General features: G+C 36.3%; 5 protein-coding genes and 1 pseudogene across 8 annotated transcripts in view; 5 read left to right on the top strand and 1 right to left on the bottom strand.

Moving 5' to 3' along the window:
• LOC126694507 (uncharacterized) overlaps window positions 1-3893 on the top strand; it is a 5178-nt gene extending 1285 nt beyond the window's left edge. Inside the window, exons 2-4 of one of the 2 annotated variants that reach the window (XM_050390830.1) lie at window positions 1248-1667; window positions 2587-2899; window positions 3642-3893. In XM_050390830.1, coding sequence (XP_050246787.1) covers window positions 1248-1667; window positions 2587-2899; window positions 3642-3778 — 870 coding nt within the window. In that variant the 3' untranslated portion in view covers window positions 3779-3893. Of the gene's footprint in view, window positions 1-1247; window positions 1698-2586; window positions 2900-3641 lie in introns of both variants that reach the window. The other variant, XM_050390829.1, reaches the window with a different exon arrangement.
• A 13948-nt stretch (window positions 3894-17841) lies between these two features.
• LOC126694499 (EH domain-containing protein 1) lies at window positions 17842-25723 on the top strand. Of its 2 annotated transcripts, none has more exons than XM_050390821.1 (16): window positions 17842-18113; window positions 18247-18326; window positions 19666-19734; window positions 19839-19896; window positions 20074-20129; window positions 20219-20258; window positions 20340-20398; window positions 21189-21302; window positions 21489-21591; window positions 21695-21744; window positions 23659-23787; window positions 23895-24146; window positions 24230-24309; window positions 24579-24705; window positions 24942-25085; window positions 25180-25723. In XM_050390821.1, the coding sequence occupies exons 1-16, from the start codon at window positions 18029-18031 to the stop codon at window positions 25363-25365; spliced, it is 1632 nt and encodes a 543-aa protein (XP_050246778.1). In that variant the 5' UTR covers window positions 17842-18028; the 3' UTR covers window positions 25366-25723. The 2 variants fall into 2 exon arrangements, with proteins under 2 accessions (XP_050246778.1, XP_050246777.1); XM_050390820.1 differs by having other exon boundaries at window positions 20216-20258.
• Window positions 25724-38927: 13204 nt separating this feature from the next.
• LOC126694506 (upstream activation factor subunit UAF30) lies at window positions 38928-41348 on the top strand. Its single transcript, XM_050390828.1, has 3 exons — window positions 38928-39081; window positions 40113-40314; window positions 40995-41348. Exons 2-3 carry the CDS (start codon window positions 40141-40143, stop codon window positions 41121-41123), a joined length of 303 nt encoding a protein of 100 aa, XP_050246785.1. The 5' UTR covers window positions 38928-39081; window positions 40113-40140; the 3' UTR covers window positions 41124-41348.
• A 518-nt stretch (window positions 41349-41866) lies between these two features.
• On the bottom strand, window positions 41867-44586 carry LOC126694501 (GDSL esterase/lipase At4g26790). The gene is made up of 3 exons (XM_050390822.1): window positions 44013-44586; window positions 43038-43527; window positions 41867-42140 (listed from the first exon to the last, which is right to left on the bottom strand). Exons 1-3 carry the CDS (start codon window positions 44376-44378, stop codon window positions 41944-41946), a joined length of 1053 nt encoding a protein of 350 aa, XP_050246779.1. The 5' UTR covers window positions 44379-44586; the 3' UTR covers window positions 41867-41943.
• Window positions 44587-56484: 11898 nt separating this feature from the next.
• LOC126694504 (mitochondrial pyruvate carrier 4-like) lies at window positions 56485-60155 on the top strand. 2 transcript variants are annotated; one of them, XM_050390826.1, is made up of 5 exons: window positions 56485-56651; window positions 57421-57519; window positions 57673-57725; window positions 59394-59467; window positions 59733-60155. In XM_050390826.1, the coding sequence occupies exons 1-5, from the start codon at window positions 56597-56599 to the stop codon at window positions 59776-59778; spliced, it is 327 nt and encodes a 108-aa protein (XP_050246783.1). In that variant the 5' UTR covers window positions 56485-56596; the 3' UTR covers window positions 59779-60155. The 2 variants fall into 2 exon arrangements, with proteins under 2 accessions (XP_050246783.1, XP_050246784.1); XM_050390827.1 differs by lacking the exons at window positions 59394-59467; window positions 59733-60155 and adding an exon at window positions 59107-59344.
• On the top strand, window positions 59405-64283 carry LOC126694505 (mitochondrial pyruvate carrier 4-like; annotated as a pseudogene).
• Window positions 64284-71466: the final 7183 nt, after the last annotated feature.

The raw sequence follows: 71466 nt of genomic DNA, 5'->3' as shown, positions 1-71466 counted from the left end.
ATAGGTCTAGTGATTGCTATAGTGAAGAACCAAATAGCTTAGGAAGTAGTTTCTGGATTTAGATTTGCAGGGAAATTGTCATCTTTTTTCTTTTGGGCTACTCATTAAGATAAATGAGTGAAGCCAACCTAGGCGAATTATTTTATTTCATGATTATTGCTTGACTTTGTTTATACCTTTGTTAATGTTAAGTAATGAAACTGTGCCATAAAGCTCTTGGCTTTTTGCAATCTTATTTGCTCCTATAGTTGTTTTAAGCTCATACGCATGATGCTAATTTACAAAATTAGAATACCACGTTGACTGATGAATGATGATGTACCAAAAAACTCCTTAGACTAATTAAAAGCCACATTCAATATTTACTAAAACAACTTTCCTGGGCTTCTTCTTCATTATGTAACAAAGAAAGCTTCACATGTCATTTCCTTAGTTATTCGGTCCTCAAAATATTGGTAATTCTAAACTGCAAAAAATAAAATAGAAGAGAGTAGCCTGTCATTGTGGAAAAATAAAAATAAGTCTATTAAAACTAAATGCTCTTTGTTTATCCACACCTTTTTTTTTATAGGAGTTTATCCACACTAGTTGATATAACATGAATTAATTTTGTCAACAATTTCTAATTTAATTAACATCTTCTATATGTCTATGTAACCAATGCATTAATATTATTTTTAAAAGGTTAAAGAGTATTGTAAATTAGTGATATTAAATTATTCTTCCCTTAGACCACCGCACTCCCTTGGTGCGATGGTCACTCCACAAGTGTAAGTGCTTGTAGAGTGTGGGGGGCAAGGGCCGGGGTTCAAGTCTCCAGGAGGGAGCTTCACACACATATACACTTAGATTAGGTTAGAGTAGAATTCTATCTTGTATAAAAAAAAAAAAAAATTATTCTTCCCTTAGGCAAATTTCCGGCCAATTTCCTAAATTAGTGATATTGAATTATTCCTCCCTTAAGCTATTTTACAAAATACTCACTCTTTTACATAGATTGCAGCCCATCTCATTTGAGCCCATCATAAATTTCAATGTCTATAGGTCTTGTTAATGGACAAAGCACATGCTATCATCCTAACAAATTTAGTGCATTGATTGAAGCACTAAACTCGAACAAAGTCCCTTGCGAATATTCTTTAATAAAAATGACATTTCCCATGTGTCTAATTTTCCAATGTATCAACATCATATTTTTATGACTTAATAGTTACTAACTGAAATTTTTTTTTTTTTTTTTAATACAGAGATCACTGAAAATCCTATCAGTCTTTGTCATCCCTTGCTTTGTGGCTGAGAGTGCATACAAGATATGGTGGTACGCATCTGGGGCCTCACAAATTCCCTTCTTGGGAAATGTTTACGTGAGCGACGCAGTAGCATGCATAATGGAGATCTGCTCGTGGCTCTATCGCATTACCGTTGTTTTCCTGGTGTGCATCCTGTTCCGTCTGATCTGCTACCTCCAGATCCTACGGCTACACGACTTCGCATCAATATTCCATCAGGATACTGACGTGGGGCCCGTGCTGTCCGAACACCTTAGGATCAGAAGACATCTACGGATCATAAGCCATAGGTACCGTGCGTTCATATTGTTGCTCCTGGTCCTTGTCACTGGCAGTCAACTTGCTTCGTTGCTCATCACAACCAAGAGTGGTGCTGAGGTTAGTCTATATACAGCTGGAGAACTTGCGGTACGCCTTCTAAATTGAGTAAATTCTAATTCCTTCTTTTTAGTTGAATAAAAAAGCGAGTTTTTGTTGTGAACTTATCGACCTTACATCACGTATGAGATAACTATTGATCTTTAAGAAATGTTTGTGAATTTTACAAGATTTTACCACAATTATTAAAATGAAAAAGAAAAAAAAAATCTTGGTGGAGTATTGAATTTTCAAGTAATTTACCAATTCACTAATTTTTCCATGGCTTAGGAAGTGTCATTTTTTGGGGGAGAATGATACCTGAGGATTTTTAAAAGAAATAAGACACATCTTAACTCTTTTTGCTAATGCTAGTATGATATTAGTTTCTTTGATATGTGTTGTCTTTTTGTCACAAAATATTTGTTAATCTTTTTTTCTTTTTTATACAAGATAGAATGCTACTCTAACTCTAACCTAATCTAACTGTATATTTTCAAACATTTATTTCTCACGCCGCATAGGATAGGACCATTATTCTCATAGTATAAAGTTTTTTTTTTTTGATAACATCATAGTATAAAGTTAAAATCATGGAGTAATGTCAGCAAATTTATTTTAAATAAGTAGATGGTGTTAACGTATCGACAATTTCAGAGTATAATAGGAACTCAAATTGAAAATTGTATCAAATTAGCTAGGAGAGCTATGACATATAATATTAAGTAGTAATGCTAAAGGTAATATGAATATCACTTAATTTGTATCTCTCCCATTTAACTATCCAATTATAAAAAAATAAATCTTTTTATTATTATTATATTGTTGATATGGTAACAATTACAGTAATTTATAATAAAATTGATAGTAATTTTAGTATTTTTAAATATATTATAAGCCTATATATGTGCTCTAAGATTATGTGTTTGTTTTTCTGTAGCTATGCTCCATGACTCTCCTAGCTGGGCTCTTGATATTATTGAGGAGTGCAACAAAGATCACACACAAGGCACAATCAGTCACATGCCTTGCTGCCAAGTGGCACGTTTGCTCCACTGTAGACACTTTTGATGTTGCTGATGGTGAGAGTACTCCATCAGCTCAGATTGCCTATGCTCGGCAGTTTACTATGGGTGCCCGGGAAGAATCGGACGGTGACGAAGCCGGTGATGAGGAAGATGACCTAGATAACAACAAGTTGATACCATCTTATGCCTATAGTACCATATCATTTCAAAAAAGACAAGCTCTAGGTAAGTCACAAAGAATCATAACCCTTTCTTTTTAATTGCATGTCTAGTTTCTTAGGTGTTGCACGTTAAATTTCCAATTAAATTGTTGCATTATTCAATAAATTGTATAGTTAAATTAATTGTCCTTCAAAAAAATTATAGTGTTTGCAGGAAAAAAAAGAAAAAAAAAATAATAGTGTTTGCAGGAAAAAAAAGAAAAAAGATAGATAAAGATTTCCTCCGAATCCAAAAGGATAAATCTCCTTCCATTATAAGGCGATTTATAATATCATTTGCATGTTTTTTTTTTTTTTTTTTTTTTTTTTTTTTTTACAAGATAGAAATTTTATTCTAGTCTAATCTAAGTGTATATGTGTGAAACTCCATTCTAGAGACTTGAACCCTGGCTTTTACCCCCCACACTCACAAGCACTTATACTTGTGGTGTGATGGTATCATTCGCATGTATTAAATCACATGACTCATTATATCCTTTAAACAAGTCGCAAAATTATTAAATAGGACATGCAACTAACAATACAGTTGAATACTCATTTGAGCCACCATGTAATGAGTTGGAGTAAATCTACTTCAAACCTCAACTCTGTATATAGATAATATGCTTAAATTGATTTTTTTTTTTTTTTTTTTTTTAGAAAGAAGCATTGATTTTACTTAAATTAACATTATGATGTATGTGTACCATCCAATATACTTTTCAATTTATTTTCCGATCTGATTTTCTTTTTAATTTTTTTTACAGTGACGTATTTTGAGAATAATAGAGCAGGGATTACGGTGTATGGGTTCACATTGGACAGGACTACACTCCACACCATATTTGGTATTGAATTATCTTTGGTTCTCTGGTTGCTTGGAAAGACCATTGGTATTTCTTGAAAAATATCTACAACAACAAAACATATACTTTGGAATACACTGTTCTTGATTCTCCCCTTTGAGGGTGAGAACCATATAAATGTGACGGTCTCATGAGACCATCCTCTTATAGTAATGCGAGATTTATATATACTTATAAAATACTTTTTCCAGTAGAGTTGGGGTTTGTTAAAGTTATATAAATAGGTTAGGTATTGATTTTTTATTTGTTTAAAATAATTTTTTTTTTCATTGTATTTTTCCTTCTCCTTTCGGAATTTTTCTCTAAATCTAATATATTCATGTAATTATGGTTTATTATACTTTATTAAAGCTTTTCTTTTTTTCTTTATTCCTTTATTTTTCTATTGTGAAATGGGAAAATTACACTAAACTATCCTGAGATTTACAAAATTTATATTGACATTCTTCTTTGTTTTGAATTGTTCATAGACCTCATTACTTTTCAAAATAAAATAAATTTAACTCCCCTAGAGATCAACATCAAGAGCATTCACACCAATTTATGCAAAAACTACTGTTTGTTTTATAATAAAAATTTACTATTTCTATTTTAGCTAACCATTTTTCAAAACAACCACATTTGATTATCTATTCTATCATCTATTTCATTAAAATATCAATTTTTCTTGATTTTTTAATCAATTATCTTTTTTCATACACAATAACCATCATCCACACTCTTTATTCACCCTCGAGAAACAGAAAGAAATAATAAAAAATTATTTTGCACGAGCTAAAGTGACTTGTATATTTGCATAAGCATTGTAGCAAAATCTCACTTTGCATAACCAGTTCATAATCTAATGTGGGTAATTTTTAGGATTCATGTTTATTAATTTTATGTTGGGCATAATCGATTCATAATTTTGGGCTTTATGTTATTTTAGATAAGCTTATGCAAATACTCTATTGCTCTTAGATTCACCAATGAAGGCTAAAAAAGTAGTTAACGTTTTTTATATTCCAGTTTCTACTCTCGCTTTCCAAGTGAAATGACCGTTGTAAGGAGGATTTATGTAAAATATTATTATTCTTTTTGGCTTTTTACACCATATGCAAAATAATTTAGGAGATGGCCAATGGTGAAACAAAATTTGTTTGAAAATGACAATGGTATTGCCAATTCCCTGAAAAAAAAAAAAGAAAAAAAAAAGAAGAAAGGAAATTGATAAGGTGATTGTCTAAAAAAATGATATTGATAAGGTTTGTTTCTAATAGCTAATTCTGAATCAACCTGAGAATGTGCTAACAACAACATAAGAGCATCCACAATGATGGAGTTATTTTTTTAGTTATTTGACACCACAAAAAGCTACTTGATCTATTTTACTTTCTCACTTCACAAAACATTCAACATCAATAGTTTTATTTTAACTTTTAACACAATAAAATAATATTTCATTCAACAGCCAAAACACAACCACAAGCACCATCAAAGCCATGGAAACCACCACACAACCACAACCCCACCACTGTAACCAGTACCCATAAAAAACCAACGAAGAAGAGGAGAAAATAAAAAGAGCAAAAAAACTAGAAAAAAACAAGGAAAACTATGGGCAAAAACCTAGATCAGAAAAGCAAGAAAAAACTCACAGATCGACAACAACCAGCAAAAACGCAGCCCAAAACACAAACTGAGAGGCTGAAAATCCATGCTTGAAACACAAGAGAAAGGCCAAACCCACTCCCGAAAGGCCGAAACACAAACCCATGCTTGAAACACAAACCCAGCCTGAAACACAAACACAGCCCAAAACCTAGCCCAAAATCCACGTCGAAATACAAACACAAACGTCGAAGGGTCCGGCTCCCCTCCCGTTCAATTATCTCCCGTTCTCTCCCATTTTAAAATAAATGAATGACATGTGGCACATAAATGATCTAAAGGTAGAAAAAAGGACACGTCAAACCCCATTTATTTCTCAAGTTATCTTTTCTTCTTTTCCCCTCTCTCTTCCCTCTACAACATCACCTCTGTGCCGACACATTGCCAATGAACTAGGTATGCAACAAAACACAACACAAAAATTCAAAGAGTTTTTAACAAATTCATCATTGTTTCAAACTACCTGAGCTCTTCAAAGGAATCAATAAAAAGATCATTTTTTTATATTACATGAATGCAAATATAATACTTTCAAAAATCGAAACTTGTGTAATAATCACAGCTAGAAACTTGTATATAAATTCAACTCATTTTGTGAACTTTTACAATCAAAATTAGGAAATGAGTAACGAAATTAGTAACCTATTCCCACTAGAAAATCCATACCCCAAAAAAAAAAAAAATTCTTCCTTGCGTTGTGTTCTTATTATACCCAGTAAAAAACCCATAGAAAAATTTTAGTATCACCGTAATCCCATAATCAAAACAATTGTACGCTCTGTTTGTTTCGCTGGAAAACTTTCTATAAAAATAGTTTTTCATATTTTCTAGTATTTGGTAGCACAAAAAAAATCTGGTCAATGGAAAACTATCTTTGGTCAATGGAAAACCCTAATAAAAATAAGGCTTATTTTCTATAAGTTGTTTTCCAATTTTTTTTTTTTTTGGAAAACAATCTCTCTCTCATGCGTTGCATCTCCTATAAATATTATTTTCGTCTATAGCCGTGGGAAACATAATTTTTTGGCGCATTCTCTCTCTCATGGTAAGTTTTCTCACTTTTTCTCTCTTCCCTTTACTTTTTCTCTCCTCACACCCTCACTGTCATTAACTCTGGTCTCTACTCTTCCCATAGATCTATCTCTCTCTAACTGTCTCTCTTCTCTCTTTTCTCCATGTTTCTCTTCCCCTCTATAACACAATTCTCTGATTAAATTTTTTCTCCCTTCACTAATCGGTCAATAGCTCCGACTTGCAAAGGAGAACAAATTATTTCATTCCTCTCTACCAAAATTCTAATTCTTTGCTTTGAATTTCAAGCTCGATTTTTTTTTTTTCTTTTTTCTCTAAGAAAATTTTCAGTTTGATGGATTCCAGGCAGAAGTTATTTCTTTTTCATACATAAAGTGAAAAATAAAAATAAAAATAAAATAAAAGAAGAAGAAGAAGAAAGAATGTATGAAGTAAAAGATGAAAATTTTAAACATAGTACTTACATTGCTCTAAATTGCTTTTACATGAGACAATCTTTACCGTGGACTAATAATATTGTTATATAATGAATGATAATTGTTTAGAAGAATTGCATTTGTTGGCAAATACTTTTTTTGTTGGCAGATACTATACAGTGATGATATATTACAGTACATTATATAAATACATAATTTATAGTAATATTGAAGACTTGTGGTTGATCATAGTAAACAATTAGAATACCAACAAAAAGAGTAGACAATTAAAAGTTATTGTTATTTATACTCATTGAAAATGTATTCCCCTGTCAAATTTATATATATATATATATAGAGAGAGAGAGAGAGAGAGAGAGCATCCATATCAGGGGTGAACTCTTTCTTCAACACTAAGAGCTGATAGTCATATTCAGTTTCTTGCTGAATAGGATTTCAACTCTGAAAGAAACAGAGCCAAAAGAGAAGCCTATAGAGCCAACTATACCAGAGAACAAAAAGAAGAAGTTTTGGAGAAATGGAAGTTATTCATGAAAGAGGTATCCAGTGATTATCCTTTCTTTGAATACTTTGAGAAACATTTCAAATGGCATAAAAAGTCAAATGTCATAACCAAACTTCCAGCAAATCCTACCCAACCAACAAGTGTTAGGAATCCATCACAAAAAGTAGAGAAGCCAGTCTCTCCTTCCCCAAAAGTAAATGTCTTGGAAGCTCACATATCCTCTAGCAGTTCTAGTAGACCCTCCTCAGAAGATGAAACGGAGAAAGACCAACTAGATGACCAGCTTCAAGATACACCCCCAATCCTTCCTAGGAAAAGGATATCCAAATATAGAGGAAAAGAAACTTCTAAAGATTTCCACAGGAAAAAAACAGTTTCCAAACAGTATAGAAAACAGAAGTTCAAGAACAATGATTTCTATAAAAAGGGGAACACCAAGTCCATAGAAAACCTCAAACCTAAAACAAAAGGAAAATGCTTTAATTGTGGGAAAAAGGGACATTTCAAGAAAGAATGCCCCGGCATGGCCAAATCCCCTACCAACTCCTTAATCGGTGAAGATATCTCCAAGATCTTAGAACTAGACCACCCAGAAAGTGAGTCCCCCAATAGTTCTATTAACCGAGAAATCTGTCAGATTTACCAATCTTCATCCTCTCCTAGAGCTTCGACCAGCACCCCTAGTAGTCCAAATGATGTCATACCTTGTAAGGATAGTTGTTGCAGAAACAACACTATCAATGTTCTTTCTAAGCAAGAAGAACTCCTCTTAGATCTCATAGAACATATCAAAGACCCAAAGGAGAAAGCTCAGAGACTTAGTGAGTTCCACAAAACCCTAGTTAAGGAAGCCAGTACATCCAAACCTAGGATTCAGGAACCCAAAGTTGATTTGGAGAAAATCTATAATAGGTTTACCAAATCCAAGAAAGAGATAACCATCCAAGATCTCCAGAAAGAGATTAAGGATACCAAATCAGAAGTGAGAAACCTTAAGCAAGAGTTAACCATCCTTAGGGTTGATCACAGTCTTACTGACCAAAGAGTCAAACAGTTAGAATATACTTCTCATCAAGGTAATAAGGAAGGAACCTTATTACAGAACCCTTCTGATGAAGAAGATGAAACGGTTAACCCTACTACAGATATGGAACAAGAACCAACCAATGGATCGTTCTTGCAAACCATCAGTAGAATTAACTTTCAGAAATGACCTCCAAAGTCAGGATTGTCATCAGCAGAAATTTTGAATTTGAGGTAGTAGCCTTAATAGATTCAGGCGCTGATCTCAACTGCATCCAAGAAGGAATCATCCCCTCTAAATACTTCCAGAAAACCAAAGAAAGGTTAACTTCCGCAAGCGGAGGAAAAATGCAGATTGAATTCAAGATTCCAAAAGCACATGTTTGCCAAGACAATGCGTGTTTCAAAACCACCTTTATTCTTATCAAAAATATGACAGATAGGGTCATCTTAGGAAACCCTTTCATGTGTCTCCTGTATCTTTTCATCACGGATAGTGAAGGAATCACTACCCATCCTTTTGGCCAACCAGTTAGGTTTAAGTTTCTTAGGAGTCCGGAACCTAAAGACATCACCAGTCTCCAGGGAGTTTCTATCTCCAAGACCCTTAACCTTATCAAAGCCAAAACCCAACACCTTATGTACCTTGGTAATGAGCTAAGTTACAAAAGGATTGATGAGCAATTAGCTTGCAAAAGCTACCAAGCTGAGATCAGAAAGTTTGAAGGGAAACTTAAGCAGGATGTCTGCTCTGATCTTCCCACAGCCTTTTGGCATAGGAAAAGGCACGAGGTAGCCCTTCCTTATGTCAAGGATTTCCATGAAAAGAACATCCCAACCAAAGCCATACCTATCCAAATGAGCCAGGAACTCATGAATACTTGCAAGGTAGAAATTGAGGATCCTCTTAAAAAGGGAATCATCAGAAACTCTAGGTCATCATGGTCTTGTCCAACCTTTTATGTCCAGAAAAATGCTGAGATTGAGAGAGGTGTCCCTAGACTTGTCATTAACTACAAGCCCCTTAACAAGGTCTTAGAATGGATAAGGTATCCTATCCCCAACAAAAGAGATTTAGTTAACAGGCTTAGCAAAGCAGTGGTCTTTAGTAAATTCGACATGAAGAGTGGTTTTGGCAGATACAAATCAGAGAGTTTGATAGATACAAAACAGCCTTCACCACACCCTTTGGCCATTACGAATGGAATGAAATGCCCTTTGGTCTTAAGAATGCGCCTTCTAAATTCCAAAATATCATGAATGAGATTTTCAATCCATTCTCCAGCCATATCATTGTATACATTGATGATGTACTCATCTTCTCAGAATCTCTGACTCAACATTGGAAGCATCTTAGAACATTCTTCCAAACCATCAAGCATAATGGTCTTGTTGTTTCAACCCCAAAGATCAAACTTTTCCAAACTAATGTCCGATTCTTAGGTTTTGATATAAGACATGATGTCATCAAACCCATAGATAGAGCCATTCAGTTTGCAGATAAGTTTCCAGATGAAATTCTAGACAAAACCCAGCTTCAAAGGTTTCTAGGATCCCTCAATTACATTTCTGATTTCTATCAAAACCTTAGGCAACAATGCAAGCCTCTTTTTGATAGACTTCGAACCAATCCTCCTCCTTGGACACCCACTCATACATTGGTCGTTCAACAAATCAAGAAATATGTTAAGACACTCCCTTGTCTAGGAATCCCCTCTGAAAATTCCTTCAAGGTCGTCTAGACAGATGCCTCTAACATTGGTTATGGCGGCATTCTTCTCCAACGTGTCGGTCCCACTTCCCCTGAACAGATAGTTTGTTTTCACTCAGGAATTTGGACTCCCACTCAGTTAAACTATAGTACTATTAAAAAAGAAATTTTAGCTATAGTACTATGCATTTCAAAATTTCAAAGTGATCTTTTGAATTAAAAGTTTTTATTAAGAATTGATTGCAAATCTGCAAAACATGTTTTAGAAAAATATGTTCAAAACATTGCATCAAAACAGATTTTTGCACATTGGCAAGCCATTCTTTCAGTTTTTGATTTTGACATAGAATTCATAGCCGGAACTCAGAACAGTATCCCTGACTTCCTAACCCGTAAATTTTTGCAGAATCCAGATCAAAATGTCCGAGAAGAAACCCGAACAACCCCAACCTCCCAAGTTGCCTAAACAGCAAACCACTAGAAGTACTAGTCAGGCAAAGAACCCTGGCCCTTTAGTACCTTTCTCCTCCAGCCCAGCAAAAGCCTTACCTATGTCACCATCCATTGTTGCCAATCGATATTTGGTGTCCACCATTCCAAAACCAAATTACCAAAGGCCCCAAGGACAACACAGTTATAGTTCTGCTTTAGCCACACCACCTCTCAAAGCAATTTCTCCATATACAATCGAAGAACCTTTTGGCCCAATAGTGCCCAAACAATCTTCTTCTTATCTTCCTCCAAGAACAGGAAGAGCCTCTTACATCAGAAAACCTTTTGTTCAGCATATCTCTTATATTGAGCCACACTTGGTTCACATAACAAATCCGCTAGCATTAGCAATGGAAATACTGCCCCATGAATGGCATTTCCTTCCCCAAAGCCCAGAGAAGAACATCAAATTCTATAAAGGCATTCTCACTCAAGAAAAGTCTGCCAAAATAGAAAATATCACGGACAGAAATAATCCTTCAAAGGTTGTGTACCATAAATTCATAATTCAGAGTTTTGTGAGCTGCAAAGACTGGGGACACCCCTCCTCACTCAGAACACTTACAGTACTCAAGGGATCAAAACCCCTGTATAATTATTATGATTATATGGCTGCATTTGAAAAGGTTTTATTCTTCTAGAATGAGAGCTATGACCACTCATGGTTCATACAATTTGACAAGAAATTCAAAGGCCAGATACCCTCATGGTTTCTCAAGTGGTGGGAAATGTTTGGATCAATTCCACAGAACTTCCCAGAACCTCTTCAGGACGCATTAAGGTATTTCAGCTCCAGATTCCAAGTGGACAAACATTCTTCCCAGTTTCCAGCAATCTTGCACATGACAGTTAAGTACAAGATCCACTGGATTAGCATGTGGAATTATGTTATCAACCAGAATCTACTTGATAGGGAATTCTTTGTGAAATGGTGGGATAAATTCAGACCCATTGACATTATCTCCAAATTATACGACAATTTTCCTCTTCCAGTACAGAGAATCATTGCTCATTGCACAAGATCACAGTCCAGCCTAGATTCCGTCTAGATTGCCGGGAAATCTAGCAAAGAGCTCAAGGATCTTACCCAGCAGCTGCTTCTCCAATCAGAACAGTTAGAGTCAGAAGAAAAGAACTCTCCTGCCTCTTCAGAAGCGTCAGTTAATCGTGCTCCAATTGACCCATTCTAGGACTCCCAAGATCCTTATGATGGTTATAATTTGGATAGCGATTAAGCCATTCCAGAACAGCTCCTGGATACTCTAGAACAGCTTCGGAAGCCCCAGAATAGCTCAAGAACCACCTTTGCACCCGGTTACTATTCCAGGAACAGTACTCGTACCAGCAAAGTTGCCGACAAGCTACTATTCACTACACAGTATCAGAACACTGTGTAGAATTACTATTCAGAAAAGTAAGGGGACAGAACACTGTTCATAAATAATGACCGATACTGTTCACTCAACAGTACCTTGACAAAATCATTGAAGTTACTATTTACTTTCGGCTGAAAAGAAATTCACCCAAGAGTAAAAGCAGTTTACCTTCTGTGATTCCCGCAGTCTCCTGAAGAATCCAAGGCTTCCTCTAAGCTATAAAAGGAACCCTTTGCTTCAGTCTTCAGCATGTTCAGTTTGTAGGCTTAGTTTTACACACTACCTCAGAGCTCCAGCTTTACTTTGTAATAGAAATACTTTGTAAACCAAAATGGCTCTCTTCTCCTCTCCCCTAGTTTACACTTGTAACAGGACTACATTTGTAACCTATTTATGCTTCCGCCCCGAGACTGCCCATTTGAACGGCATTCTCTCCCCTTGTCTGTAGCTTACCCCCTTTTGGTATCAGAGCCAGCAATCTTGCACATGACAGTTAAGTGCAAGATCCACTGGATTAGCATGTGGAATTATGTTATCAACCAGAATCTACTTGATAGGGAATTCTTTGTGAAATGGTGGGATAAATTCAGACCCACTGACATTATCTCCAAATTATACGACGATTTTCCTCTTCTAGTACAGAGAACCATTACTCATTGCACAAGATCACAGTCCAGCGTAGATTCCGTCCAGATTGCCGGGAAATCTAGCAAAGAGCTCAAGGATCTTGCCCAGCAACTGCTTTTCCAATCAGAACATTTAGAGTCAGAAGAAAAGAACTCTCCTGCCTCTTCAGAAGCGTCAGTTAATCGTGCTCCAATTGACCCATTCTAGGACTCCTAATATCCTTATGATGGTTATAATTTGGATAGCGATTAAGCCATTCCAGAACAGCTCCAGATACTCCAGAACAGCTCCGGAAGCCCCAGAATAGCTCAAGAACCACTTTTGCACCCGGTTACTATTCCAGGAACAGTACCCGTACCAGTAAAGCTGTCGACAAGTTACTATTCACTACACAATATCAGAACACTGTGCAAAATTACTATTCAGAAAAGTAAGGGGACAGAACATTGTTCATAAACAGTGACCGATACTGTTCACTCAACAGTACCCTGACAGAATCATTGAAGTTACTATTTACTTTCGGCTGAAAAGAAATTCACCCAAGAGTAAAAGCAGTTTACCTTCCGTGATTCCCGCAGTCTCCTAAAGAATCCAAGGCTTCCTCTAAGCTATAAAAGGAACCCTTTTCTTTAGTTTTCAGCAGGTTCAATTTGTAGACTTAGTTTTACACACTACCTCAGAGCTCCAGCTTTACTTTGTAATAGAAATACTTTGTAAACTAAAATGGCTCTCTTCTCCTCTCCCCTAGTTTGACGACCCTCACATCTTAAAGGTCCTCACCCTCAACATCAAAACCCATGGAACTTTCTTGTTACATGGAACCAGACAGCCTGCTCTTATATACAGAGTGTATTATAAGTGCATGAGAACAAACATGTCTATCCAAGCCGTAGACAAGAGAAAGGCTGGTGAAACCACCCTCATCCAAACCCCAGACATTAGATCCATAGTTCAGGTACCCAGAACCCTGAAATGGTCTGAAGTCACATTTCCTTCACATTGGACTATAGATAATGAAAATCATCATCTACAGATCCAAAAACCAGTTAGGAACCCAGATCTAGATTTTGTCCAACAGCTAGCCGATGGAACGGTTAGACTTAGCTTTGATCAATCTAGATTTAAGTCACCCTTAGATTATGATGAACCTAGGCCCAAATCTTCGATAGATCTGTACCAGGAACCAAGGTCTAGATCCGTAGATCTACGCCAACCCTTTAGGCAGCCAACTATCCACCTTAGAGATAGACCTGCATCCCAGTGTAGTTCGTCTAGAACACGAGCACCCTTTCCCACATCTAGAAGAGACTTAGGTCCATATATATATATATATATATATATAGACAAATGGTTGATATATGTGTGTGTGTGTGTGTGTGTGTGTGTGTGTATGTACGTTACTGTCTATATATATGAGCAAGATGAGTGGTAGAGATCATGAAAATTTGACAACTAATTAATTTTGATTATATCTATTGTCAAAATTTTAGTATGAAAACCAAATTCATTCTTGGTTTTTTTTTTATAATGATTACATTAGTTAGTTTACATAATATACATGTTTTAAATTATACAATAAATATTTTTTAAAAAAATTGCATACCAAACACCAGAAAACATTCTCAAACTCATTTTCAAGGTCGTTACCAAACACTAGAAAATGAGACAGTTTTCTAAAAAATGCTATTTGAAAAATGAACAATTTTCTAGAAAACGTTAATACTGAAACAAACAAAGTGGTAATACTTTGCTGTCACCATCAATACCTAAAGACATTACCCACATCGGAATCACAGCACAACAGCATTGCAAATTACCACCAACCCTAGCCGAGACCCATTCTACCACCACCGAATCAAGCCACCAAAAATCAGAGAAAAGAAATCTTGCAACCGTCGGCGAAGAACCTAGAGTCATCGAACTCTTACCTTTTATCCAGTCAGGCCACTCCACAAAGTATTGTTCTGCTATCGAGATCCTCCTAAAAGCTTTACTCCTCACTTAGGTTAGGCCCTTTGCAATGTGCTCGGTGTAAGAGAAGGTAGTTTGAACAAAGGTGACGTTGCAGAGGGAAGAGAGAAGGGGTAGAGAAGAGAAGAGAGAAGATAGCTTGAGAAATAAATGGGGTTTGATGTGTCCTTTCTCCTACCTTTAGATCATTTATGTGCCACATGTCATTCATCTATTTTAAAATGGGAGAGAATGAGAGATAGTTGAACGGGAGGGGAGCCAGACCCACACTGAAAGCCATACTGAAACACAAACATAAACGCCAAAAATGGGTTAGTGATGAGCTTGTATTGGAGGCGAGTTAAGGAAGAAAAATGGTTGGAGTTAGGCGGGGATGGAGGAAGAGAGAACTGAAGAGCTTGGGGGAAACGAAGAGCCTGTAATGGGAAAAGAAAAAAAAAAAAAAAGAAAAAAAAGAAAAAAGAAACATTATTTTAATGGGAGGTTTAATAATAATTTTTTTTTTTTAAGCTTCTTGCTATAATGCACAACTATAGATGGTTGTGCACCGTAGATGAGGAGCTAAAATTTTTAAGTTTAACTCCACCATTGTAGCTTACTTTTTAGAATTGATGGTGCTAAAAATAGCAATATGGCTTTTTAGCATTACCAATAATAATGCTCTAAATAAAGGGGTCCACGTAGTCATTGTGCCTGCCCCTTCTTAGTCGATGAGGCTAGCAAGTTAGGCCAAGTACTCTTAATACCCTTATGTATGGAAAAATATACCCTGTTTCAAGTATATATATCTCCTCTCTTGCAACAAGTGGGTAGTAGGGCTCACCTATTGTGAGTGAGAAGATACATATACTCGTAATAGGGTATAACTTCTCCCTGTATAGAGCCAATGTCATAATTTTTTTTTTTTTGATGGTAAAGAAACCAACTTTATTCTTTATTTAGAATGAAAGACAACAAGTACATTATGGAGATAAGTTTGATCTAAAAAAATAAGAACTCTCTTCAATCCAAATAAAGAAATTGACAATGCTAAAAGCATGTTTAGCTAACAAATGAGTAGGGCGATTGCCTTATCTACATACATGGGAGATCTTTACCCGCCGAAATTCATGCATAGAGGATAACATACCATAAACAATTGGTGCAACAGAAGAAGGAGATGAAGATTATTTACACAGCCTTGGAATTAATGAGAGAGTCACATTCCAAGATAAAATCATGAATACCGCTTCAAAAGCTTTTGCTTCAGTATCAAGAGCCCCAGGTGGAGCCTTAGCAAATTGAAGACCGCTTCAAAAGCTTTTGCTTCAGTATCAAGAGCCCCAGGTGGAGCCTTAATTATTATTTTTTTTGCTAAGAGCAGCTATCACTCTTCCTTCCACATTCGGATAATAACACCCACCCTAGCTTTCTTATGGTTTGAAAAAGTAGCCCATCCACATTAATTTTATAGAAAGGAGCTGAAGGAGGTGACCAATTGACTTCAACCTTCCGAGATGGCTTCGTGGGAACCACCTGTGCTGCATGATATTCATCTAGATAATGACCACACCAATGTATTAATTCCAGCCTACTCTTCTTCTTACCACCATGCCGAATTTCGTTTCTATTAGTCCGAATTGCCCACGCTGCCATGACAATAAAAGCAACACTATAATCTTCAAAAGTGTTCCACCATAACCACGTACCATTGAAAATGCAGGGAACCAGCAGTACTGGGAAAAACACCGTAGTAAGCCCAGACTGCATGGGCTCGTGGGCAATCCCAAAAGGCCTAAACACATTACCACATAAATTCTCTTGCAATGTCACAATTTATTGTGTGTATATATATATATATATATTTTTTTTTTTTTTCCTTCTTTAAAATGGCAATGCAACTGCTGATTTTAATTTTTTTTTTAGAGAATTCAATCCTATGATATTTGCTCCTAATTTTTTAAAATATAAAATTGTACTTTTTTGTTTAAATTTTGAAATTGTATTTTGTTCAAATACCCTTAAACCCGGACTCTCCATATAGAGCCTATCATTGTCATGATAGGCATTTAAATACCATCATTTGTAAAATTTTTGTGTTATTACTTATTAAAACAAATGATGTGTTATTAATAAAAAAGAAATGTTATGTTCTTAACATTTTTAAAATATTTTCACAACAAATCTTATGTAGTAAATTGTTATGAGTTGTTATTGGTAGGTAAAAAAGTAATTTCAGTAGTAGGTTCAATTTATAACCAATAATAACTAACCACCTATGGTTTGTTTTGTTTCTAAAATAAAATAATAAAAAAACCTATGTTTTGTTGTGAACATAGCACTTTTCGTTTAAAAATTATTCATAAGATAAAAAGGCTTTTCCAAATCCAAACCCTCTAAAATTTTAAAAATTCTATTCCAAATCTATCCCATATGTATTTATTTTTTTATTTCTTTATCTGAACTTGAACCCCAACTTATCCACCCATCCACCTTAGTGATTCTACAAAAATTTGTATTTCTGAAGTGATCATCACACCAAAGTTGTGTAGTAGTATACTATCCATATGTATTTGAAAGACTCACAACTGTCCAAATTCATTCATTTATTAAATCATGAGTTGGATTAAAATTTAGCATTTAGATGAGTTGAATTAAAATTTAGCATTTAGATCATATGGGATTTAACCTAAAGTTAAACATCTAAAGTTCTATTTAACAAAATTTAATTATTAGTAAGCCCTAAATACTTGTGCACTAAATTAAACAATATTTGAAGAGAGAAATAGAAGGATTTTTAAACCATTCCGAAGCACAAACCTATCCTAAATGCTAGTGTGTTATAAAATGTGAACCCAAATCCACTCTAAATCCATTTGAAAATTTTCAAATCCTTTTACAATTTAGAGTTGAATTGAGTCCAAAAATCAAATCCAACACATTGACTTGCTCAAAAAAAAAAAAAAAAAAAATCCACTTTTTTCTTCAACCAACCTATTTTTAAAAATTTGAGAGAGAGAAGGAAAATATATTCCGTACCAAACGGCCAGAAGAACGTTGGTTTTCCATTCTGTAGGTGCAATCACAGCTTATACTTTTCTCTCTTTGGCGCGTGCCCGTTAACATATACAGTTCAAAACTTTAAACTTTTAACCGTAAACTTTATACTCTCTCTCTCTCTGTAAACGCTGTCGTATGTGCATTGAAAACGACGACGTTTTCGTGTAACACACCTCGTCTCGAGTCACGATCACGCATTCACATTTTGCTGTATTCTTTGGCAAATAGGCCTCACTCTAATTCTCTGTTCGGCTGTTCCCCACAATATCCCGAAACAAAAGCTAAGAAATCAGAGAAAGTGTTTTTCTTATTTTTTTAATTTTTGAAAAAAAAATTCATGTTTAAATTTCCATATATAGTAGACGAAGTATATCTCCCATTTTCGAAATTTGGAAAAATCCGGAAAGTAAAGAATCTACTTTACCATGGAGATCGCTTCGATTCCAATCACTACGTGTTCCAAAGAGCATCAGCAGATCTATCAGGAATGGTTCAATTACGCTGATGCAGGTACGTACTACCGCGTTCACGAATTTTCATATCCACTCCTCTGTTTGGTTCCCGAGAAAAAAAAAATCGAAGAAACGAAAAGAAAATTTTAAAATTTTAAATGCTTAATCTATTCATTTCATTTTTTGTTCAGATACCGATGGCCGCATTACTGGTAATGATGCTACCAAGTTCTTCGCCATGTCGAATCTATCCAGGCAAGATCTCAAGCAGGTCTGATTTCCTTAATTTTTTTTCTTCGCTAATTTTGATTATATTTTTAAGAATAGGTTTTGCAAGTGCTTTCATTTCTTGTTTTTGCTTTGTTTTTTACTAGTACCAATAGTTAGTATTATTTGATAATTTCTTATACGAATAGCTTTATAAACGCTATTAGTGGTTTAGTTACTGTGATTTTGTAAAACCCTAAGCAAATGTTTGACATATGTTGTAGCAGAGCGAGCTTTATTGGAATCTCATAAACTATAGATTAGTTGATGTAATAGCTTTCTTTGGCTTATATGTTAGATGTCAAGGTTTGGAGAAATTATTTTGTACACCCAATGCATATGACCTCTCCCGCACATATGAGTTAGGAACCATGTGCGGGACCCACGGCCCACATTTATGTGAGAGGATGGTGTAGTATACTAGGTGCATTGAATAATTTCAACATGGTTTGAACATCTCATTTACCACCTTATGGCGAGAAAATCTAGTACCACAACTTATCTCAAAACTTCTTTGCCACAACTATGATGTGGCAGAGTGCGAGTGGTGTAAGAAAAAAAGTGGGTCCATGTGTAGGTGATAGGCAACCATTCACAATCTGCCAGATCAGAGTTATGGTAAAAAGTTGTGAAATAGTGTGGTCTTAGAACTAGTCCCTTATGGCCAGTTTGGGTGGAGGGGGAGGTAGGGGAGTAGAGTTGGCTGGAAATTAGCCTACTTTACTCTAATTTCTGGCCAAATCTACTCTAATTTCTAGCCAAATCTACTCCTCTCCCTCCCCCTCCATTCAATCTGGTCATTAGTGTTGGATTGCTTGTGTTTGTTCTTTGAACTCTTTCCATACTTTTTTTGATTGGTAAGTTACACACACACTCCCCCGATGGGTCATCAACCCACAATCTCACCCTCCACCTTGCACTTATAAGGAAGAGGTGCTGGTTGAATTAGAGCTCATTAGCTACCATACTAACTGTTTTTTTTTTTTTTTTTTTGGCTGAATCTATTCTAACTGGTTCAAGACTATGTGGATTAGTTTTCTTTGCTTCTTGTACTTCATTTTTAAATTTAACAACACAACAATAACAAGTCCCAAATTTTGGTGTTGGCTATGGATCCTCAACAAATTAGTTAGGGTGGGCTACATGTATTTTTTTTTCCTATATTCTATTCTATCCGGAGTCATACTCTCTGCTACTTCCTTAATTGACATGCCCTTTTTTTTTTATTACTTTTACCAATGTTATTTTTGGTCTTCATTAGTTCATCTACCATTTTTGTTTCCTTAACTTGAATAAGCTCACTCTTTTACTTAACTATTTATTTTTTATTTTTTATTTTACAGGTGTGGGCAATCGCAGATTCGAAGCGACAGGGATACCTTGGTTTCAAGGAGTTTATCGCTGCTATGCAGGTTGTAATTAGTATGCTTAGATGACATAAACCTAGTCTAGTCCTTTTTTTTTTTTTTTTTTTTTCATTCCAGGACCTGACCAGTTCTTTCTTCTTAACATGTAGCTAGTGTCTCTGGCACAAGCTGGTCATGCAGTAACACATGATCTCCTGAATAGTGACGGTAAACTGTTTATGTTTAGGTTTGTCTCTATAGTGCATGATTAGATTGGTTGAGCCCTCGAGCCTCATGTTTAAATTAGCAACTGTCACTAAGTGTGACATGTAGTTATTTTGCATAGAATTATCTGTCTAATGTTGCCATTTAGCATAAAAGTTGAAATGATTTTATTTATTGCAGTTGACTTGAGCAGTTTGAAACCTCCTGTAATGGAGGGTTTGGATGCACTAATAGCAGTAAGTATGCTATTTTGTCTCAATTTTTGTCTCCCATCAATTTCCTTTTAGGCAACTTCTTATGTTTCTTAATATCATTCATTCAGAAGAAAAAGCGCAAGGAAAAGACTAGTGAACTCGAATCAAATGGTAAGCCATTTTTTGTTACAGATAAGAAAGCATTTTGGTGTCTTTGGATTTTTTGAAATGCACTGATTTGCAGTGATGCAGGTAGTTTGCATGGGCCATCACCTTCAGCTAATTGGTTTTCATCAAAATCAGCAAAAAATGTATGTTTTCTTGCCTACAAGTTTGTATCTGATGCATTTATTGAATTAGTCTTGTGCTCTTATTTCAAAATACATATATACTTGAATCCAAATGGAGTTGTTCTGAACACAACTTGGTGCATCACTTTTTGGTCATATATATATATACACATATAAACTTAAGTGACTTTTTCTTTAGTTGCATTTTCTCATTTTGACAGTTTTGCTCACTTTATTTCATTTCACTGTTGTTATGTCGGCCATTTTGGGTTATTTTACTTAAGATTTGTTGCACCAATGAAGCTAGTATTGACTATTGTGTAATACTGTTACTACTTACTAATGATCAATTACTTTTATGTTTATAAAAATAGCCTTCTTTCTCTCTGTGATGCATTGTTTGTCTGCTGTTAGTATCTCTCATTCTTCTCGTTTGGTGGAGGAGGGGATCTGATGTAGGACAAATTAGGGATTTGTCTACGTTTAGTTGTGGTGGGTTTAGGGTAGGAAAGAAGAAGAATTAGTGAGAAAAAAAAAGGAGAAATGATCTCCTCTCTCTATAAAGAGAATAGGAAACTCTGTGAATTGAATATATAATAGAAATGAGAGTATTTATACTTCATTTTGCTTTCATCAAATTTGTCATTTTTTTTCAGTGATATTCTCAAGCAAAAATTCTAATTTCTATGTGGTCCTTTCTGGCTCTTTTTTAACCCTTTTTTTTTTCACATGTTCTTTGGTACTTTAATCCTTATGTCAGAATCTAGTCATTTATCTTTTGCCTTGCTGATTTTCTTGGGTATGTTCCTAGGTACCACTTTCCTCGGTTACATCAATTGTTGATGGATTGAAGAGACTGTACCTTCAGAAGCTGAAACCACTAGAAGTTACTTATCGTTTTAATGACTTTGTATCCCCGTTGCTGGTGAGTGAACAATGTACTTTATCTGTCTTGCTTCAACCCACATAAAGTGCTAAACTAGTATTTAATTCAGTTTATTATTTTGTTGGATTTGTGTGAAATTTATCCATAGTACTGTTGATGCCATACTGTAGAACTGAGATGGTGGTGGACTATGAGCTTATTATTTGCTGTTGAACTGTTGTGTAGGCTAATAGTGATTTTGATGCAAAACCAATGGTTATGCTTTTGGGTCAATATTCCACTGGGAAAACAACATTCATTAAGCATCTGCTCAAGAGTGGTTATCCAGGCAAGTTTCTTCTGTGTGTATGTGTGTGCACACGCAAGCAAGCACATTTTAGTTTAAAAGATTCTATATATGTGTAATTGATTTTTCATATTGCTCATCACAGGAGCCCACATTGGACCGGAGCCTACAACTGACAGATTTGTTGTTGTCATGGTACCTTCAAAACCAACTCCCGTGGTGTTATCACCAATGTTGTAGTCTTAAGTTATTTACCTTTAACTAAGACAATGTTTTGTGGTTCATTTTATTTTAAAAGCAACATTTTAATATTCAGAATCAACATCAATTATATGGAGTGATTTTTATTCCTGTTATTTTCTATTATTTATACTCTTTTTCTTTGATAATGTGATGATTTTTGGTGAGTGTTGAACCTTATTTGTTTTCTTTTGTCACTTTTATCTTCTTCTACTTTTTTGTTTTTGTTTTTGTTTCTGTTTTTTTTGCTTGCCTTTCTTCATCTCCATCATTATGGAATTATTTGATTCTGGTGGTGCACTAGTTTATGTATATTCCAATCAGGGGAAATAAACTATTATTATGCATGCAAAGATAAGTTGTAGAAATGGCAATCAATAAACTAGTGGTTTTACTTTTATGTACCTTATCCTCTATTATGTAGGGCCTCTATTATTTAGGGCCTCTTTCATTTGCATGAGGTTTGTTTTCTGTGAGGAAGGTTTTAAATTCCCTGAATCCTCAAGGAAAAAATTCTTGACCAAACTGATTTTTTTTTGGAAATGCAAAAAGTAATATTACTAAGATGACTAGTATATGAACATTTGCTTGTAATTCATATATTGACATGTTGATACATTTACCTGATAGGTATACAACTTCGGCTACTTATCCTTGCATCATCTCTTTTTTGCTTTTCTTTTCTTATTTTTGATAGGTAAACATAATTCATACACACGTATGTGATTGAACCCATGATCTGACTCTTCACTCTTTGTTTACTTGTTTCTGGGGTCAGGATCTGCATTTGGTTTAGAGTCCATTGACATCCTTTTAGTCATTATCCTTGTGCTTACAATGATCAATATTAATGAGAAATTAGTCAATGTGCCTGCTAACCTAACTTTCACTAGAATATGAGCCTCATTGCTTTATGAGCTTCATCATTATCATGTCCATGGTAAAAGTAGATTATTATTCATTTGTGTTAGCACTTAGTGTTTGTTCTTACCATGCGTAGTACTGCTTTCTTGTTTTGATGGAATTTTGCTACCTTGCTTTATTCTTTCTGCCAAATTGTAAATTTCTTTTCTCCAGAAAATTTTGATATTCAAAAAAAAAAAAAAAAGGCTCTTATAGCTCCCGTTGTAAATGTTTGCGAGAAAAAAAGAATGTAAACAGAATAACGAATATAACTATACTGATCATCTTACTGGAAAAAAAATGGGGAAGAGTTTGTACCCTTTTTTTTTAAAGTATTGAATGCATATCTTGCTCTTGAAGTACCTTTCTTTTATGAGGTCTAGAACTTGGAGATATTTATTAGAGTTTGACCTTCCATTTTGCTTTCTCTTTTATGCTCATCATAACTGTTAGAAATATGTGGTTAAATGATTAAATTTACTATATCCCAATAGCTTAAGCTTTTGGTACAATCAGTAATTTAACATGATATCAAAGGATGATATCCTGAGTTCAATCTTTGTCTCCTCCACTCTACCTTCCATTTAAATTCCTATGTATTGGGCCTCACCTATTAAAAGATAGTTTTGGCTCACACATGAGGGGGAGTGTTAGAAATATGTGGTTAAATGATTAAATTTATCATATCCCAATAGCTTAAACTTTTTGGACAATCGGTAATTTAACAATAACTAAAGAAGCTGCTATTATAAAGAGAAGGGGAAAAAGGGGCACTGTACGAACATTTCTTATTAGTTCCAAGTCCTTGTAGTTTATCTTAGTATTGAAATGGCTGTCTTATTACTATGTGACTGGGTAACCTTTCATACATTTTTTTTCTTTTAGTATTCTATGTGCATGATATATTTCTGCTACTTCCAAATTCTTATTTGCAATGGTGTTGACTAGCTAAGTTTGCTCCTATAGTCTGGTCCTGATGAAAGAAGTATTCCTGGGAACACCATAGCTGTTCAAGCTGACATGCCGTTCAGTGGTCTGACAACATTTGGAACTGCTTTTTTGTCAAAATTTGAGTGTTCTCAAATGCCACATCCTGTGAGTTATTTTTTCTTGAATCACCATGAAGATTCTCTGTATTGTCATTTTGTGGCAACTGAAACATACTCTTTATTTATTTATTTTTTTTAAATTTATGTTGGAAGCTGCTGGAGCACATCACTTTTGTGGATACTCCTGGTGTTCTGTCTGGAGAGAAGCAACGAACGCAAAGAGCGTATGATTTTACAGGCGTAACATCATGGTTTGCTGCAAAGTGTGACCTCATTCTACTTTTGTTCGATCCTCACAAGCTTGATGTCAGCGATGAATTCAAGAGAGTGATATCATCTTTACGTGGTCATGATGACAAGATTAGAGTGGTTCTAAACAAGGCAGATCAAATTGATACCCAACAAGTAAGAGTTTTCGCTGCTAAGTGAATCCTTAAATTTGCATATTGGATGGTAGTAATCTGCTTACCCACGTCCCTACATTGCAGCTGATGCGTGTTTATGGAGCATTAATGTGGTCTCTTGGGAAAGTTATAAACACTCCTGAGGTTATGCGTGTTTATATTGGGTAGGCTCTCTATTATTTGGTATCTAACTTACCTGTTACAGTCTCCTGGTATTCCACCAGGCACCAGATATATGTATATCACTTCAAGTTTATTTCCAATGCTTGTTCTCATTTTGGGTATTATCTCCCATAACTTTGTATCTAATATACTATTAACGAATCCATTAAATGCTGTTTATCCCTTTTTTTTTCCGACTTTCCTTGTGAACCTGAGTTCCATCATGACTTCATGAGTTGTGTGTAGTTGACATCTCTCCTCACTTTGGCAGATCATTCAATGACAAACCTGTAAATGAATCTGCTACTGGTCCAATTGGTAAAGAACTTTTTGAAAAAGAACAGGAGGACCTTCTTTCTGACCTAAAAGATATTCCAAAGAAAGCCTGTGATCGTAGGGTGAGTCACTGCATCATTTCTTTTGGAATTTCCTATTTTGCTGAATGATTTCAGATGTAGTTATGTCGTTTGTGGGTAAGAAAATCGCATGTACAAAAAGTAGGCCAAAGTTTAAGTTCCTTTGCACTGAAATGTCTCCTAGGTGGAGCCTCATTATTTGATTTACAATGGTCAATTTCTTGTTTTTCCTTGAAGTTGCTTGTGAAGTGATTCTCTATGGTGTTTCTATCTGGCAGATTAATGAATTTGTGAAACGTGCCCGAGCTGCAAAGATACACGCTTACATTATTAGTCATCTTAAAAAGGAGATGCCAGCTATGATTGGAAAAGCTAAAACTCAGCAGAGACTCATTGATAATTTGTTAGATGAATTTGGAAAGGTTTCAACTCTCTGCCCTCTCTGCTTAAAACTTTGTTGTCTTGTTTTTTAATTTTTTTTATGATTCTGTATATACTTCAATTCTATCAATCCAGGTTCAAAGGGAGTTCCATTTACCTCCGGGAGATTTCCCAAATGTTGAGCACTTCAAGGAGATCTTGAGTGGCTACAATATTGATAAGTTTGAGAAGTTAAAGCCGAAAATGATACAAGCTGTGGATGACATGCTAGGTTATGATATCCCAGACCTATTGAAGAATTTTAGAAATCCGTACGATTAAAGAATGCCAGTATTTTCCAAGATAACTGGACAGGTTTAATATTGAGTGGAGTACATGCCATAAATCAATGGTGCGGGAGCCTTGTCAAGTATGGGCACTTTAATCTTCACTGTTTAGATCAAATTTTGATTTTCCAGGTCCCAAACAATGTCCATTGTTATAGATAAATTTATCGGCTGCCCCTTCAATAGCTCTGTTTTCGTATGAAGACCATGGAAGTTGGTATAATAAATTTCTATAGAGATCAGCATGTCTTATATATATTTGTTATGTATATAATTAAGAATTTTATATAAAGTGTATGGTATTTTGGGCTATCCATGAAATTTGGATTGAACCTACAAGCATTTGCACTTCATCAGTATCAGAGCATCTGCTAATGGTTATGTGTAGTGGATGATCTAGGTGGAAAATTATGAGGTGATAAGTATAATTAAGAGTTGCAAACAAGAGTCCATTAATTGTATGCCCGTGCCCAGCCAATTTTAGGCCCATGCACTGGCCCATTTATCTGCCCAACAGAAATAAAGTATTCAAGAGACTCAAGACCCATTTCAATCTGACCATGAATAAACTGAACTCTCTTGGATGACTAAAATAGAATTCAAAAAATATAAAATTTCTTTTACCTTCTACTTTAATTGTCATTGTTATCTTTGTAATAGGAAATTGAAGATACTTTGAAAAAGCCTTTTTTATTTTTCTGGAGTTTTTTAAAGCTATATATTTTTTGGTTATTTAAGGGACAGTGTAAAAACTCAACACTTTAAAGGCGGTGAGTGTTTTATTATAAATCAGAAGGGAAGTATGTGTAATAACCAAAAAAACCTAAGGAAGAGTGCAATTACCTCATACTTGAGTCTGTTTAGCTTCGGTTTTAGCTTTTGGCTTTTAGTTTTTATGTATAATTTTTTAAAACCTCACTTTTTCCGGCATTTTCTTCCTTTTTCTAAATTTTTAAAGGTACAAGTATACTTTAGTATACTTTCAGCAAAAAATTTTCAGTAAAAAACTAGATAAGTTATTTCCAAACGGACACTTAGGCGAAAAGTTTTTCATTGGTTTGTCACTATCACAAACCAATGTCCACTACACAAGGGAGTCAATACCATTTTGATTTGGTTAATCAAGTTCAATACCAATAAATACCAGTGTACTATTTCAGAATTATCACTGATATATATATCTTCATCAGTCAAATTCCATATAATCTATTAACAATATTTAATATTATAAATCCATACTTTATCTAAAATCGTAATTTTTAGTTAGAATGTTATTTCTTCTAACTAAAAATTACAAGATAATAATAATAATAATAATAATAATAATAAGGGTACAAAATGACAAGATTAAATCATTGTTTCTTAGATCTTTTAACCTCGGATCTTTCTTTTAGCATCTTGTTGCTTAAATTTAGATTGTTCTCTTTATCAATATTTGGTCATCTAGTTTATTTTTTTTAGTTCTCCCGTTGTAAACTAATTATCCAGATCTCAACAAATTAATTGTGCAAGTGAGAGCTCTTGAGGTTCACTTTGAAAGTTCTTACCCCACCAAATACCGTTTCGATGCTCATTTTGATTTGTCTATAGAAATGAAATATTTTTTAGTACTTGTCTATTTCAGTGCAGTGATCAAAGTATCATCATTGATCATTCACATGCAGGCTCAAGACTTGAATGCAATAAACCGAAAACGCAACACAAATAAAGGCAATTGAAATTAAAGGAGCAAGGAAGAAATCAGAAACGACTCTGAAGAAGTAGAAAAAAAGAAGAAGAAGGTGGTAAGATTTTTGAGAATTTTGCTATGAAAAACTAACCAAAAATAAAAGCCCCCAAAGAAAAGAAAAATACAATGCTTTTAATGTCTTTCCCGAAAGTTTTCCTAAAATATCTGCACAGTATATTTTTGTGGTACTAGTAGAGATTTTCATACATATATATTCTTTCTCGAATCTTGTTTGTCCTATTTATGGGGATTCCACGATTTTTTCCATGTATATAGTATATATTGAATTACTTGTGTCATGGCCTAGTTTGCTATAAGAAAAAGGGCACCGCACAAAAGATGAAAAAAACCTATTGTGCGTCTCACTTTTCAGAGCAAACAAGAAAACAAAGCAAAGCAATTCGATGGCTTGGTTAACCCCTGTAGAAGAAGTTCCATACCCTAAAAAGGTATGGAAGGTCATCACTTCTACGTTCAAATCTAAACTACGTTGTTTAAGGAGACCCAAATGCTTGATCAAAACCACAAAAAGCAATATTCTCCCCCGCTTTTTGGCCTCTAAACCTAGCTGCCACCACCACCACCACCATGTTCACTTGTACTATCATGACCAAGAGCTACCGACTCAAAGGAGTTTTCCTAGCGTGCACGTTCCTAAGAGTTTGCTAGGGAATGTCACGGAGAATCAAAAAGACAGAGCACCTGTTAAGAAAAACAGTGTTGAAAGTGTGGAGACCTTGGACAACTGTGATGAGGACGATTGGCAAGATACGACTGATCATTTTGATGATGATTACGATGATGATGATGATGAGGACGAAGAACACTATGTTTTTGTTGACACCGTATTGTGTGGAGTGAATGCGAAATCAGAAAGCTTTATCAGGAACTTTTATGAAGGTTTGAAGCTTGAAGCCTTGAAGGACAAATCAATTGAGGAGGTCTACCAAGTTTTGGCTTGTGATGCTTAGATATATAAATTTTTATTAGTACCCCGTTTATAAATCTATGAACGGTTGGATGATGCATAGAGATTAGAGAGTTTAGGTTGTTTGAGGATGATTTCTCAATTGTGCAGTGATTTCTGAAACATTATGTTTATGGATTAAAATGCAAATTTCTTACTTAATGCTATCTAACTTTATTAAGTAGTGTGTGCCTTTTGTGCCTTTGTTTGAACATAATTTTTAGCATTATTAATTTCTTTTTCATGATGATTTTATTAAGAGAACACATAGCACATATTGCTTTTAACTCTTTAATCATATATGTGTATTTACTTCCAATTGTTTGTGAAGAAATTTAGAATTAATTGTTGATATTGTGGCTAGGCTTTCCTCCAGCATCACCTAGAGTCATGGTCCAATTATTAGGGGTTTAGTATGTGGGATGTAGTTCCTTACAAGACGGAGCCATATTTTCATCTTTGAAAAGACAAAATATGAACTTAAAACTTGAATAGTGAGTGCAAGTGAGTTATTAAGTGCAGAAATCAAAGAGTTCAAAATTTATTAACAGTAAAAAAAAAAAAAAAAACAAGTGCATTGCCTCATGTACCAAGATTTCCTCACCTTCCCCATGTTTGTGCTAAACTGAAACAAAGGAAATTATGTCCAAGCTTCTTCGTAACTCTCTGTGTCTTTGCTCAGAATTTGATAATGTGTAGCAGGTAAGGTATCACTAATCTTGTAAATTATTTACTCTTCGGATCCAAGTTGATTAGCTGTTTGTTGCAGGATTCATCCTTCTAAAGATTGGATTCAGTCCTAAATTCCTGAAATTGTCCAAAATGGTGTTAAAAGCCTCAAGGATGATTATGATGATATGGATGCAGAAACATTTGTCCAAGCTTATGTTAATTTAGGTGGTGTAAGCTGTCATGTCTCTTTGTCTTTGTCACCACGTTGGTTTAGCTTACATGATTTGACTTTTTATGAGGTTCTCATTCTTTTGCATTGTTTTTCTAATAAAAAGGTAGGAGTATTCAATACTACCCATAATTTAAACTCAAATAAAGCAAATAAAAAAGGGTAAATGACTTTTCAAATAAATTAAAAGGGTAAATTTGGGAAGCTTTTTAAAATTGTGTCGATTGAATTTTTAAATGAAAAATATTTTACAGGATCTCAAATGGAATAAAGGGTTAATACAGAGGGAGTACATTTTTTGGCAATCTAAGGATGGATTTCCTCAGAAATTAACTTCTGGTTTGAATTGTTTGATCATTATGATTGTTGGTAAATAGTGTTAATTAATTAATTTATACTGTTGTCTTTGGCAAAATTATTACACTTTATTGCTGCCTTGTGTATATAATTGCAGCAAATTAGTAGAAGTTAAAGTCGATGTTTGTTAATTTTTATCATTAATTGTGGGAAGGGTTGAGGTTTGCTGGTACAAAGATTGGAAATTCACAGGAATTACTGTATGAATATGCTGTCTACTTCCTTAATGAGGTCTGACATTAGGCATGGTGCTTCTCTATTTCAACATAAATTTAAGTCTCTATTTAGAAGTAAATACAAATTTTTATGTCAAATCATCGTAATATGCATCACATTAAGAGCACATTAGCAAACCCAACGTCCCCAAAAAGTATTGTCTCACTACATTGATCGGGGCACATTGGAGATATGCCTTCACCTAATTGTTCTTTCCCTCTCTGTGGTAAATTGGATTACTGTATTTGGTTTTAAATTTTTATCATTGTTATCATCATCGTAGTTGTTGTTGTTAGTATTATTATTATTTGCTTTTCTCTGTCTTGGAAATAATTATCGTGGCTAAATCCTGGTATGAATGTTTAGAGGGAGCAGATTATGGTTGCTTCTTGACATCTACTAACTGTTTGACTGTTGAATTTCTCCGCAGCAGAATTCTGCTGATGAGCATGCCAATTATGGTATTCGGCAATAAGTGTTTTTGTTTTTGTTATTTAAATTTTTTATTACATTATATCTCATATTACCTCTAGCTCATATCATTTTTTTAAATCATATCCTGAGACCTGAAATCCAGTACTGGATTTATCATAGGCTTTTATGGTTTTCCTGGAGCATGTAGAAAAACTTGCAAACCATTATGAGTACAAAAATTTCTATTCAATCAGTTGCATGAACTATAAAGTCATATACCAAATTACCAATAAATGTCTATTACAAGAAATTAGTAAGGATGAATTGAATAGATTGTTTGAACTAGGATAATAGGTTTTGGCAGTTCACCAAGCATGAAGGAATAAGATGCTTCCTTTTGTTTCAACCATGTTTTCTAGGATATTGATCAAGTTTGAGCTGCCTTGTGAAATGCGTTCGTTTTTTGATGAACATGAAATGCCTTCATTGATTACTATTCCTTCATTTCCATGAAGTCCTAAATATTGCTGCGACCTTGACCAAGCAACTATCTGCTCTCTCCTTCATAAAAAATTTCTGCCTAAGTTACGTCTAATCAATAATTTTTTTTTTTACTAAAATCAAATATTTAAGGAATTGTAATATTAGTGGCACAATTTTTTTTTTCACAATTTGATAAGCTGGCAAGTTACAATTAGTTAGCATATGGACTTACTATTATCCTTATTTTTTACTCACCAATTATTATTTAACATCTTAATAAGTTGTAAAAAAAAAAGCATAAAATATATTATGGTATATGGACAAAACCTAGGTACAGTTCTTTAGGTACTATTCCTTAAATTCTCATTTTAAGATTCAGCTATGTGGCTATTTAACTAAAAAATACACTTCCATCTCATGTAAAAATATCCATATGGTAGAATCTTAAGAGGGGAATTTAAGGAATAATACCTAAATACTGTTTCTAAGTCTTGCCCTATATATATATATTTTATTTAGACAGAAAGGGAATTGACGTTGAAAAATTATAACATGGATTGATGGATAGAAAAGGGAAATACCTTGGTCTGATATTGGTTTTGTGATTTGCATTGCAAGAATTCTATTGTGATTTCATGAATAATTAGTAGTGGGCAATAAATTTGTTTGAATTATTTTTGGCTAAGAATATATTCAATGAAATTCCTTGATTTGAATTTGGGCAGAGTCATGTAAGATGTAACTCGGTCCTAGGTTGATTCATGGCTCATGTTCAACATTAATAGTAAAAAAAATAAATTTTTGTCCTAACTCGGTGTATGATTTTCCGCAACAGTGCATTACATGGTCTGTCTAAGATCTATTGGAAATGTGCTAGATTTTTTACAAAAGAAATTTATTGTGAGATTGTTGTTCCTTAATTTGACAATGCTATTTCCATGCAATTGATAGTCACCAAAGAAATTGTAATTAAAAAACGAAAGGGATCTGTAAGATTGCTAAATAAATCCAAGATTAATTTTGGTTTTTGTTATATTGAAATACTACATATTTTTAAATCCTAAAGTAACTTTCATTTTGTTAGTTATTTCTAAAATGTTTAACATTCAGCTTAGACATTATTGTTTACATTATTTATTTGTCACTCAATATTGATAATTCTAGCAGGAAGATTTATTGAACAATGACATTTTCACAGGCCAAAACAAACGTGAGGAAAGGGCTGTCATGTCAAGGCTTTCATTATGCTGTTTGTAAGGAGTAGTTAATTTGTCTTTGTTGGAATGTGCAAAAACAGTTCGTACTTTTTTTTAATTACCTAGGACTTTGCATTTCCACAATAAATATGGAAAATACTGATGTTAGGTAATAGTTAATAATTTATTTAAAGAAAATTTTGTTGGAAAAGAAAAAAAATAATTAATATTTTGACAATTTTTTTTCATTTTTTATATAAGTAGTCTCAAAATTTTTCTAAAATAGATTGTTAACAATTACCCTAAGAGCACTCATTAACATAACCTTATAAATATAATGCAATATTTGTACTAGGACAAAATTTAGTTACAAAATTTGTTGTAACCTAAGGATACAACCTTACTCAATAAAATAAACATTACTACATATTTTGAAAATCTAACCGTTGAATTGCATGTTCTTTACACTTTTAATACACATGTCAAATTTTATGTCAATCTTATATTATATATGTAGGGGCTCGAAGACTGAGGAAGGGATCGTTGAGTTGTTAGTATTACTATTGAGGCATCCAGGGGCGGCTTGATGCATTTGGGGGTTTAAGACAAAAATTGATTATCTTGTATTAGATACAAAATTACTACTAATTAATATGAACTACGTAAATTTTTTTTTTTTTTTTTTTAGAAATTTTATAAACAGAAAAAGTTTGACAAAATTTTTCATACTTGTTGATGTGGTGGATTAATAGTGGTAAGTAAAAAAGCGGTGTTAGTAGTAGATTTAGACGAGAACTAGTAAAAGTTTGCTAACTCAACTCTTATTATTATTATTATTATTATTTTTTAAGAAGTGCAATATTCATAATAGTTTTTACAACATACCCTAGGTTTTAAGTTGCTTTTTGTTATCTATTTGAAAATATTACTATAATTATTTTTTTGCCATCAATAACAACCTACTACTTAACATTAGTTGTAAAAGTGTTGTGAAAAATATTGTGGACGTTGCATTTTTCTCTCTTTTTTATTTGTTTTTCATCTGTTAAAAAAATATTATTTTATTTATTAATTATAAATAACCCTATTGGTTAAAATTTGGGGGCCTTTTTTTTACTTAAGGCCTTAGGCGACTGCGTTTTTTCTCTAGCATTCAATCGGCTCTGGAGGCATCATAAGCCCGAAGAGGGAATCCACCCGAGGAGAGGAGAAGAGACAAAAGACTTTTGGGAGCTCCAATTGGGAAGGACAGGGTGTGGAGAGAGAATCATGGGGGGTAGGGGAAGTTTCTAGTGAAAAGTAATTTACTGCCTCCACATTAAATGATTGGCAACAGTTTTATCAGCTGCATTGATGAGGAAGTGACTTAAACAGTGGATTTCACAGCTAAACAACTCATTCTACCACTTTCATTAGAAGCTTAAGAGGGCGGGTGTCATGATGAGAATTTGGATAGGTGGAGATAAGAGGTCAAGATTTGAAGTGCTAAGAAGTGTATAAGGGAAGAGAACTTCCAGATGAAAAGGATCCAACATAACAAATATCAAAAAGAGAGGAGTTAGAACAAAAACATTGAGAGAGTAGCATGAATAGTATATCATTCTGTGTATCACTTGCCTCATCGGGCAAGCTTGTAACAAGCCATATAAATACATAGTTTGTGTTCTACAGTCTTTCTTCCCCTATTTTTGTCCTCTGGCTAAGCCCTCCTTTTTGTTGAACCCACTCTCTTATAAATATCTATTGATTTGGGCCTAGTTGAGCTGCACAATCCTCACTATTCTAAGTGGGCTTGGACTGTTTGATTTCTATGTCCTTACAATATATTATAAAATCTATAAGCTTATATTTTATACATAATTTTAAAATATAAAAACTAGTAGTTTAAATAATTTATTGATGGCATAGCAATTGATGTTTAATTTTCTAGAAATTTTGCAAGTATGGAAGATATAAGAAGAAGATGTAATCTAATGATGAATGTGGGGCCAGAGAATCTGCGACCTTGGCCCACTTTACATTAAGGCCCAAGGCCCAAAACCCAAGCCGAGGAGAGCAATTGCCGAGGACGCATAATGAAAATCCAAAAAAGGGCCTAAAGATCTGGCCGAGGACGATCCTATGCTCGACACCCCACAGAACGCCTGAAGGAAAGGACGAGCTCAGTGTAGGGGCAGGACAAGTGAAAAAGCTGTCAATACTGTAATAAAGAACTCTGCGTCTGACAGGTCCATACTCTTCACCATGCTATTCAACTTTTACGCCTACTTCCAACCACTCTAGGTATGGGCTGATAGGACAAGTCTCCATCCCAGAAAGTAAAACTTACACGTGGACATTGAAAGGAAAGTAACTACTAGTATAAAAGGGAAGAAGAACCAAGGGGGAGGAGAGGCCCCCAGACGAAGAAGTCCTAAAAGAGGGAGAAGGAGAAGAACCCTAAGCTTCTCGGACAGGGTTCGAGGACAAAAACCCCACAGGTCGCACCGAAAGAAAGTTTTGTCAGTCACGCCAGGTCCACCCTCATATAAACTTTCATAAAAACCATGACTAGACCGCTGTCCAGTGACTAAGGTCAAGCCTTTCAAGCCCACACTCTACAAATTATATTGTTTGAGCCCTTTTACGTACAAGCCCAATGTCATTCGTGAGTCATTATTAATCGTGTCCTTACAATTGGCACCGTTTGTGAGAAGGCTTGTGCGGTGGCACAGATGGTGGGTCGAGCTCCTGTTAACCCAAGGACTGCGAAAGCCCCTCCATTACATCCAGCGACTTGATTTCGTTGCCCTAGTATAAAGTTCTACTAGGGGCTATGCTTCGAAGCACTAGCGACAAGGACAATTCTAGGGGCTTCCACCATCAGTTTGACGCCCAATGCCTTGGCCGAGGGGCTAATCCTCGGTACTAAGAGAAAAATTACTAGTTTTGGACAGAACCAAGGTCTTGTATGGTCCTCGGACTCAAGCCTATGGAGAAACCAACTACTTAAGAGAAAAATTACAAGTTTTGGACAGAACCAAGGCCTTGTATGGTCCTCGGACTCAAGCCTATAGGGAAACCAACTACTTAAGAGAAAAATTACAAGTTTTGGACAGAACCCAGGCAATGTAAGATCCCCGGACTCTGTCCCATGGAGAGGTTAAGTCCTAGACCGAATGGAAGTCCCGGTCTATCCTCGGATCTTCAATTCTAAGTGTTTGGGCCCAGTATAACCATACCTCAGTCCTCAGATCAGAGGCCATGAAACGATTAAGGCCAGGTTATCAAGAACGCGGCCAAAGTCCCTCACCACTCGGCAACTCTCTCGGGTGGTTTATTTTGGGTTACTCATTCTCGGATGACTGCCTCACGCGCATTACAGAGCACTCAGCTGTTGCCTCGTTTAGTCTCGTAAGTTTAATCTACTGTAGGTTGGTATTATTATGCTTGATAGTCTCAATAAGTTCAAAATAATAGCTTTTTGTTACAAGGTTTGCTGCCCTGAGTATCGTTAAAGAAAAATACACATGAAATACATCCATTCACAAAGTAATTATTGCAGAAAAGAAAAATATTTGGAATGAAACAGAATCATCTTTTATTAAGACAAAGAAATAGTACAACGTACAACGTACAATGAAGGGGCTTAAGTAAGCCTATACTAAAAGCTAACTGCATAAGCAAAAAGAAAAGATACAAGGGAGAGAAGAAGAAGCAGAAGACGAAGAAGCAGAAGAAGAAGAAACAGAAGAAGAAGAAGTAGAAACACCAGGATGGCCCCGATGATGGGAAAGAAGAAGAAGGGGAGGCAGAAAGAGACACCAGTGAAGGAAAAGAGGAAGAAGCAGGGATACTTAATCCCCGCATCAACCCTGACTCCTAACACGAAGGTGCCATATTAGCAGCACTCACGATAGAGCGGATGGTGCTGACAACGAGAAATCCCATTGTTGTCGCACCAAAAATCTGACGCGACCAGCACCTGCTTCGGATTTTGGCTGAAAGAGATAGAGGAATCGCTCCCACCTTGTGAAAGCGGAGGGCTGTCTTGAGTCTCTGTCTTCCCTGTCCTGACCGCACCATCCTAAGTCTCGGAAGGACCCAATGCTTCTGGAGCTGGTGTGGTTCCTTCATCCCCATTCATGCCTCAAACATCACTCTAAGGTTTAATTGCACTGGCAATGAAAACCTTAAGTACAGCTGAAGGATTAGGAATTTGAAAGGGGTGAAGGGTTTGTACGTAAAGGGAGTAACCTCCTATCCTGCTTCTTATATAGAGGGCAAGTTGGCGGCATTTAATCTACGCCGATTTCCAAGAAATGCTATAGACGAGACCGTTTTTACTCAACTCCCAACACCGTCTGCAACCATAGGATTTGGGTAGCCTCGTAAAGGGGACATATTAAAGATGCAACTCGAACAACGAAGCGGTAGGAGCGCATCGTGAGTAAATCTAGAAGAATGTCTCGTAATTCGGCGCAACTCCCAGGCAAATGAAGAGACACTGATATTAATGAAGGATAAAAGCTGGGCAAGCCATGATGTAGGTCCGACGTCACCAAAATCCTCCTCCCCAACGAAGAGGTCGGGCAGCAGGATTTTAAGGGGCTATTGTGGGGCTAGAGAATCTGCGACCCTAGCCCACTTTACATTAAGGCTCAAGGCCCAAGGCCCAAAACCCAAGCTGAGGAAAGCAATTGTCGAGGACGCATAATGAAAATCCAAAAAAGGGCCTAAAGATCTGGCCGAGGATGATCCTATGCTCGGCACCCCACAGAACGCCAGAAGGAAATGGCGAGCTCAGTGCAGGGGCAGGACAAGTGAAAAGGCTGCCAATACTGTAATAAAGAACTCTGCGTCTGACAAGTCCATGCTCTTCACCATGCTATTCAACTTTTACGTCTACTCCCAACCATTCTAGGTATGGGCTAATAAGACAAGTCTCCATCTCAGAAAGTGAAACTTACACGTGGACATTGAAAGGAAAGTAACTACTAGTATAAAAGGGAAGAAGAACCAAGGGGGAGGGGAGGCCTCCAGACGAAGAAGTCCTAAAAGAGGGAGAAGGAGAAGAACCCTAAGCTCCTCAGACAGGGTTCGAGGACAAAAACCCCACAGGTCGCACCGAAAGAAGGTTTTGTCAGTCACGCCAGGTCCACCCTCATATAAACTTCCATAAAAACCATGACTAGACCGCTGTCCAGTGACCAAGGTCGAGCCTTTCAAACCCACACTCTACAAATTATATTGTTTGGGCCATTTACGTACGAGCCCAATGTCATTCTTGGGTCATTATTAATCGTGTCCTTATAGTGAAATTTTCAAAATTCACCTCCAATAAAAATATATTGAGTAAGGTTGTAACCTATTGATATTTAATTTTCTAGAAATTTTGCAAGTATGGAGGATATAAGAAGAAGATGTAATCTAATGGTGAAATTTTCAAAATTCACCTCCAAAAAATATATATTGAGTAAGGTTGTAACTTTAGGTTGCAACCAATTTTGTAGCTAAATTTTGTCCTTTGCATTAAGTATATGGGTGACAAAATTGATAATAGTGTAAATAATGGAAAGGGGCCTTCGGTTTTTTTAACTAAATGATCAAAATCATCATCAAATTGATTCTTCATTTCTGTTGAAGGGTTGTAGCCAAGATTTCCCTCCACTTCATATATTTGATACAGATAATGTGGTTAAGAGCATGATAAATTATTTTTCATGTAATTAAGAAAATGATGGCATTGATCTTTGATCCCGAAATTTTTAACTCTCTAATACAAATGCTTAACAAAACAATGTTTTGCTTTACGTATTTAGAACGGCCAAGGATCGTTTTGCAAAATCTAATGCTGCAAATGTGAAATTACGTCTCATCAATGGTTGTATTTGTCAATCTTCACAATACAATGTAGTCACATTTACTATAAAAATATTAACATTAATAATAACAAATTTGTTTTTTTACTATTGTTTTAATATTTCCATGTGTAAGCGTAGGTTACATGCTAGTTAGTAATTAAGTGTATATTATGTACTCATTGGTTTGCTTATTGTAAACCATAGTTGGTAATTAAGCGTATTTTATGTACTCACGTTAAAATTCAAAATAACTTGTGTGTTATTCTTCAATTGATTGCACAAATACAAAGTGAATTTGTTAATAAACTAAAATTATAAAATACTTTATCTTTGAAACACGTAGTCCTTAACCTGTTAAAATGTGTTTTTTGAAACATATTTTTCTTGAAACTTGAAAGAGGCCAAGTTATATCCATCACCATCTGTAGATTCTCAAAAAAAAAAAAAAAAAAAAAAAAAAAAAGTTATATTCATCTGTATGCTTGGTGCATTATACGCATACCATATTTAATATCTATTAAGAAAAATTACTAGATGAAGGTCTGTGCACTGCACGGTTTTGGTAATTTTAGCAAGTTTTGCTTGATTTTATGATTTGTTTATAATTATGAGATTAAAAGCTATTTTTAAGTCATTTGATAATCAAAAAATTTTCTTAAGGATTTTAAATTTATAATCCTCAATTTTACCTCTTTCTTCAAGGAAGAAATTTTTTTGTGATTTATCTTATAGAATTTCTAATTATTATTAATTAAATCATATCATAAAATCAAACCAATGAGATTTTGACATGTAATTAATTCAAATAAACCCAATTAGGGACTAATCAAAGTAATGTGATAATCACATTGTGTATGCCATATTTGTGGAAAAATGCATATTAACCATTGAAATTTAATGTGGCTTGATCTTTTGATAAGATGGTTTGTTCATTGAACTTGACATGTCGTTTTAATTGTTGTAAACTTAATTATATTTTGGAGTGGAGCTCATGTTCATCGAATGGCTCAATTTTTTTTTTTTTTTTTTTTTTTAACTCTTGGATTATAAAATGACAAATTGACCCTTGATTGATTACCTAGTTGCAAAATTGGGTGTCAATACCTCCCTTAATGTCCAAAAAGATACGGACGAAACAATTAAGCTTTTCAATAAAGTTCCTGCCTTCAAACCTTATGGCATCAAAGAGTTCCAACATAATTGCTTGTATAATTATAAATATGATTATTTTATGAACATAATAAATAAATAAAAATAGCAATAAAAAATAAATCTTGTCATATATTCCCCAAGTTATTAAACCTGTCATCGGCAAGTTATGGGCTAGGTCTTTAGCCCAGCCCAGCCAGGGAGTGGTCCATCAAATTGGGCTTACGAAATGTCGAAGATATGAGCTCAAAGGAACGGGCCCAGAAAGGCCCAAAATTCCCAGATTTTTTTTTTAAAGTATAAAATAAAATTGAATCCCACGTGTACCCATTGCCTCTGAAGTCTGAAGTCAGTCAAGTTTGCTTTGTTTTGATTCATCAAAAACTATTCGAACTCTTAAAACATCGCCAACTGCAACTATTAACCTCAGTTGCCGCTAAAGCCTCTCCATTTTAGGTGAGCTTTTCACTTTCACTAGCTTTGTACTATGATCCTTATGATCAAAATCCAGTTGCCCTTTTATGGTTTTTTTAAGCTTTCTAAGGGGTAAATGAAGTAGGGGTTGGATGATTTTTTTGTATCCCAGGTGTTTGATTAAAGTTCCCAGAGAATCATTTTGGTTCCCCAGAAAGGAAAAAAGATGTATGAATCTAAGTCACATAACTGAACAAGGATTAGTGAAGTTGGTTTTCCTTATTTTACTTCCTTTGTGCTGGTTTCTTGGTGATCAACCTGAAAATTATGTCTTGATAGCCTTTTTAGTGCTAAAATTAAGACACTTGCTGCACTGGGTCATGGGAAAGGCTTAGGGAATATGTGTATCTTAGAATTGGAAGCTTAAGGCTAGTGAATAAGTTGACCCCCCTGATTAAATGTTGAAGCCAACTTGCAGTGTTGCATGTATGCGACACAATCTAGTTGGTGAAGGTATTTCGCATTTGATATGCCATGTGTATTGGCTTAAAATGATATAGAGACAGGTTTGCGTGTTAATGTTAGTGTTAGAGATTTTTTTTTTTTGGATGGGATATATAGCTGATTCATATTATGATGCAAGGGTGCAACAGTATTTATAAGTGAATTGCACCCTGGCAGCAAAATCACAGCTTTGAGAGGCTTGGGGTTGTATCTTGTTGTGTATTTTGTTTTGCTTTTGAACCTAGCTCACAGTGCATAGCATTAACCCCTGATAAAATACTAAGATGAAATTTTAAATGACAATATCAGATATAATTTGAGAAAACTTAGAAGAGTGGCGCATTTGTGTTTAACCAAGTGACTCGTGTTAATTCATAAATTTGGTTGCTTGGGCATATGCACATCAAATGCCTTTCCTGCATAAGTGTAGTAGTTTCAAATGGGAAAAGGAAATTTATGTTTCATCTCGAAATTTTTTACCAAAGTTTTATTTAACTTAAGATTGACTAGAGAATGAATTAGTTGTCCTCAAATATTCAGGTAACAATTTGTTATTTTGTGAGTTGTAGGTCCCAACCAGAGTGAAGACTGATAACAATGCTGCCACAGCACATGAAGAAGGCCATTACTGATAATCCAAAGAAGCTTGCCAACTTGATTGACCTCGTAAATCTTCCTTCAACACTCAGAGAGTTTGTGGGTCAGTCTCAGATTTCTCGTCTGGGCTGTTTTATGCGGGTTTGGTCCTACATCAAGACCAACAATCTCCAGGTTCTTTAACTCTCCTTTAAAAAAGAATGAAAAAATCTGATCAATTTTTTCCCCTTAAAGCTTCAATCTGAAGTAAGGGATATTCACATATCAACTCATTTTTGGCATTGGAATTTTAGTTATTTTGATTTGAGTTAGTAAGGGTAATTCTTTATATTATTTATGATTAGAAATTAATTTAATGTTTTACAATTGGTGATATTAATCTTAAGAAGAACCAAAAGACTTTGTTGAAAAGACAAAAGATTTTTTTGAACAAGTGACAGATTTGTATGATCCTGGACCAACTCTTTTATCAAAATATTGGCAGTTCATGCATCTCTCTCTCTCTCTCTCTCTATATATATATATGTGTGTGTGTGTGTGTGTGTGTGTGTGTGTGTGTGCATGTGTGCGCGTGTGCGCGTACATTTCAAAGTCATCTCAGTTATAACAGGTGATGATTGCCATTGCAAACAGGGGGTTGTTTCTATATATTATAATGATCTCAATCCCAAGTACTTAAATTGGTTATATCAGGGGTGACTGAAGAAGCAATATGAAAGAGTATATATTAAAGTTTTCTTGGCCTTTATATTATTGCACTGATTCTGGTTTGCTAGATTTATGTTTATCTTAATGGATATATATGTACTTCCTTACCCTGACATGAAATTTGGGGTGCGTCTTTAATTGTTAAGGATCCAAAAAACAAAAATTTGGTCAACTGTGATGAAAAGCTGAGGAGTATTCTCTTAGGCAAGCATCAGGTTGAGCTAGCTGAACTCCCTTCATTGATCAAATTGCATTTTCCCAAAGAGCCGAAGTAAGCTGTGCAATCAAGGCTAAGGTGCCTATCTTTGTTATTCCTACAGAATATTCTCTTCATGAAGTTTTATTTTTTTAATATAGTTTTTGGCTGATTCATGTTGTACCAAGTTAAATGGTGAGTATTTGTACGTTTGAGTTTGTGACTGGCTTTGGAGTTAGCTTCTATTGTAGTTACTCCGTGGCACTAAAATGATAATCTAAGTAGTTATTGTTGTATTTTTCCATATCCTATGTCCATATCAATGATGGAAATTAATGGGAAAAAAAAAATGCTTGTGTAACATAAGAATGTCTGCTTTTCTTAAAGGTCTTTTCTCATCAGGGATGAGAAATGCCTCATGTTTTGTACATAGGCTAGACTTTTCCCCAACGAATTTATTTTGATTGAGAGGTTTGCAAGTGGTTACAAAGTACTATCTCCTAAAAGTGAAACCTTTCCCATTACATATCTCAAGGGATTCAATCCATTTGCTTGTTACACCTTATCTCAGCTTTTAGTGGCATCCCTTCCATCTGCCTGTATACATACATACATACATATATATATATATATATATATGTATGTATGTATTCCTAGTGAAGTTTGGGGAGAATCTCAGTTGGTAAAGAAAATTTCAGTATTAAGTCTGTTTGAATTTTTTTTTTTTTTTTTTTTTTTAATGGAGTTGTTATCAATATAAAGTACAATTGAGAAGAGCAACATTTCTCTATCTTTCGTTCAAAAAAAAAAAAAAAAGAGAGAGAGAGAGAAAGAGCAGCATTGTGAATGAATAAGATTAATTCTGTTGTAATTGCACATGGTGCATTATATAACTCTAGTCACCATAGAAACTCAGCTAGACTATTTTTCACCACATGATAAGCAACGATACCATTTGTTTTCTCCGTGGGGTGGAAGGAATCCCAAAATACGTATTTATTTGCATCTGAACATGTGAATGGATTTATCTTATCACACATGTAACTCATCTCGAACCTTCCAGTTCCACAACATGCCTTTGCTGCCTCTTCAAATCCTGCAATGAGGAATTAACTTATAATTTTGTTCTTGCAACACAAAATACAAGTGATGTGATTAGGAATTTGACATAGACAAGGGCGCCTGCCCCCTCACTCCACTATGAGAGAGAGAAGTTGACAATGTAAAACCATATAAAGTCTATTCCAGCAAAATTAAGCTCTTGAAGCAGATACATTGAAAACATGACACCAAGTAAAAATCAACATTTAAACAACAATATGGAAAGTTTTGCTGCCTTTGCTAGATTTGAATGCATGGTTTGATAGTCCCTGTTCATATATACTTTGTTATCTATTTTGGCAGAAAGTCACTGATCAAAAAAAGAAGAATCTAGTTTGGTAGAAAGCTCAGAAACTACAATTGAATAACTGAATGGAAGAATATCTAATTAAAGAGCTGGCTGTGATGCATGGGAAAATTAAAACAAAATATTTGCCACCCCAAACCCAAATAAATAAAGCAAAAGAAAGAACGCACACATGTGCTTTGATATCTACAATTGTATATTATCTCTAGTTAAACCAAGTGACATGTAGATCGACCAATTGGCTTGTAACTACGAGGAGCAATTTCATCCATTTAGACTACCTACACCTCCTCAAAAAATTACACGTGTTCCCCTTTTTGTAAAAATTAAATGTTTAATTATCAAAAAATAGTTACATTTGTTCCCTTACTTGGTAAGGATTTAATAACACCACTGGCCATGTGATTGCTTGATGCCAGATATTTGTTCTACCATATTGGATCATCAAAACCGATTACATTACTAGACTAGTCATTTGTACCCTTTATGGTAATTGATGAGATGATATATATTATTGGACCTATATGTCATTCACATCATGCAATGTCAAACCAGTTGTGATTGCAAGAATAACAAAAGGCTTACCAAAAAATTCTGGATTCTGAACCATTTCTAAGAGAATATCGTAAGGGTTTGAAAGCACTAGTCGGATTCCAGCAAGCTGCTTGTTCAGATTTGCAATCATTCCCTTCAACTTTTCATTGAAATCTTTGGCCACATTATTGTATTCCTCTATACAGGCACCCCCTAACATGATATTTGTGGTTCTTTCCAATGGTAAACACCCCATTGGAGGAAGCCCAGTTATGGATAGCTTCCGAGCTCCAAGATTGTAGAGCTCTGTGATGAAATTTCCACAAATACCTAGTAGAAAATTCTGGTACCCCTCGATGGAAAACTCTAATGATCTTTTTGGAAGTATATAGTAGTTCTCTAGGAAATCATTGGTTCCAATGCTTAACAGGTAGAGTGCTTCACCCAGAACCTCGTTAGCAATCTCATTGCCAAGATATCCTCTCAGTTCCTGCTGGTATTCCTTGTAGTACTCCAATTCCTTCCATAGAGGCATTACAGACTGCAAGTAATAAAGAGAATAAGCCTATAGCTAACCACAAATTTCTCATTATGAAACTTGATCTAGTAATTTTAACCATGTAACTGAATACACCATATTCTATTTTAGCAGTCTATATTTCCAAAACTGGTAGAAAACCATTAAGAAACTTAATCATAAGGATGAGAAGTTGAAATGGTAACTGAATTTATTTTGAAAATAAAACTGCAACTAATGTTTTAGTTGTCTATATTTTTCTTTAGGGTAAAACTTATTACACATTAGTATGTATGCACGCAAGTATTAAATAACACTAAAATCGTGAGTTAAACTCATATTTTCAATTTCGAAATCATGATTTAGACTCACGATTTTAGTGTTGTGTTATCACACACTTGTGTGGATACACACAAGTGAGTAATAAACACTGCTGTTTTTTTTTTTTTTTTCTGTTTACCAAAAAAAACACTGCTTTTTCCTTTTTCCAAGGTCAAAGTGTGACTTACTAGCACATCAGAAGTAGCATTATCATAACCAGTTCCAGCAGAAGCAAAGCAAACCCCAGTAGCAAATTCTCTGATATCATATGAAGGATCCAAATACGCAGGTATTACTGGCTTGATCCCAAAAGCTTCAGAAATGAAGTCTGTCGGAAGTCGACCATTGGAAAACCTTCCTGTGGGCTGACCACCAAAGAAATCTCTACCGTAAGGCTGAAAATTGCTCTTTAGGAGTGTAGACATTTGGTTATTGTTCCCTGAATCCACAGTAGAGTCTCCAAACACTATAATCGCCGGAACTCTTGCATATGTGTGTGCTATTTGCAGTAGGAAATGAGTTAAGAAGAAGCAATGAATCGCCTTATTTGCCATCTTTTGTTTCCTTCAGCTTTGGTCTTGATTAATTGGTTTATAGTATGACAAGCCTGGAGGCAGTTGTAAAGTTGGTATGAATGAATTTGAGTGGGGAATGAGAAGAGAGGTTTAAATGGTAAGTTAAAGTGGGCGAGGTTTGTTAAGACTTTTACTTGATTTTGGCACTCTTTGTGCTTAAATTGTGCATTAGCATTTAACTGTACGTAGAAAGAGTGGGTTAGAAACATTTTGAGTTTTGCTAGTCTAAGCAATTGGTAGCCTTGTCTCATACCACTTCATCGCGATATTTATGACAATAATTATAAGAAAGATGGAAGGAGTAGGACAATGTTTCTTGAAATATAAGTATTTCTCATTTTGGTTTGAAATTAATGGTGCTAGAAATCTTGTTAATATAAACCCCCTCCCCCCATCTTTCTCTCTTCTCACTACCAACCAGCGAAATTGTTCTATTATTATTATTATTATTATTATTATATAGGTTTTATTCAACAGCTTTTTCGAAAAAAAAAAAGAAAAAAAAAGAAAAAAGAAAAAAAAGAAGTTAGATCCCACCCAACACTAGCAATGCTTTGGTCTATAAGTTTAACTAATGGTGATCATTAGAGTATTTTTACATTCTAAAAAATGGGAGGCTTATTATATCTCTTCACTTACTTATAAAAAAAAAAAAAAAAAAAAAAAAAAAAAAAAAAGTTATAAAGCATCTAAAAAAGACCACTTTCTTACATCAATTTTGAATCAAAGTCAATTATTTCTACAGTTTCTTGTTGGGTAGTTATTAGATAATAAAATCAAGTTCTCAAGAAAGGTTACGCTTTTCTACATTAACAATTGAGAATGCAAAAGAAAGCAGTGAAATTGCTTTTAAAAAATATTGATTCCCACGAGGAAAATGCTTGTTGATAAACTGACTTATAAACAATGAAACTTAGAAAGCTTAAAAAGAATCAAACGTGAAAGGGTTTGTTTTGTTAAAAGAAAATATATGCCCTAGCCTAACACCTTCAAGCATCGGTATTCGGTGGGTCAAATCACTTTCCCAAGAAAAACAGCATTACTTTCGGTGCTTTTATAACGCTTGGGAAGACACTGACTTGTTTCTTTTTGTGTTGGTATATAGCACTGGCTGGTGGCAGTGTCTCATTGAGTCACTAGACTCAACTCACAATTTTAATGTGAAGCACCAGTCCATCTACAAGTGGACTGTGTGGCTGTTTGTGCTCTCTCCAACCAATGATGAGCTTTAAGTATAATCTAAATCGGTCCCCCTTTTTATGGAAAATTAGTTGGTGATATAAGAAGAAGTTATGGTGAATTCTCTCATGAATTTAATTAATAAGATCCATAATGAATGTGAGAGGAGAGAAATTACATCACCATGCTCTAAAAGCATATAATAATTCCTCCATTTTTATTTTGTTAGAAAAATATGTCTTTTAGAGAAAATTATAGAATTCTCCAATATTGCAATAAAGGCATATTCTTTTATCTCATATGAATGGTGGATCCTACAAAAAATTTAATTAGCAGGACTCACCGTTATGTGAGAGGAGAGAGTATGCATTCATTATACTCCCAAAGTATTTTATAAATACCCGATTTTGAGCCACATATGCCATCAAAGAATTGGGGTTGAAGTTTCATTATTTGTGCTATTGAATGCCTATCACAAGTTTGATTACATAGTTGACAAATAACTCCAAATCGGTTTATAGCTATCTTCTCCAACATATTACATGGTGATTTATAAGATTATCTATGATTATTATTTAAACAATTCAAATTACTCATTAAAAAAAGAAAAATACTACATTCACAATATTTTTACAACACTTACACAATAAATCATAAGTTGTAAGTTGTTATTGGTTCTAATTTGAAACTACAACTTAAATTACTTTTTTGCCTGCCTATAACGAGCAATAATAATTTTCCACTTAGGATTCGTTATGGAAGTTTTGTAAAAAAGTTATAGACATAACATTTCTTTTATAAAAAAAAATGCTACGTCCATAATATTTTCACAACAAAATTTTATGTGACAAACTGTTACTAGTAAAAAAACATGTAAATAGTGGACCCAAGTTAGGACCACTAAAAACTTATGTAATCGCCGCTGAGAATAAACATGCTGTGCCGAGTGACTTGAATCCTCTGAGGTCAGCTGAACAGGCGGCAGAAGTTGCTGGCCTGAAGAGTGAGGCTGATCCGTAACATCAACTGCAGAAGAATGAGGTTCGAGTTGATGAACAGGAGAAGGCCGCAATACATCTCCATCACCATTCTCCCCCGGGGCTAATGAATTAGGTTAAGGAAAATATGAGGCGACCTCATTAAAGAGAACATTCAAGGATACATCGAGTGTTTAGAATTTATTGTGAAAATATTGTGGATATAATATTTCTCTTAAAAACATCATGCCACTAAAACTATGATCTTCAATTGTTACACTCTGAGTTAGAACAAGAATAGATTGAAAGCTAAACTTTTTTGTTTGTAGGCACCTTTTTTGTTTGTAGGCACCTATATTGTAAATTTGCTTAAAATTTGTAAAAGATAGATCCAATTTTAATGATCTCTATTAAACCTTTTCGCACATATCCTATCTCTTTACAATCTAGTCATATCATATGCCTTTCCTAGCCAAAAAAAAGTACCGTGTCTTTTCCTCCTTGAGGTTATGGATTCAATCCTTAAAATTGAGGACCGGCCTGTGTCCAATAGTCCAGTTCATTAAGTATTGGATAATTGGACCAAAGTTTTGAAAAAATTTGAGTCATCACTTTCTGCATTGAGCCTTGGCAAAAGACTTGGTTCATCACCTATCTTCCCAACTTTTATCACACATTAAACAAGCTTTTAATTTAAGCAGATGCTAGAAATGTTCTTAAGGCATTACAGAGCTCTTCATTGGATTATTCGTGGCTGGGGAACTTGGTTTTGGAAGCTCAATCTTTGTTCTTTTAATTTACTGTGTGTGAAATTTCTATTGTTAGAAGTGAAGCAACAAATGTATTATTCGGTTTTGTAGTTTGGACTTTGGATGGAGGAGGTACCTAGTTCATTTCGTTCAAACCCAGTTACCCTCTGATGTACCTAACTGAGTTAATGATAGACCCTCTCTCACTCATCCAGTTCAGCAGATTTTCATCACTTTCTCGTGAAGAATTGAAACACTATTGATTGTGCAGGACCATGAAGAAAATGACAAAAAAGTAGCTAGGTTCTTCAATTTTAAGAATCTAGTTTAGGTAGCCAATAAATGAATGTGATCAATCCATGCAAATGGGTTCCATGCAATCCTGCAACACCAATTAAGGAGTGCCATACTGCCTTCTCAGTTCTCACCCCTCATTTTATCTACGAACTGGCATGCCTTTCTCTTTCTTCTCCCATTTATTACTCTCCTTAGCCCTTCAGCCGAAACAGCACTTCTCTCTGTCTCTCTTTTTACCTAGCTCAGGTTAGTCCTCCGCTCATTTTAATTCTTTGTTTGCTATGTTTTGCTGACATATCACATGACAGATCCGTTCTTCATCTACGTGTCAGTTTTTTCTGGTTTGAGGGTATTTACTCATCCTATCAATCCATACGTCAGAGTGGTTGGGAAAAGCTGGATAGCATGGTATGGAGTATGGGCTCGTCAGGCGCTGGGCTCCACATTATGGTGTTGGCAGCTTTTTCGTTTGTACTGCTCTTGTACTGGGTTTGTCCTTTTCTTCAGGCGCTTTATGAGGTGTTAAGCATGAGATCGTCCTCGGCCACGTTCTTGGGCCTTCAGGGAGTTGCATTGCGCGTCCTCGACGGTTGGGCTTTATCGAACAGGGCTTTGGGCCCTTAACACAAAGTGGGCTGGGACCTCAGATTTCGAACTCCACAATAGCTCCTCAAAATCTTGTTGCCCGACTTTATTGTTGGGGAGTAGGGTTTTGATAACGTCAGGCCCAAATCATGACTTGCCCAGCTCCGCATTTCATCAACATCGAGGTTGCTGTATTGGCCTGGGGAGCGCGCTAAGGCGTGAGACATCCTTCTAGATTTTCCCAGGCGGCGTCTTGGACGTTTTAGTGTTCAAGGCCCGCCATTAATGCACCTCCTTCACGAGGTTATTCAAATCTTTGCAGTTGTATATGGTGTCGGAAATTGTGCCAGGACTATCTCGTCTGTAGCACTTATTGGAAACTTGAGTGGATTGAATGCCACCGGTCTGCTCCCTATTTAAATAGGGTAAGGGATTATTCCTTGTGCATATAAACCCTTCTGCTTCCTTCAGAATCTTAACCCTTTATCCATAACCAGTTCCCACATCCAGTGCCACTTTCCCGTAGTACAGTATGTTTGAGGCTTGGGTGGAGGTGGAGGAACTTCGCTCGCCACAAAGGCACCGGACCCCTTCAAGATTTAAGGTGGTGTGGTCTGGGTAGGGGAGGCACAGATTTAAGGTATCCTCCCGCTTGGCTATGGTGGGAACGGTACCCCCACCCCTTTCAGTCAAAATCCGAAGCAGGCTCTGGTCATACCAGATTTTTGGTGTGTCAGAAGAAAGGTTTTTCTGCCATCAGCGCCGTCTGCTATACCGCAGGCGTGGTTCCGTGGAGGCCCATCAACTTCCGGCTGCCTGCACCTTTTCTTCAACGGTGCTGGCCTCAAGTTGGGTTCCCTGCACCTTTTCTTCAGCTGCGCTAGCCCGAAGTCGGGCTCCCGGCGCCTTTTCTTCAACGGTGCAGGCCCCGAGTTGGGCTCTTTGGCTGCCTGAGTTATAGGCATGTAAAAGTATTGAGGAATGGCTTCCTTAGACGAAATTTTGAAGCAGCAGCACGTCTCTTCCCTGCACTTCCTCTTCGGCTTTTTCTTTATTCCCTTGTATCTTTTCTTTTCGCTTTTTGTAGTTAGCTTCAGTGTGAGCTTATTTAAGCTCTTTCGTTGTACACTGTACTGCTTCTTTGTCTTAATAAAAGATGAATTTATTTACTTGTTTTAAATATTTTTCCTTTCTGCAACAACTATTTTGTGAATAGGTGTGCTCCACGTGTGTTTTTATTCAATGATACTTAGAGCAGGAAACCTTGAAACATAATCCGACTAATTCTAATTTACCGACATTACCAGGCATAATAATGATAATTCCCAGTAAATTAAACTCATGAAACTAATCGGGATAACAGCTAAATACTCCGTAATGCGTGCGAGGAAACCGTCCGAGAACGATAAACTCTCAATGATTCATCCGAGGGGGTAGCCGAGCAGTAAGGGACTCTAACTGCGTTTAGATATCGTATGACACTATATTGCAGTTGCACCAATTCCCCTGGTACCGAGAATCCGAGGGTAGGCTGGGGAATTCACGCAGCTTTGGGATTAACCCAACTGTTAATGGGGAATTCTCCTCGGATAGATTCTAAGGTTCATTTTAAGTAGTTGGTTTCCCCATAGGCTTGAGTCCGAGGACCATGCAAGGCCTTGGTTCTGTCCAAAACTTGTAGTTTTTTCTGTGTACTTGGTTTCCCCATAGGCTTGAGTCCGAGGACCATGCAAGGCCTTGGTTCTGTCCAAAACTTGTAGTTTTTCTTCTAAGTAGTTGGTTTCCCCATAGGCTTGAGTCCGAGGACCACGCAAGGCCTTGGTTCTGTCCAAAACTTGTAGTTTTTCTTCTAAATAGTTGGTTTCCCTATAGGCTTGAGTCCTCGGACCATGCAAGGCCTTGGTTCTGTACTTGTAGTTTTTTCTGTGTGTACTTGGTTTCCCCATAGGCTTGAGTCCGAGGACCATGCAAGGCCTTGGTTCTGTCCAAAACTTGTAGTTTTTTCTTTTGAGTAGTTTTTTCTCTGTATTTATTTTTGAAGGTTAGTCCCTAGACCAGGGCGGAGAGAGTTAGCTTGAGGCCGGAAGCCCCTAGGGCTGCCCGTGCCATTGGCACTGCAAGGCGTAGCCCCTAGCTGAAGTTTATGTCGGAGTAACAACTGCATGTCGCTGGAGATGGAGGAAACTTCGCGAACTTCTGCCTGATAGAGGCTTGAGTCCGAGGACCATGCAAGGCCTTGGTTCTGTCCAAAACTTGTAGTTTTTTCTGTGTACTTGGTTTCCCCATAGGCTTGAGTCCGAGGACCATGCAAGGCCTTGGTTCTGTCCAAAACTTGTAGTTTTTCTTCTAAGTAGTTGGTTTCCCCATAGGCTTGAGTCCGAGGACCACGCAAGGCCTTGGTTCTGTCCAAAACTTGTAGTTTTTCTTCTAAATAGTTGGTTTCCCTATAGGCTTGAGTCCTCGGACCATGCAAGGCCTTGGTTCTGTACTTGTAGTTTTTTCTGTGTGTACTTGGTTTCCCCATAGGCTTGAGTCCGAGGACCATGCAAGGCCTTGGTTCTGTCCAAAACTTGTAGTTTTTTCTTTTGAGTAGTTTTTTCTCTGTATTTATTTTCGAAGGTTAGTCCCTAGACCAGGGCGGAGAGAGTTAGCTTGAGGCCGGAAGCCCCTAGGGCTGCCCGTGCCATTGGCACTGCAAGGCGTAGCCCCTAGCTGAAGTTTATGTCGGAGTAACAACTGCATGTCGCTGGAGATGGAGGAAACTTCGCGAACTTCTGCCTGATAGAGGTTTGACTCCACCGCCATCTGCACCGACGCACAAGCCTTCCCACAACGGCGCCAATTGTAGGGACACGATTTTTAACGACCCAAGGATGACGTTGAGCTCGTATGTAAAGAGCCCGAACAATACGATTTGTAGAGAGTGGGTTTGGAAAGGCATGCCCTTGGGCGCTGGGCAGGGGTCTGGTCCTGGTTTCATGAGAACTCATACAAAGGTAAGCTTGGACTGTATAGCTGAGCCTTACATTGATGTGGTTCAAAAGGTTTGGCTCCTCGGAATTAATCCGAGGAACATTACATTCTCACCATTCTTCTTCCCTTTTCTTCCAGGATCCCTTCCCTCTTCGCTCTCTTTCCCTTTTATACTAGTATTTACCTCCCGTTCTTCATCTACGTGTCAGTTTTTCCTGGTTTGGGGGTATTTACTCATCCTATCAATCCATACGTCAGAGTGGTTGGGAAAAACTGGATAGCATGGTATGGAGTATGGGCTCGTTAGGCGCTGGGCTCCACATTATGGTGTTGGCAGCTTTCTCGTTTGTACTGCTCTTGTACTGGGTTCGTCCTTTTCTTCAGGCGCTTTATGAGGTGTTGAGCGTGAGATCGTCCTCGGCCACGTTCTTGGGCCTTCAGGGAGTTGCATTGCGCGTCCTTGGCGGTTGGGCTTTATCGGACAGGGCTTTGAGCCCTTAACACAAAGTGGGCTGGGACCTCAGATTTCGGGCCCCACAGCAGTCATTTAGTATAATTTAATTGAATAACATAAGATATAACATCTAAAAAATTGTATATAAGCTTGCATTTCAATAAAGTTATAGACACAATAAATTTCACAGCTAAGATAACAAATTATAATTAATGCAATGCAACAAGGGTTCAATCCCCTGATGGTAAAGTCTCTAATGGTTGAATAAGAGATCTGAGATTCAATCCCCGTCTACACAAAAAAAAACTGATTGATGTCTTAGTCCGATGATAAAAAACTATTATCATGAGCGGACATTATAGGCTGAAACTCTCTAAAAAAAATATAATTAGTGCAATGCAACGTTGCTTTCACATAAGAGCACACTAATATCACTTGTATTGTAGGTCAACAACAACTTTCTATGCTACCAACAACAACAACAACCAAAAAAAAAAAAAAAAAGAGTGAAGTTTCTTTTAAGAAAAAATTTAGCTCCAAACTTATTTAAAGATATTTTGCTCCATCTAATAGTGTGCAATAAAAAAGCCATCATATATCATTTTAGGCAATCAACTTTATTACTGATCTACGTAACTTATTTAAATAATACAATTAAATTTCTTATAAAAATAGCTCCAAATTTTAAACTTTGTTTCATATGTAAGCACTTGCACCAGTAGGTGCAAAATAGAAAAAAGGCATAATTTTACACAATTTTTGCTCAAAATTTACCCACATTAGCACTTCTATATCATTGTAGATATATATTATTGCTACCATAAGAGCATCCACATCAGTGGATGCAAAAAATTTGTAAATTTGCACATCTAAAACCTACTTTTTCTATTTTACACTTTCATTTTTACAAAACACCCACATCAATTTGTTTATTATATGCATTTATTCAAATAAAATAGTCATCTTCAAATCAATCCACACCCACCCAACCACCACCATCAACCCACCCATCAACCCAATGACCAAACTTTGAATCCAAAATAGATTTTTGAACTTAAAAACTCTACAAACTATCACCCATTTTCCAAACACCAAGCTATCAAATCACAGTCCCATTTTTTTTTTCTTTCTTCTTCTTCACATTTATTTATCAACAACAATGCAATTCCAAATCCAATTTTTTTCACATTTTTCAAGAACTACAATCCGGGCAGCGAATCAAACCATTTTCATTGCATTCCAAGCATCTTTGGACTTTGTCTTCTTCCTTATCAAACACCTTCCTACTCCTATTGCAGTTTGTGCATGGTGCGAACCAGACATCACCGCAGCTGTCGCAGTGAAACCCATTCAATCCCAAACACATTAATCACCCACCTAACCTGAAACCCAGTCAAGCCAAATCATCACCCACCCAACTCGAAACCCACTGATGATTTGATCAGCGTGGTTTGATGATCGAAAAGGCGTTCATTTAATGATTTGATCAACGTGGTTTGATGATCGGTGACAATGGATGATCTGCATGGTTCGATGATCGGCGATTGGCCTAGTTTGATGATTTATTGGCGGCAGTGGTTTGATGATTGGTGGCAATAGAGGAATGATTTGATCAAATGAAGAAAGGGAGAGTGAGGTGAGAGTGACCAAAACCCAGAGACAAGGAGAAAAGGAGAGAGAAGAAATTATTAAAACAATAAATGCACATGCTACAATAACCGTGCATATTTGCATGGTTATTGTAGCAATTATGCATTTATGCACAATTTTACACCCACTGTTGTGGGTTTTTTTTGCTCAAAATGTGTAAAATCAGTTACTTTTTCCATTTTGCACAACTTTGCACATATTGATGGGCTGCTTTAATTGCGTATTTTAATTTTTTTTTCTCTCTCTTAGTTGTACCCTCTCACATCCACTTTCACACTCTTTTATTCCATTTCAGAATCTCTCGCCGGAACCCTCTCTCTCTTTCTCTAATGGCCAAAATTGGGAATTAAGCCTGTTTCCCAAACAATATAGTTAGTAGGCATGGTTTCAAAAGTATATATTTTACTAACATCTCGAGTCTCAAAGACTCGATTTTGGGCTATAAATTAAGTCTTAAAGACTTAGTTTTCATGGTCTGATCACGTCTGATGTGGCATTTTTTTCACATGGCGTTCACCTGGAAATCAAGTCTCTAAGACTTGATTTATAAGCCTTCACAAAACAAGTATAATATTTTAAGCACACAGGCCTTTACATCTTCTCATCTCATCAGAGAAGGAAAAAAAAAATAGAAACATGGGTTACTACGAAGATCAAGATTGGAGTGGGTGGCTTCAGATCGGCATGGGACCATGGGTGGGTGGGTTTCAAGTTGGTGTGGGTGGCTTCAACTCGGCATGGGCCATGTGTGGTCGTGGGGCGTGGGTGGCTGTCGATGGTTGTCAGTGCTCGTGGCTAGCCGTGGGTCAGGATTAGATCGCTGTTGAAGATCGAGATCGGAGTGGGTGGCTTCAGATCGGTGTGGGACCATGGGTAGGTGGGTTTCAAGTCGACGTGGGTGGCTTCAGCTTGGTGTGGGCCGTGTGTGGTCATGGGGCGTGGGTGGCCGTCGGTGGTCGGTGGTCGTTGGTCATTGGTGCTCGTGGCTAGCTATAGGTCGAGTTCAGATCATCGTGGGTCACGTGGGTTGAAAAAGCTGAGTAGAATGGGTTTTCTTGGTGGATTAGTTCTCTGTAACTTTGTTTTTTTTCAAAATTTTTGGTTTAACCTCTCTTATATGTTTTGGGTTTATGGGTATGGATTTGGCGGTGGTGGTGTTGTTGGATTTCAGGTGGTGGCAGCGGTTGCTGTGTTGTGGGTGAGTTTCTCTCTCTCTCTCTCTCTCTCTCTCTCTCTCTCTCTCCTCAGATTCTTTCTCTCTCTGATCTGATTCGGGTTTTCAAGTTCAGTTTTTAGTCAAAATAGAAAAACCCAGAAAAATTGTTTCATTGTTGAATAAATAGCGAATGTGTGTTTTTGGGATTGTTGTGATTCTGGGATTTCTTAAAAAAAAAATTTGGGTATTTTTGAGAATGGCTTGTACATGAAAGACTTAGACTAAAAAAATTTTTGGCTTATAAATCGAGTCTTAGAGACTCGATTTCCAAGTGGACGCCACGTGGAAAAAATGCCATATCAGACGTGATCAGACCATGAAAACCGAGTCTATGAGACTTGATTTATAACCCAAAATCGAGTTTTTGAGACTCGAGATGTTAGTAAAAAATATAGTTTGAAAACAGCGCCTACTAATTATATTGTTTGGAAGTCAGTATTAATTCCCAATTTTGGCCTTCTCTCATCTCATCATCTTCCTCTCTCAAAGTTCCATGGCTGGACGTCTCACCGTCGCTCACCCCTGCTCACCCCCGCTTCCACCTCCATGGTGGTTTTCCTTTATTCCTCGCCACAAAGCCCTCTTCAATCTCACCTTTTGCCTTAGCCAGACTTGAACCCAAGCAAACCATGTCGCTCACTGCTGCCACCTCCGTGGAGGTTTTCCTTCTTCTTTTTTTTCTTTGTTTGATTTATGGGTTTGGGGATTTAGATTTGACTTTGCTATTAAAGATTTGATGTTGCTTGCATGTGCTTGGTTTGGATTGGATTTTGATTTCAAATGTATTTGGGTTCATCTCAAGGAAAATTTGATTGGGGTTTCATGTATGGTGGATTTTGTTTGAGATTTCCTTGGATTTATGTTTTTGGATTTGTTGTTTGTGCTGCTGTGGGTGTGAGCTTTGATATAGGGTTTGCTATAGGGTTTGCTTCAACATGGGTCGGATATGTTGTATATATTTTGGTGGTTGTAATGCTGGTGGTGGTGGTGGTTATGGTTGAACATGGGTTGGTAGCTGTGAGAGAGAGGGAGAGAAAGAGAACGTTGAACTGTATGCTGAAGGAAGTAATAATTTTTTTTTTTAAATGAATATTATATTGAAATAAATTTGTAAAATAAATAAACTAATGTGGGTGTTTTTAGAAAATAGGTGTGTAACATAGAAAAAATAAGTTGTTATGCTAAAATAGACAGCAATTTATTCACATACTGATGTGAATGCTCTAAGCTTTTTATCGGTACGAAAAAAATAGACAAAATTTAGTTACAAAATTAGTCGTAGCATAAGGTTACAACCCTACTCAATAAAATAAACATTACTATGTATTTTGAAAATCGAACCACTGAATTGCATGTTCTTTATACTCTTAATACACATGTCAAATTTTGTGTCAATCGGATATTATTTACTATATGATCTATAAGTTTATATTTTATGCATAATTTTAAACTACATAACTTGTAATTTAAACAACTTATTGATGAAATACCTATTGATCTTTAAATTTTTAGAAATTTTGCAAGTATGGAGGATATAAGAAGAAAATGCAATCTAATGGTAAATTTGTCAAAATTAACCTTCAATAAAAAGATATTAAGTAAATGTGTAGTTTTAAATTATAACCAATTTTGTAACTAAATATTGTCACAAAAAAATTGTAAAATTTAATGAATATAAAGAGTAAAGACTTTTTTTTTCTTTTAATTCTATATAAAATAAAATAAAATTTTTTTGTTGTTTTATAAAAGTAAGAAGTACTACTTTCATAATATTTTCACAATATTTTTATAATAAATTAAAGGTGGTTATTTGTTATTGGTTCAAATTTGAACCTACTACTGAGATTACTTTTTTGTTTTAATAATAACAACCAATAATTACCTGTCACTTAAAATTTGTTGTAAAGATGTTGTGAAAATATTAAAGCAGTAAACATTTCTCTTATGCGACAAAAGTTTATATAATATTAGAGTGACAAGTGACAACTCTGTCGTTGTGCCACACTCTTCTTCTCTTTTGTTATAACAGTGCCACACTGATCTTCTTGAATCATCCTTAATATTTTACGATAAAATTGAAAAACTGAGTCACAAAAAGCAGAGAGAGATCGATTACCATGGCAGCATCCAAGCTGCAAGCTTTTTGGAACCACCCCGCTGGCCCCAAAACCAGTTTGTAGCTTCCTCACATTTCCAATTTTACTTTTGGACCCTTTTATTTATTTATTATGTTCAGTTTGTAAATTCAACTTGTATGATTTAAAATGAAGCAAATTTTTTATTTATTTATTTTTTTGGTATCTGCGTCTTGTGTTATTTGTGCAAATAAATCATTTATTGTCTAATGGTGGAATGAGTCATTTTTAGTGTTTGTCTTTGGCTGAGTAAATTTGCTGAAATTGAGATAATAATATAGTGAGTGTTTAAATATTTGTTGAGCTAGTATTTTGTCCTGAAGTCTACTATGTAGCGTAGGAATTTACTTGCAATCAGTATTCTGATGCAGAATTTGATGAGTCTTAACAAAGAGTGGTGGGTCATTCTATAAATGAAACTCTGTATTCATTGACTTCATTGTAAAGGTGGTGAACTTTTTTTCTTTTTTTTTTCAGTTCTTTTTCAGGCGTTGGTGTTTGTCCTTTTGCATTCTTTAGGCTGATAAAACTCCATTGTTCTGTTAAGGAAAGCACTTTTTCTTCTTAAAAGATTAGTTTCATTGAGAATTATTTCTTATTTCTTCCAGACTCTTGAGCAATCTCTGACGGCAGATAGTGTTGATAGGACTGAATACACATTATGGAGCTATAAGAAGTTTTGAAATATACCAAAGCTATTGTTTCTTTGAGTTACCACTTGATCTTGTTGACCAATGTTGAGTTGCTGCCTCTATATTGCTTGTAGTTTTTGTTCCAATGTGTTCTTAAGAGTCTCATAATTGCAGTTCACTTTTGGGCTCCAACTTTTAAATGGGTTATCTCCATAGCAAACGTTGCAGATTTCTCAAAGCCACCTGAAAAGATTTCTTATCCTCAGCAAATAGGTATGCATCTTATAAACATATGCATTGCAGAATTTTAGCTGTCTGGTTTTTATTTACTGTTTTTAATAAAGGATATACATTCTAGTCTTTCTCCAAGTGCTTTTGTGCCTTATTGTCAAATTGATGTTCATACTAACCACAATTGTCGTGCAGCTGTTACATGCACTGGACTTATTTGGTCACGCTACAGCATGGTGATTATTCCGGTATGGTTCCTTTCAAGCTTTTGGAAAGACTTAAATGCAGATGAATTTTTAACTGTTAAATCTTTATATATTTTTGTTCTGCAACATAATAATATAAGTTTGTTTTCTGTATACATTTTCAATAATATCCCTTCCCTTAATGGTTTGAAGCGGGTTCACTGTTTGATTGTTGTTTCAATGAGATGGGTTAATTTTGCATGACATATATAATTTTATATTCAACTTTGCATTCACCATATTGTAAGCACAAAAAAATGTTTATGAATTTTACCCCAAGCATTCTATGTCTATCTCTATTTATAAAACCCCCTGTTTCTTTATCATTAAACTTTTGACCTTGTGTCTATTGGTTTTTAGGCATAATTGATAGGATTTAATGATTAATATATAAGTGTTAGGTGTGTTTTTATGGAATATCTTACGTTCAAGAAAAATACCACATCTGAATTTAGATCTTACCCTTTGGGGGTGTGATGACCGGAAGTTTAAGTTTCAAAATGAAGACCTAGGATTTCAACTATAAGTTAATCAGGACAAAGAAGCCCAAGCCTATGCAGATGGAGGTGGCTGTAAACAAGTCAAGCTAAACCAAGTATTAAATGTTCAGGATTGTTCATTAAATATATTTTGAACACAAGCCAAGTTTGAACTCATTACCAAATTAGATTACATTTTCTTGTCAAAGAAGATCGAGTTTGTTTACTAGCTACTCGATTAATTTATTATTTTCTTATATATAATAAAGACTATAACTAAAAATTTTTACCCATTCACAAATATATGCTAATAATTAATAAGTATATTATAGTTGAAATGATATATTATTCGAGTTAGATAGAAAGATTTTCCACTTATAAACTTATGAAGATTAGATTCACCAACCTTGTATTATTAAAAACATATATGTTTTTACTACAAAATGGATTATTTATATTATCAATAAATTGCAAATAATAATGTGAAATCTATGAACTTATTTACAAACTTAGAAAATCCAACCTCAAGACTATGTATGTTTTATACATTTATACATATACACATATGATATTATATATACTTAAATCAAGCCTCATGCAAGCTTATTCACAAGCACAATATTATGTTTGAGCTAGGTTTGTTTAATATCTAGTCCAAACTTAGGCTTGAACTTGACTTATCTACTAAATGAATGAACATAAATGAACTTTTTTCCTAAGCCAAGCCCAAGTTTTTGTTTATAAACAACTCAGTTCATTTACAGCCCTAGATGGAGGGTGATAACTGTAATAAAAGATGGATTATTATTAACTTTTTTATATAAAAGTAGTTCATCTTATCATCTTGGTTAGAGAAATCCTGCAATAGAAAAATGTTTCTGTATGTGGATCCTGTTTTCATACAGGTTCCTGCAGCTTCATTTTGTATTGCATATCATACTCAAAGTCATTGTCATGTTGCCAAGTCATCTTGAAGAAAAATTAATTGTAAGTAGTGATGATTGCACATATAATCACTCATGTAGTAGTGCTATTGCCTTCGTAATTCAGAACAAAGTCTTTTATACATGAATTGGTGCATTATGGTTCTTATATTCTGATGCATATGTTTCTGAAGAAAAGTTTTTATTTATCATTATATTCTTCCAAAAATATAAAGTGGGTTAGCAATAAAAATTTCTTGATATTGCAGAAAAACTGGAATCTTTTCAGTGTTAATGTTGCAATGGCTGGGACAGGCTTGTATCAGCTAACACGCAAAATTAAGTAAGTAGCAGCTCAGCCCAAAACTTCCTTTTGAATTGGTTTCTGAACCTGAGCTTGGCCAGCCCTAACAGCCCTGGGTTAGCTCTGGGTTGAAACAGAAAGGAGCTTGCTACAGACACTGAAGTTTCAGTTACTCCTACAAGTCTTTAGTGGTTCAATTTAATAACTCATGTCAACCTATCAAAAAAAAATTTAATAACTCATGTCTGTGTTAACCAAAATCAAATATATCTATGCTTTTAGTAACTTTATCTTAATTTTACAGGCATGATTACTTTTCTGAGATGGAAGCAGCTGTTGCAAAAGAATGATAACAAAAATCTCAGATACATATATTAAAATGGTTTTATGTTGCCAGCATTTGTATATTTTCAACTCAATTTCATGTTACATTCTCAACATGCCACTTTTTTTTTGGGGGTGTATTTCTAGTAATTCTCAGCTGTAATTGTAGTTTTTTAGTGCTCCTGTTGGGCTAGGATGGAGGAATAGTCAATGATCTGATGTTGAAGATGCCTTGTTCTATGTATTGTTTCTTGTAGTTGAATTGGGTAGACAGGTTCCTAAATGTCTTGGTAAGCTTTGTATATATTTGAGATGATGTTGTTGAAGGATTTCTTTTATACATTTGGCATTGTGGATCAGCCATTTTAAGAGTATTCTGATGTGCAACTTGATTGGAAGTCAACAAGAGATGATTCATTAAATAACTTTTTCTTTTATACATTTGGCATTGTGGATCAGCCACTTTGGAAGTTTTCTGATGTGCAACTTGATTAGAAGTCAACAATAGATGATTCATTATGATATTCTTTTTTATTGGTAAGTTACATATGTATGTAAGATTGGTGGTTTTGTCCAAGACTCCCAAGATAAGCAACCTTCCTGATTGGTAGTGTTGTGCTATCATGGCTCCCCTAAATAATATTTGAATGACAATTTATTTTCTGGGTCGTATAGATTATATAGAGTTGCACCCATTTCTTGAATCAGTCAGTTCCATTTTTTTTTTTTTTTTTTTTTTTTTTTTTTAAAGGTGATTGTGAGTTAAACTCTGTCTCCTTTCCCATAGTACCTGAGAAGCCACAGAAGGAAGAGACTGATCCCAATGGCGGGTTCCAAGCTACAATCTTTCTGGAATCACCCTGCTGGCCCCAAGACCAGTTTGTTCCCTCTTTTCTTTCTTATTTATTGAGTTCTGTCATTTTTCTCCATATAGTTTCATAGACCAGTCACCAAATCCACCGTGATGATTTTAATCATAATATTATTCAAGACTGGTCAAAAAATGTTACATTTTGGCAACTGGGTTTTGTGTGTAATTCATGCAAATAATCAAAATATCTAATGGTTGATAAGCCATTTTTACTGTAAAACTGGTTTTTGCTTGAAGTTCTTTTTTTTTTGAGAATCTCTTGATATAATACTAACAAGGATTTCTCCCTGTCACTCTCTGAAAACATCCAGTAAAATATATGAAATTATACGCTATACTAATGTTACCAGAATGGTTGGAAAGCGTGTTAGTTCTCTTTTAGGTCATCATGGTTCTCTGTATTCTTTAGGCAGATAATACTGCCATGTTCTAAACAGCAAAGCATTGTTTTTCTTATACAAGCAATTCTTTCCATTGAAAATAATTTCTAGTTCTTTCTAGGGGCAATCTGTTGACAGTGTTGGAAAGGAGCGAAGCAGAGAGTTATTGTAGTTAACTACTAGCCTAATGAATTTCAATCCCAAGTTCGATTGCAATTCCTTCGATTCAAAACGTGGAACAATTTCATTCCAAAATACTAATAATGATCCAAAATGTCTGTTCTCTTTCTTCCTTTATATACCATTTCCCATTTTTGAAAAGGCAAAAAGAAATATTAGAATCTTAAATATAGAGATAATAAACTTTTTCAGAAAAACCCAGCTACACTGTTAAGTCTTACAGCAGCCTACCTCCATTGTTCTGCATCCTACCTCCACTGTTCTGCATCCCGAGATAAGTGCAGTACCAAATTCCCAATTTTGTTCCACATACCATAATGATTCGAGTTCCCAAGTAACTTAGAACCTATTATCTCTTCATTACTACTGATTACTGTCAATCCTAAATTAATTATTCATTGATGCCTTATCCCAACTGTTTGATCAAGTTGCCTACTTAATAATGCTGACTGATGCTGAGATAGCTAGTTCAACAAAATAGAACTTCTGCCCTCCTCATTTGCCTTATACAGTGATTCTTGTCTAGTATGGTATAGTACAGAGTCATTGCTTGTAATTTTAGTGTATACATTCTTAAGAATGTCATAACGATCGCAGTTTTCTTCTGGGCTCCAACTGTTAAATGGGGCATCAGCATTGCAAACGTTGTTGACTTCTCAGAGCCACCTGAAAGGATCTCTTATCCTCAGCAAGTTGGTATGCACCTTATAATGTTGAATTAGCATATGTTGCATTGACTGATTTCTAATTTCATTTTTTGAGAAGGATCTGGCCTTGTCCCAGACTTTTTGTGCCGTATCATTAAATTGATGTCATATCACATCTCTTCTGCAGCTCTTATGTGTACTGGACTTATTTATTCACGCTTCAGCATGGTGATTACTCCGGTATGGTTACTTTTCAGCTTTGAAAATACTGAATTCAAATGCTGATCAATATTTGAAAAGTTTTTCTCTTAAAATTACAAAACGTTTTATTTGTATATTCTTGTTTTATAACATAACAATATAGCTTGTTTTCTAAGCAATTTTTTGTAATATCCCTGTTCATAATGGCTTGAAGGTGCTTTGCTCCTCAGTTATAATAGCTGCTTCATGATATGGGTTTATACTTGATTAAGTTCAATTCAATCATATACTACCCATCCCCATTTGCCATATTCTGTGCAAATAGTGTCATTGTCACTTTTCCCCCCAGGCATTCTATCACTTTAACAAGTTCTAGAAAAAATTTGTTTTCTTATTATGTATATTAGTTGTTAAGCATAATATTTATTGGCCTATATGTTGTTTTGATTACTCTGAAATTTTTGGGCTGCATCACTTCTGCAGAACAACCATCACTTCTGCATTGGCACTCTTACAAAAGTGAATAAATACGGTACATTGAACCCAATCCAGATTTTCCCATCTTGAAGGAGGATTCAATTAAAATCTTCCGCTTGACATATGTTGGGAACCAAAAGAGACTCTAGTAAGAAGGCTGTAATAATGATATCCCTAAAGATTGGAAATTAACCAGTTTACACTATGTATCATATTTCTCCACTGGTTTGATCTTCCTTTCAAATTTAAAAGATCTTTTTGACCCCAAAAATTAGAAGTTCAGACGTGCAGGCAAAAAAGATGGATTAATGTCGACGTTCAAATGGCAGGGTGATAAAAAATTTCATCTTAGAATTTAGAAAGAAGACAAAGAACAACAATAGGAAAAAGTTATCGTTGTTAGATTTTTTTTTTTTGGCAAGGTTTCTGAGGTTTCATTTTATCTTGAATATCATCCTTAAAAAATCATTTTCTTCTTGTTAAGTCATCTTTATAAAAAATGTGAGGGAGGAACAGGGATAGTTACGCAGCCAGTAATGCTTTAGCCTTGATCATTGGGAACATGGTGGTACTTATATTCTCATGCTAATTCTGCTGAAGACAACTTTTCATTTGATGCTTTTCTTTGTACTTTTTTTCCAATAAGTTTTCCTTTCCCAATCCATATATAATTTGGACTAGCTCGTTCTAATTTATTCATTATACTGTTCTGATGTTACAGAAAAACTGGAATCTTTTTGGTAATAGTATTTTTATGGCGGGGACAGGATTGTAGCAAGTAACACGCAAGATTAGGTAAGTATTTCAGTTTCACATGTCAATTGCCATGTATGGTTTAACAAATACATCTACTGTTATTCCAACTGTACTATAATTAGTCATTTGAGTATGGTTCCTCTTAGAAGACATTATATTAAAACGACATTGGCTCCCAAGAAGATTAAAAGCCTCAATTTGCTGAGACGACACAACCATATGGCCTAGTCAATGAAAATTCTTTTAAAATATTTTGGAAGGCAAAATAAAAGAAGATCAAGATCAATTGCTGCTTGGTTTCAGTACTTGTAACTAATATCATGGAAGACTTAGTTGGAACACATTTGGTACTGTCAATTTTATTCTGTCCATTTTTCCTTTTATTTATTATCACTCCTCTCTCTCTCTCTCTCTCTCTCATTTTATTCTGCCCAAGTTTTGTTCTTAGTGCAAATTCAGGTATGAGCTGGAACTCAACCAGCTCTAGCATCCCTGCCTTAGCTCCAGGTTGAACCAGAAAGAAGTTTGCAATAGCTGCTTATGTTGAAGTTAATTAATCGTATGGCTACGAATTTAATAACGGGTTTCAATCTTCTTTTTATTTTTCTTCCTTAGGCACGATTACATGGCAGAACTAACTGAGGCAAAAGAACAATGACAAAAATCTCTCAGGAGTAAGGACCTACATTGAAAATGGCTTGATTTTGCTAGCTTTCGTATTTTCTCAACTCATTGTCAATCTCAATCAACCGAATGTGACAGAAGGGACTTGTTCTGTTACAGTTCTAATAAGTTAATTAATCCAATGAATTGTAGCATCTCCAATGCAATTCTTCATTGTTTGTAATTCATTGGAGATTTTTTTTTTTTTTTTTTTTTTTGGGTGAAATGGAATTTTAAACTAAGAAAAAAACAAGTACAAAACAGTTTAGTGTAACTACAATACCATGCATCAGCTAGTAATTGGTTTACGATAGTAGTTAGCAGGGTTCAAATGCAACGCACAAGATTTCCTTTAATTACTTCCTACCTTTGCCAAAAGGCCAGCATAGTGATTTCTTTCTCAGTTTGTGTGGGTGGATGGATGGGGGTGAAGGGTATTTGATGGAAGCTCCAACAAAGAATGGTACCTGCACATGTAGAGCAGGACAACTCTTGTAGGGGGTGGCAATGAGCACTTTGAAGATTAAGTTAGTAGAGGAAATTGATGCTTTAAGAAAGTTGAGATTTTCTAGAGTTTCATACCTCAATTAAGGATCATTGGGGGGTATTTATTCCCCTTGTTGGCACTTGCTTGAGCTTATTTTACCATCAATACATGCCCTTCCTACTTCCTAGCAAGCATGATGTGTCTCTGCCCGTTTTGCCAAGCTAGGGCATGTTTTTAGATGGTGATCAAGACTCATGCTAGTGATAGGTCTAATCAGATTAAATACTGAGTGAGTGGTTGGGGTCATAATTAACGCGATGGTCACTGTTTAGACGTTTTGGTCTACCTTGTAAAAGAGATTTATCTAAATAGGCTAATAAGAGTCCAAATTGATCTTGGTGCATTTTGATATGTGCAAATACCCTTTTACGCCTATTTATCGTTCTAATCCCCCATAGGCGATAGGACCATAGAATGTATGATGAAGTTGCACCACCTCAAAACATGGGAGGAGCAATATGCAAATAGAAATTAAAGCACTATGTGGATGGATGAGACGTAAACTGAATTGTTGTGTATATGACATATCTCCTCTTTTTAATAAAATTTTATTAATTTTTAAAAAACCAAAAAATTAAATTAGTATCCCAACTTTTGATTTTTCGTTTAAAAGGACAAAAGGTACTAAACATTTAATTTGGTTCAAATATGGCTAGGAAAAAAAAATCTCTTTGTCAACAAATTATTTGGTGAAACTTTTGGAAAGGAAGGCAATGCAATTCAGGATAAACAAGGAATTGAGGACATGAATTATATGATTATAAGACTGCAAACATGGAGAATGGAATGTATGCACAAGCAAAATTAAACCCTAATTTATTCTACGATGATTGGGGAGGGGGATTCGAACCCAATTATTATAAGACTGCAAGCATGAAAATGGCATGCATGTACATGTAAAAACTAACCCCTCCACTTTAGTCTATGGTTTATTATTATCATTATTATTATTATTATTTACAAAAATGGGAGAGGTGGATTCAAGCCAAGTTTTGCTCTTGTGAGGGGGATCAAATAGTGCAACTAAGAACATTTTCTCTCTCATTTTTAACTGTGGGGGCCGGTTAATCAATAAATATTAAAACCGTGTTAACTGGGCCTGTGACCCATCCGAGGACGTTAAACCATCTGAGGAGGCCCATATAAGATTATAAGGGAAACCAAATGAAAAGAGGAGTAGATATCACATGAGATGGATCCAGTATGCGTCCGAATACAAAATCATTCTCGACAATATATGTCCGAGGACGACCTGGAGGCCATATTGTTACAAACATACTTCGAAGCTACATTACCACTAAAGGTGGGACATGGGACGGTAAGAAAGAAAAGATAAACAAATATTTTTAACAACTGCTGCCTCTGCATTAATTGTCTCTCAACCAACTCTCTGGCCGCATTAATGTGGAGGTGATGCCTGAACAGTAATGAAGCAACCTTACAGCTGCTGGTTGAAGGTTCTAGGAAGTGTTAGATGGGACAGGAAGGGATCCCCCGAATCCAACCTACATGTGTGTGGTGAAGATGACACCAAGAGGGCAGTATATAACATGAAAGAATGCATTGAAAAGGGGGATCGGAACTTCTAAACGAGTATTTCCTAGAAGAAAACCTTATGAAATAAAGAACTTAGCTTGTTTCAAGGAGAAATTGATTGTAATATTTGTGTTAATCCATCTAGAAACGTTGGGTTTAATCATTTTTCTTTTGAATTTAATCTAGTTCTTCTATATCCACGCTCTACAAATTTATTGTTTGGGCATTTAGCGATCGAACCCAATACGAGTTTGGGATCGTTACAAATTGAGTCCTTACAATTGGCGCCGTCTGTGGGGAGAGCTTGATTTAGATTAAAAGAAATCCGGTTCAACGTCCATGATGGAGGAAGCAGGTCCACATCACTACGCAGCAGGATCACATCAGGTAGATGCCAACCCACACCAAGCAGAGTCAAGAGGCTCCCAGCATGGTAATCCGCACCGGAGCCCCGAACGGAGAGAGGGCCGTGAGGGGAGTGTGCGCACAACTCATACCACCAAAAGTCACTCTCGTGGGAAGAGTCATGTTTCCCATGCAAAGAATGACAGGGACCTGCAACGTGAAATTGACGGGTTGAAAAGAGAGCTGCGCCACGCTAGGCGGGGACATTCCCAGCCTAGCTCCGAACCATCATCCGAGGAGACGGATGGAGCTAGTTATAGGCGGAGATCCAGAACTCCGCCTAGTGAGACTTTTTCCTATGAAGAGGAGCACAGCCGTCGACATAAGCGCAAAAGCCCGCCTAGCAGGGGCTTGGGGAATAACACCATGAACAAAGCGTTAAGCCAAGTCTCCAAATCACCCTTCACAAGGAATATAGAAGATGCGATTCTTCCTCGGCGATTCCACCAGCCTACATTCACCCTATATGATGGCCGGTCAGACCCAGTAGAACACGTTAGCCATTTTAGCCAAAAGATGGCTATCTACTCCAAGGATGAGGTCTTGATGTGCAAGGTCTTTCCATCAAGTTTGGGTTCGGTGGCAATGAGATGGTTTAACGGTTTAAGGGCCAACTCTATTGAGTCCTTCAAAAAGCTTACCCGGGCTTTTGGCGCTCGCTTTATCACTTGCAGTAGGGTTCCTCGGCCTTTGGGATCTTTGCTGTCTATATTCATACGAGAAGGCAAGACTCTCAAAGCTTATTCAGATAGATACTGGGAAATGTTTAATGAAATAGAGGGAAAGCATGATGATGTAGCCATAAGTACTTTCAAGGCTGGTCTTCCAACCGAGCATGATTTAAGGAAATCTCTAACTAGTAAACCTGTTACCAGTGTACACCAATTGATGAATAGGATTGACAAGTACAGAAGAGTAGAAGAAGACCAACTTCAGGGAAAAGGAAAGGCTAAGGTAATCCCTCAGGAGAGGAGGGATTTCAAGTCGAACCGTTACAATAGTAACCGACCTCGGAAAGACTTTGCTGGGCAATCAAGTTCTGCTGACACCCAGGTGGTTAATGCAGTGTTTCGGGAGCCAGTGCAGCAGGTATTGGAGAAGATAAAGAATGAGCCCTTTTTTAAATAGCCAAACAAGATGGCAGGAGAGCCTAAGAGACGCAATCCGAACCTTTATTGCCACTATTATCAGGATCATGGGCACACGACGGAAGATTGCAGGAATTTATGGGACCATTTGGAGCAGTTGGTCCGTGAGGGGAAATTAAAGCAACTCTTGCATCATTCCAGTGGTAGAGGAGGCCAGGCAGGCTCAGAGATGCGTGGGGACGCTTCTTCAAGACTCCCCCTTGGCACAATAAACGATATTTTTGTCGCCCCAGGGAGGACTAGATCTTGTCCTTTCAGGGTACTGTCGGTATTCCAACCTCTGGTCGAGGATCATTACCAAGCGTCAAAGAGAGCCAGGGTGGACATCCCCTTGATTTTGGGCTTTTCGGATGAGGACAAGGTTGGAACCATACAGTCCCATGATAATGCTCTGGTGGTCACACTAAGAATTGGTAGGTACGATGTAAAAAGGGTGACGATTGATCAAGGCAGTGCTGTTGATATAATGTACCCAGATTTGTATAAGGGGCTAGGTTTGAAGCCTGAGGACTTAGCAGTCTACAGTTCCCCTTCCAAAAGGACAGATCAGACTACCTGTGCAAACCGGTATGGATGTGGTGGAGGTGAACTTCATTGTTGTAGATGTTTTCTCTCCATACACGACTATTATGGGCAGACCTTGGCTTCATACCCTAGGAGCAGTCTCATCTACTCTACATCAGAAAGTGAAATACCCATCTAACGGCCAAGTATTGGAGATAGTAGGAAACCAGGTTGCAGCTCGGCAATGCCTGGTAGCGGCTATACAACATCGGTTAGAGGCAGAGACCTCGGCTACCGCCGATAATGGATTATAGCAATTAAAACCCCCAGCATTACCCTTAGATGGACCAGCCGACAAGGTAAAGTGTGAAGATTTGGAAAGGGTAATTGTTGCTGATGATCTTGAAAGATTTTTCCAAGTTGGGGCTAAGCTGCCTTTGCAAGAGAAGGAGTGATTGCTGGGATTCCTCAGAGCAAATGTAGATGTGTTCGCATGGAGCCCATATGAAGCCCCAGGTGTAGATCTGAATTTCATTTGTCATCGACTCAACGTGAATCCTTCCGTTATTCCCAAAAGACAACCACCTCGGCGACCATCAAAAGAGCACGTCGAAGCTGTCAGAAGTGAGATGGCCAAGCTCAAGCAGGCTGGGGCTATCAAAGAAGTTTTTTACCCACAATGGTTAGTCAATACAGTAGTGATTAAGAAGAAGACAGGAACATGGCGAGTGTGCGTGGACTTCACGGACCTCAATAAGGCTTGTTCCAAGGATCCTTTCCCCATGTCGAAGATAGACCAGTTGGTGGATGCAACCGTTAGTCATCCTCGGATGAGTTTTTTGGATGCCTTTCAAGGATATCACCAAATACCGCTAGCATTGGACGATCAAGAGAAGACGGCTTTTGTCACCCCTATTGGAAACTATCATTATAAAGTGATGCCCTTTGGTTTGAAAAATGCAGGATCTACCTATCAACGGATGATGACTAAAATGTTCGAACCACAACTGGGTAGAAACATTGAAGTCTATATTGATGACATAGTAGTGAAGAGTAAGGTGGTGTCCGAGCATGTGGAAGATCTCACGAACATCTTTGGAATACTAAGAAAGCATAAGCTACGCTTGAATGCTTCAAAGTGTTCCTTTGGTGTAGGCTCCGGGAGGTTCTTGGGATACATGGTGACTCATAGAGCAATTGAAGTGAACCCAGATCAGATTAAGGCCATCAACGATTTACAAGCACCTCGGAATCCGAAAGAGGTGCAAAAACTGACTGGAATGACTGCTGCTTTGAACCAATTTATCTCCAGGTCGGCCGAGAGGTGTCGTCCCTTTTTCCTTCTATTGCATAAGTGGAAAGGATTTGAATGGATCGAGGAGTGTGCTATGGCATTTCAGCAGTTGAAGGAGTACCTGTCCAGGCCGCCTATCATGTCTAGTCCTAAGGTGGATAAGGTCTTGTTTGCTTATCTGGCAGTTGCCTCTCATGCAGTTAGTTTTGTCTTAATACGAGAGGACAGCAGCGTCCAAAGACTAGTTTATTACGTATGTAAGTCCCTTCATGAAGCCGAGGTGAGATATTTATCATTGGAAAAGGCCATCTTGGTGGTGGTCCATGCAACATGCAAACTTCCACATTACTTTCAGGCCCATACTGTGGTTGATTTAACTCAGCTACCTTTTAAGTCCATACTTAGAAATGCAGATTACACTGGGAGGATTGCTAAGTGGGGCACAATCTTAGGTGCTTTCGACATCAAGTATATGCCTCGCACCTTTGTGAAAGGCCAAGTCCTTGCCGATCTGGTAGCTGAGTTCGCCGAGTGTCCAGAAGAAGCTAACATGAAGCAAAGTGACATGGATGAAAAATCGATTAGTCTGATATCTACACAAGGCGGTTCCTCCTGGAGAGTATATGTGGACGGAGCAGCAAACCAACAGGGGGCAGGATTGGGGCTAGTTTTGATATCCCCTGAAGAGATCATCATTGAGAAATCCTTGAGGTTGGGATTCTCGGCTACCAACAACGAAGCAGAGTACGAAACTTTGTTGATGGGAATGAGTATGGTCTAGAAAATGGGTGGAAAGGTAGCAGAATTATTCTCGAATTCAAGATTGGTAGTCGGCCAAGTGAAAGGAGAACTAGAAGCCCGAGATCCAAGAATGTAGGGGTATTTGAGTCAAGTTAGGCGTATGCAAACGAAATTTGAATCTTTCGACTTGTCGCATATCCCCCGAGGTGAAAATACCCACGCCGATTCCCTAGAGACCCTTGCCACCTCTTCAACACGAAACTTTCCTCGGGTGATAATCGTTGAAGATTTGTATACTCCTACACCACCAGAAAAGGACGTATGTCAGGTTCATCAAGTCAATCTAACGCCGAGTTGGATGGATCCCCTATTGAAATACCTCGAAAATGACACATTGCCCGAAGAGAAAATAGAAGCGGAGAAAATACGGAGGAAAGCTCCTCGGTTTTGGTTATCTAAGGACAAAAGGTTATACAAACGATCCTTTTCTAGGCCGTACCTACTTTGTGTACATCCCGAAATGTCAGAGTCACTCCTATAGGAGCTGCATGAAGGCATTTGTGGAAGTCATACAGGGGGAAGGTCCCTATCACACCGAGCCATTACTCAAGGATATTAATGGCCAAATATGCAAAAGGAAGCGCATGAGTATGTTAGAAAATGCGACCAGTGTCAAAGGTTCGCTCCAAACATCCACCAGCCTGGAGAAATTCTTAACCCTCTGTCCAGCCCTTGGCCTTTTGCTCAATGGGGGCTAGATATTGTCGGCCCTTTTCCTAAAATCTTAGGAAACAAAAAGTATCTGCTGGTCGGCACGGATTATTTTACTAAATGGGTCGAAACTGAACCTTTGGCTAATATCAGAGACGTAGATGTTAAGAGGTTTATTTGGAAGAATATTGTTATGCGATTTGGAACTCCGCGCACTCTTGTCTCGGATATTGGCCTTTAATTTGATAGTAAGGCCTTCAAGCAATACTGTTCAGGCTTAGGTATAAAGAATAGATATTCCACTCCGGCCTATCCTTAAGGGAATAGGCAAGCTGAAGTTGTTAACAAAGTAATAGTCAATGGACTTAAGAAGAGACTGGATGATGCAAAAGGAAAATGGGTGGAGGAATTGCCACATGTTCTCTGGACCTATCGAACAACGCCTCAACGATCAACAGGAGAGACTCCTTTTTCCATGACTTATGGAGCTGAGGTCGTCATCCCTCTGGAAACCGAATTCCCAATGTTAAGGACTAGTATATTTTCCTCGGACAGTAACGATGGGTTGTTGGGAAAAAGCTTAGACTTGATCGAAGAGCGAAGGGAGAAAGCAATGGTCCAATTGGCTTACTACCAACATAAACTCAAACAAG

The sequence above is a fragment of the Quercus robur genome, chromosome 8 (assembly GCF_932294415.1).
Source record: "Quercus robur chromosome 8, dhQueRobu3.1, whole genome shotgun sequence".
Lineage (NCBI taxonomy): Eukaryota > Viridiplantae > Streptophyta > Magnoliopsida > Fagales > Fagaceae > Quercus > Quercus robur.
The sequence above is the reverse complement of the archived record's forward strand: the minus strand, read 5'-3'. Positions and strand labels throughout refer to the sequence as shown.

Bases quoted from the DNA above. Each gene is read 5' to 3' on its own strand.
- LOC126694506 (XM_050390828.1), top strand. From the start codon at position 40,141: ATGCTGCCACAGCACATGAAGAAGGCCATTACTGATAATCCAAAGAAG. The intron at 40,315-40,994 runs GTTCTTTAACTC...TTAATTGTTAAG, and splicing joins TCAAGACCAACAATCTCCAG to GATCCAAAAAACAAAAATTT.
- LOC126694501 (XM_050390822.1), bottom strand. From the start codon at position 44,378: ATGGCAAATAAGGCGATTCATTGCTTCTTCTTAACTCATTTCCTACTG. The intron at 43,528-44,012 runs GTAAGTCACACT...TATTACTTGCAG, and splicing joins ATGCTACTTCTGATGTGCTA to TCTGTAATGCCTCTATGGAA. The intron at 42,141-43,037 runs GTAAGCCTTTTG...TCCTCATTGCAG, and splicing joins TCAGAATCCAGAATTTTTTG to GATTTGAAGAGGCAGCAAAG.
- LOC126694499 (XM_050390820.1), top strand. From the start codon at position 18,029: ATGGAGATCGCTTCGATTCCAATCACTACGTGTTCCAAAGAGCATCAG. The intron at 21,592-21,694 runs GCAAGTTTCTTC...TGCTCATCACAG, and splicing joins GCTCAAGAGTGGTTATCCAG to GAGCCCACATTGGACCGGAG. The intron at 21,745-23,658 runs GTACCTTCAAAA...TTGCTCCTATAG, and splicing joins ACAGATTTGTTGTTGTCATG to TCTGGTCCTGATGAAAGAAG.
- LOC126694504 (XM_050390826.1), top strand. From the start codon at position 56,597: ATGGCAGCATCCAAGCTGCAAGCTTTTTGGAACCACCCCGCTGGCCCC. The intron at 57,726-59,393 runs GTATGGTTCCTT...TTGATATTGCAG, and splicing joins ACAGCATGGTGATTATTCCG to AAAAACTGGAATCTTTTCAG. The intron at 59,468-59,732 runs GTAAGTAGCAGC...TTAATTTTACAG, and splicing joins CAGCTAACACGCAAAATTAA to GCATGATTACTTTTCTGAGA.